This window comes from Erythrolamprus reginae (genome assembly GCF_031021105.1).
Source record: "Erythrolamprus reginae isolate rEryReg1 chromosome 4 unlocalized genomic scaffold, rEryReg1.hap1 SUPER_4_unloc_3, whole genome shotgun sequence".
Taxonomy (NCBI): Eukaryota; Metazoa; Chordata; class Lepidosauria; order Squamata; family Dipsadidae; genus Erythrolamprus; species Erythrolamprus reginae.
In genome coordinates this window covers 22521-86887 of record NW_027248456.1, presented here as the reverse complement: position 1 = coordinate 86887, position 64367 = coordinate 22521, and the positions used below count along the sequence as shown (strand labels likewise).

The 64367-nt window shown below is 43.9% G+C and overlaps 2 long non-coding RNA genes across 3 annotated transcripts in view; both read right to left on the bottom strand.

Annotated features, from left to right (window-relative positions):
- Positions 1–6508: 6508 nt before the first annotated feature.
- Positions 6509–11572, bottom strand: LOC139155222 (uncharacterized). 2 transcript variants are annotated; one of them, XR_011557048.1, is made up of 4 exons: positions 11491–11572; positions 11218–11303; positions 8722–8785; positions 6509–6662 (listed from the first exon to the last, which is right to left on the bottom strand). It is a non-coding gene; the product is annotated as an uncharacterized lncRNA (long non-coding RNA). The 2 variants fall into 2 exon arrangements; XR_011557047.1 differs by lacking the exon at positions 8722–8785.
- A 48074-nt stretch (positions 11573–59646) lies between these two features.
- LOC139155223 (uncharacterized) overlaps positions 59647–64367 on the bottom strand; it is a 6122-nt gene continuing 1401 nt past the window's right edge. The window contains exon 3 of the long non-coding RNA XR_011557049.1: positions 59647–59800. This is a non-coding gene — a long non-coding RNA (uncharacterized lncRNA). The remainder of the gene's footprint in view (positions 59801–64367) is intronic.

Here is a 64367-nt window from a genome sequence, read left to right as displayed (position 1 = left end):
AATCTGTAGGCTGCTAGAAAGGTCAATGAAGCAATGAATAGTAACTGAATTTGCATTGTATAATTAGAAAGACAATTGTCAGCAATTCGATAGGCAATTTTACTTTCTTCTTTTAAATATTATGTATTATACTTAAAATAATTTACATACTATTTAGGAAAAAAGAAAGCATGAAATAATAACCACAAGATGGTAGTCTAGGGCAGTGTTTCCCAACCTTGGCTACTTGAAGATATCTGGACTTCAACTCCCAGAATTCCCCAGCCAGAAACAGACAATAGGGAGAAAACACAACTGCTTAACATTATTTGCAGCAGTATTCACGCAAAAATAAATGATAACTCAACCTACCAAAAAAAGCTACTGTAAAAGACAAACCAGAAATAAAAATTAAAATAAGCAAGAAAATGGCAAGTGAACAGCTATCTGACTTTGATGAATATAAATCACTAGGACCTGACTGATTACATCCCAGAGTTCTAAAGGAACTGGCAGATGTTATCTCAGAATCATTGTACTTTCAAAAATCCTGGAGCCCAGGGGAAGTACCTGAGGATTGGGAACAGGCTGATGGGGTTCCCATCTTCAAGAAGGGGTTAAAAAAACACACCCAGGAAACTACAGACCCATTAGTTTAACTTCAATACTTGGAAAGATTCTGGAAAAGATAATAAAAAAACAGATCTGGAAACAAAGGAAACAAAGCAAATAAACTTATAAATAGTAGAGAGTGTAGGTTTTTAAAACAGATCATGTGAAACCAATCTCATTTCATTTTATTACTATACCAGGGAAATGCTGTGGACATAGTATACTTAGATTTCACTAAGGCATTTGACAAAGAAGACCACAATCTACTTCTTGGTAAGCTAGAAAAATGTGGAATAGGTAACATCATCACCAGATAGATTTGTAGCTGGCTGACAAACTGTACTCAACAAGTCGTCCTTAATAGTAGTACATCCACATGGGAAGAAGTAGCAGTGGGGTACCACAAGGTTCCATCTTAGGCCCAGCACTCTTTGATAGCTTTATAAATGGTTTAGATGAGGGAATAGAAGGGGAACTCATCAAATGCTACTAAGCTGGCAGGAATAGCCAACGCCTCAGAAGACAAACTCGGGATCTAAAAATATCTTGACAAACGTGAACAATGGGCCTTATCCAAGAAAATGAATTTTAATGTGGAGAAAAGCAAAACTTTAGGCATGTAAAACCAAAGGTATAAGTACAGATTAGGCAAGTCGTGGCTCAAAAGCAATTCCTGTGAGAGAGGCCTTGGAATTCTAGTGGACTTAAATACGAGCCAGCAATGTATTAGTGCTGCTTTACAAAAACCTAATAAGACCACACCAGGAATATTTCAACCAGTATCTGAGTCTGGCTAATCAAAAGAAGAACTAGGGGTGACATTATAGCAATATTTCAGCATTTGAGGAGCTGCCACGAAGAAGAGAAATTCTTCTCCAAAGCACCAGAGGGCAGGACAAGAAATAATGGTTGGGATCTGATCAAAGAGAGAAGCAACCTGGAATGAAGGAAAAACTTCCTAACAGTGAGGACCAGTATTAGGTTCCTTACTGGTACAGGCCACACTGTGCACCAGTACTAACAACAGCGATGTGCACGCAGTTCCAGGTGACCCGGTAGGCAGGCAAACACATACTGGTGAGATTTTGTTTCTGTTCATGCACAGAAGCAAAATCTTGTTGGGATGCGCCCGCTCAACGGTCGCCCAGAGCTGTGCGCGCATTGCACCAGTAGTGGCGATAAATAGGAATCCCTGCCTGGTGAGGACAATGAACTAGTGAAGCAGCTTGCCTTCGGAAATTATCACTGGAGGTTTGTAAGAAGAGACTGGACAGTCACTTGTCTGAGTATATACAGTGGAACCTCAACATACGAGCAGCTCTACTTACGACCTACTCGAGATAAGAGCTGGCAGGGGAGAGACATATTTGTTCGTCTCCCAAGCTCAAATCCGGGATACGAGCTGAGAAGAGCCGGGCTGGCTTACTTTCCTTCCTTCCCGCGCTGATGCAGAGCAAAGCGTCACGCCCCCCTGATGCTTTCGGCGGCTTCCAAAGCGACGCTGGGCTCTTTTGCTGCCAAAAGCGTCAGGGGGGCGTGACGCTTTGCTCTGCATCAGCGCGGGAAGAAAGGAAAGCAAACCAGCCCGGCTCTTCTCAGCTCGTATCCCGGCACTTGGTGAGTGGAGAGGCGGTCGCCTCCCCTGCCGCCCCACTATGCGGGTCCTTGGCTTCTGCTGGGGGTGGGGGGATCTGAACGCTCTCTGCTGGGGGTGTGGGGATCTGAACGCTCTCCCTGGCTGGGAGCGCTTTCGCTGCGAGAGAGGGCTTTCTCCGTCCCTTTCGGGAAAGCGCGCCGCGCCCCTCTCGCAGCTCGGAACTGACAGGGCTGCATGTTTTAAAAGATCGCAGCCGGTCTGGGGGGGCTTTCCAGCCCCCAACCCGGGCTCGGGGGTAGCTGGAAAGCCCCCACAGACCAGAAGCGATCTTTTAAAACAGGCGCGCACCTTCTCCGCTGACTCCTGGCGAACTTCCCCGCTTTAGGAGTCAGCGGAGAAGCTGTGCGCCTGTTTTAAAAGATCACAGCTGGTCTGGGGGGGCTTTCCAGCTTTCCCCGAGCCCCCAACCCGGGCTCGGGGGTAGCTGGAAAGCCCCCCCAGAGCAGCAGCGATCTTTTAAAACAGGCGCGCAGCTTCTTTGCTGACTCCTGGCGAACTTCCCCGCTTTAGCAGTCAGCGGAGAAGCTGCGAGCCTGTTTTAAAAGATCGCTGCTGCTCTGGGGGGGCCTTCCAGCTACCCCCGAGCCCCGGGTTGGGGGCTCGGGGGTTGCTGGAAAGCCCCCCCAGACCAGCAGCCATCTTTTAAAACAGCCGCGCCGTTTGCGAGCTAACTCCTCAGGCGCGGAAGTTCGCCTTTGGCGTTTGGTTTAAGAAGCGGCGCGGCTGTTTTAAAACGTTGCTGCCGGCCTGGGGGGGGTTCTGCAAAGCCCCCCAGGCCGGCAGCAACATTTTAAAACAGCCGCGCCGCTTCTGAAGCCAAACGCCAAAGGCGAACTTCCGCGCCTCAGGAGTTAGCGGCGAAGTAACGTGAAGGATTGGAAGCTCCCCAATCGTCCACGTTACTTCGCTCCTGTCCTGGCTAAATCGTGTGGCAGCAAACATGCTTTGGGGGTTTGGCTGGGGGGGAGGGAGATAGGAAGGTGCTACTTCTCCCCCCCAGCCAAACCCCCAAAGCATGTTTGCTCCCACACGATTTAGCGGCGAAGTAACGTGAAGGATTGGAAAGCTGAAACCGCACGGCGTTCGGAGGCTTCCGAAACACAGGGAAAGTTAGTGAAAAGGCGCGATGCTTTTCCGGAGAAGCGAGTGATCCGGGAGTCCAGGAAGGGGAGAGAAAGAGAAAGAGAGAGGGGGGAGAGAGAGAAAGAGAGGGATAGAAAGAGAGAGAGAGAGAGTGAGAGATGCTCAGTGAGCCTTTCTTTGAAGTTGCCTTTCTTTCTTTCTTTCTTGCTCTTTTTCTTTCTCTCTTTTACCTTCCCTTCCTCTATTTCTTCTTTTCTTTCTCCTTCCCACCTTCTTCCCTCCCTCCCTCCCTTCACTCATTCCTCTCTTACTCTCCCCTTTCATAAGTTTCCGTGCTTCCTTCCTCTGTTCCTGTCCCTTCCCCCTTTCTTTCTTTCTTTCTTTCTTTCTTTCTTTCTTGCTTTCTTTCTTGCTCTTTTTCTTTCTCTCTTTTACCTTCCCTCCCTCTATTTCTTCTTTTCTTTCTCCTTCCCACCTTCTTCCCTCCCTCCCTCCCTTCACTCATTCCTCTCTTACTCTCCCCTTTCATAAGTTTCCGTGCTCCCTTCCTCTGTTCTTGTCCCTTCCCCCTTTCTTTCTTTCTTGCTTTCTTTCTTTCTTGCTCTTTTTCTTTCTCTCTTTTACCTTCCCTCCCTCTATTTCTTCTTTTCTTTCTCCTTCCCACCTTCTTCCCTCCCTCCCTCCCTCCCTCCCTTCACTCATTCCTCTCTTACTCTCCACTTTCATAAGTTTCCTTGCTTCCTTCCTCTGTTCCTGTCCCTTCCCCCTTTCTTTCTTTCTTTCTTGCTTTTTTTCTTGCTTTCTTTCTTTCTTGCTCTTTTTCTTTCTCTCTTTTACCTTCCCTTCCTCTATTTCTTCTTTTCTTTCTCCTTCCCACTTTCTTGCCTCCCTCCCTTTACTCATTCCTCTCTTACTCTCCCCTTTCATAAGTTTCCTTGCTTCCTTCCTCTGTTCCTGTCCCTTCACCCTTTCTTTCTTTCTTTCTTTCTTGCTTTTTTCTTTCTCTCTTTTACCTTCCCTTCCTCTATTTCTTCTTTTCTTTCTCCTTCCCACTTTCTTCCCTCCCTCCCTTCACTCATTCCTCTCTTACTCTCCCCTTTCATAAGTTTCCTTGCTTCCTTCCTCTGTTCCTGTCCCTTCACCCTTTCTTTCTTTCTTTCTTTCTTGCTCTTTTTCTTTCTCTCTTTTACCTTCCCTTCCTCTATTTCTTCTTTTCTTTCTCCTTCCCACCTTCTTCCCTCCCTCCCTCCCTTCACTCATTCCTCTCTTACTCTCCCCTTTCATAAGTTTCCTTGCTTCCTTCCTCTGTTCCTGTCCCTTCCCTCTTTCCTTCCTTCCTTCCCACCCTCCGTCCATTCATTCACCCATTCCTCTCTTGATCGCTTAAAGCCGGTCCCTGGTGCAAAAAGGGTTGGGGACCTCTGTCCTACAGGATTGGGTGGCAGAGAAGTTGAACATATGTAAATTTAAAAGTTTAAGAAAGTTTACAAGTTAAGTGAAAGAAACTTCATTATTCATTTATATGTACATGTACATTTCTTCATTAAAAACATGTCTTTCTGCATAATTTAGACTAACTTTGTGAGTTTTTTGAGGGCTGGAACCAATTAAAATTATTTACATTAATTCCTATGGGGAAAAGTCGTTCGAGATAAGAGCTGCTCGACTTAAGAGCCCAGGTCCGGAACGAATTAAACTCGTATCTCGAGGTACCACTGTATAGGTTCTCCTGCTTGAGCAGGGGACTAGACTAGAGGACTTCCAAGGTCCCTTTCAGCTTCAATTCTATTCTATTCTGTTCTAAATGCTGCTGAACAGGTCAATGAAGACTGAGCTTTCTGTCTGCTTGGTTGGCTGGCTGGCTGCTCAGGGAATCAACAATTGAAAACTAGTACAGCTATTCCTTGACTGATGACCCTAATTTAATTGAATATTTATGTTGTTAAATGAGGCAGTAAGGGAATTTTACCCCATTTTACAACCTTTCTTGCCACAGTTGTTTAGTGAGTGACTGCAGTTGTTAATAACATGGTTGTTAAGTGAATCTGGGTTGTCAATGCTCTTGTAACCCTAACCTTAATCCTAAATAAACTGTTGAACAGTACATTGAGGATTACCTCAAGGTGTATTGTGTGCTCCTTTTAAACAGAAAAAAGGTACTGGTATCTGTTTTTCTTTTTTTTTAAATGACATCAGAGGCTGATTGCTCTAGAGTGGCACCTCTACTTAAGAACTTACTTCATTCCGTGACCAGATTCTTAAGTAGAAAGGTTTGTAAGTAGAAGCAATTTCTCCCACAGGAATCAATGTAAAAGCAAATAATGCATGCAAACCCATTAAAAGCTCGGAATTTGGGTGGGAAGAGGAAGAGGAAGAAGAGGAGGACAGTCCAAAACCTTAAGGCTAAAAAAGAAAAAGAGGGACTTGAGGCAGTGAAGAGGAGCACGTGCCTCCCATACACCCGGTGTGAGGCTGCCTCCCTTATACTGCGCCAGAGAAAGAACCCCAGGCGGACGAGAGGGGGGAACCTCCCGCTACATTGATTGAAAGGTGGCTGCTGCTGCTGCTGCTACCTGCTTCCTCTTCCTTTCCATGCTGAAGGGTTCCCCCCTCTTCTCACTCACTCGCTTTGTAGCCAGCACCTTTCCTTCACTGTAGTGACTCCTTGGTGTGGCTGAAGTCAAGTTGATCCGTCCAGTCGAAGCCCCTCCTTTTGCCTTTCTGCACCCAGATGCTGCCGAAGTCAACCTCGTGCCGGGTGTACGTGAGGCAGCGCAGGAGAGTCACCACAGCGAAGTGGTTATTCTCTCTCCAAGCGCCCAGAGAAAGGAAAATGCTTTGTTCACTCTAGATTTATATCATATATGAATCCAGCCAATACAATAACTTTTTATGTCATGATTCTAGTTGGCTCAGTAGTGGGTTCTAAAACCCTTTGCTACTGCTTCATGCATGCATTTCATGCCTGTGTGTGATGCTTCTGCATGAATATGGACAGAAACATCCTGGACAGATGGGCGGAGTCTCTTGCCACTGGCGCTACCAGTTCTTAGAAATGAGCCGAACCGGGAGCAACCCACCATTGAGTTGGCTATATTAATAGTCGAAGTTTGGTGATTAAATGTGACTAAATACTAAGACATTGCTAAGACATTGATTGTCCTTACCACCAATCTATAAAGGTTCCAAAAGATTTTATTGTTCTTCTGACTAGCAGCAGGAAAGTCCAAGAATGCTTGGGACATTGTCCTTTCTGCCCAGAGACCAAGTCAAATTGAAGCCTTGCCTCTTTGTCTCCCTCTGTGACTCCAGTTTCCCACTTGGTCTTGCCCTATAGAGGCCAGGGTTGAGGGGGAGGAAAGGAAAAAGGAAAAGCCATTGTATCAATATCCCAGTATGTCAATTGTACACAAAAGTGTTTACAATAGTATATTATTATTATTATTATTATTATTATTATTATTATTACTATTACTATTACTATTATTATTATTATGTCAATAAAACACAGCATTCGAGATCACTATGCTGGATTTCGTATTCCAACACCAGTCGGGCGCTTCCCAAACACCTAGGACTGCATGGTGTAGCAGCGAATTATGTTTGCCGATCCCAGTAAAGCTGCCTTTTGCAATTGACAGATGGAGATTTTGTCAATTCCGATGGTTTTCAAATGTCCGCTGAGATCCTTTGGCACTGCGCCCACCGTGCCAAGTACCATTGGGATCACTTTCACTGGCTTATGCCAGAGTCGTTGCAGCTCGATTTTTAGACCTTCGTATTTCACTAATTTCTCTTGCTGCTTCTCCTCAATTCTGCTGTCCCCCGGGATTGCGATGTCGATGATCCATACTTTCTTTTTCTCCAGAATCAGGATGTCTTCTGTGTTATGCTTCAGAATTTGGTGAGTCTGAAGTTGGAAGTCGCACAGTAGTTTTGCTTGCTCATTTTCGACCACTTTTTTGGACTTATGATCCCACCAGTTCTTTGCCACTGGTAAATGGTAGTTCCGGCACAAGTTCCAGTGGATCATCTGTGCCACAGCATCATGTCTATGCTTGTAGTCAGTCTGTGCAATCTTTTTGCAGCCGCTGAGTATGTGATCGATTGTTTCATCTGTTTCTCTGCAGAGTCTGCACTTTGGATCATCTGTTGATTTTTCAATTCTGGCTTTGACAGCATTTGTTCTAATGGGCTATTCTTGTGCCGCCAGTATTAGTCCTTCTGTCTCCTTTTTGAATGTTCCACTTGTAAGCCATGACCAGGTCTTTTCCTCATCCACTTTGCCCTCAATCTTCTCCATGCAATGCTTTGTTCCGCCAACTGTCCATACGGCATTGAGTTACAGTTTTTCTGTACTGGTCCTTAGTTTGCTTCACCTTGAGAAGCTTCCTATTGTTGACCTCCACCAATGCTGACTCTTTGCTCTCCTTCACATAGTCAGCTAATGCATGCTGCTCTTCTTCCACTGTCTGTTTCACTTGCAAAAGTTCTCTGCCGCCTATTTTCCTTGGTAAATACAGCCTGTCAACGTCACTGCGGGGGTGTAGTGCATGATGGATCGTCATTAATTTTCTGATTTTCCTGTCCAGGTTGTCCAGCTCTGCTTGAGTCCAGTTCACTATGCCAGGTGTGTATCTAATGACAGGTATGGCCCAAGTATTTATAGCCTTGATAGTGTTGCCACCATTCAGTTTGCTCTTCAAATTTTTTCTGGTCCTCTGGATGTACTCTATGCTGATCACAGTTTTCACAGGGCCATGCTTGATATTATCCAGTTGCAAGATGCCCAAGTATCTGTAGGCTTCTGGCTGGTGGCACTTGATGGTTTGACCATTTGGCATTTCAATGCCCTCACTTTCAGTGATTTCCCCCTTTTTCAGTGCCACTGTGGCACATTTATCCAGGCCAAACTCCATACTGATGTCATTGCTGAAGAGTCACACAGTGTTGGTTATTGACTGTATCTCAGTTTCTGATTTCTCATACAACTTCAGGTCATCCATATGCAGCAGGTGTGAAATTTTTGGTGAATTCTAACAGTTTGGTAGCCTAGGTTTGTTTTCTGTAGGATGAGTGACAGCGGGATTATAGCAATGATGAATAGCAATGGGGACAAAGAATACCCCTGGAAGATGCCCCTTCTGATGTTGATAAGTCCATAGCTTTCATTCCCAACAAAAAGCTCAGTCTTCCAATATTTCATCGTCTTTTCTATGAATTTCCTGATGTTTTCATTGACTCCAATGACTTTCAGACATTTTATGATCAAGCTTTGTGGCAATGAGTCAAAGGCTTTCTTGTAGTCAATCCAAGTCATGTATAGGATGTTTTCCTGTTCTTACAGTTCTTTGAAATCATTTTATCAATTAGGAGCTGGTCTTTCATACCTCTACTTCGTCTTTTATTGCCCTTTTGTTCCACTGCCATGATGTCATTTTCTTTTAGGTAGTCCTGAAAAAAGAAGAAGAAGAAGAAAATGACATCATGCCATTATTATTAATTATTAGATTTGTATGCCGCCCCTCTCCGCAGACTCGGGGTGGCTCACAGCAGTGATAAAACAATATACAATACCAAATCTAATATTAAAGTCTAAAATAACAACTTTACATTAAAAGCCTAAAAAGCCCATTATATAAAAAGCATACATACAAACATACCATACATAAAATTACATAGGCAAGGGGAGATGTCTCAGTGCCTCCATGCCTGACGGCACAGGTGGGTTTTAAGAGGTTTAGGAAAGGCAAGGAGGGTGGGGGCAGTCCTAATCTCTGGGGGGAGCTGGTTCCAGAGGGTCGGGGCCGCCACAGAGAAGACTCTTCCCCTGGGTCCTGCCAGCCAACATTGTTTAGTCGACGGGACCCAGAAAAGGCCAACTCTGTGGGACCTAACCGGCCGCTGGTATTCATGCGGCAGAAGGCGGTCTCGCAGATATTCTGGTCCGGTGCCATGAAGGGCTTTATAGGTCATAACGAAAACTTTGAATTGTGACCGGAAACTGATCAGCAACCAATGCAGACTGCGGAGTGTTGGTGTAACATGGGCATACCTAGGGAAGCCCATGATTGCTCTGACAGCTGCATTCTGCACGATCTGAAGTTTCTGAACACACTTCAAAGGTAGCCCCATGTAGAGAGCATTACAGTAATAGAACCTTGAGGTGATGAGGGCATGAGTGACTGTGGGCAAACGCCCCCCTTGCCACAGCTGTGAGCTGTGGATCGAGGAGGATGCCCAAGTTGCGGACCCTCTCTTAGGGAGTCAATAATTCCCCCCCCCCAGGGTGATTGACGGACAGATAGAATTGTCCTTGGGAGGCAAAAGTAAAATCTAGCCCATTATGAGAATGACATCTCATCATTTTATTGATGTTTGTTTCCAAATAGCTTTCTTGGCAACAATATGGAAGCAATTTGATACTGCCTTCTGGGATTTTTGTTCAACTTTCCAAACTAACTACAGTGGTACCTCATCTTACAAACGCCTCATCATACAAACTTTTCGAGATACAAACCCGGGGTTTAATATTTTTTTGCCTCTTCTTACAAACTATTTTCACCCTACAAACCCACCGCTGCCGCTGGGATGCCCCGCCTAAGGACTTCCGTTGCCAGCGAATCACCCTTTTTGGTGCTGCTGGGATTCCCCTGAGGCTCCCCTCCATGGGAAACCATACCTCTGGACTTCCATGCTTTTGTGATGCTGCAGGGGAATCCCAGCAGGGGAATCCCAGCAGCGCAAAAACGGGTGCTTCGCTGGCAATGAAAGTCCGGAGGTGGGGTTTCCCAGTGAGGGGAGCCTGAGTGAAATCGCAGCATCACAAAAACACAGAGGTCTGGAGATGGGGTTTCGAGAATTTCATTGTTTTTGCGATGCTGCAATTTCAATGATCGTTCTCTCGGAAACCCCACCTCCAGACTTATGTTGCCAGTGACCGCTCGTTTTTGCGATGCTGGGATTCCCCTGCTGGGATGCCCCTGCAGCATCGCAAAAACACAGAAGTCCGGAGGTGGGGTTTCCTATGGAGGGGAATCTCAGGGGAATCCCAGCAGCGCAAAGACAGGAGCTTCGGCTGGCAAAATTGGTGAATTTTGGGCTTGCACACATTAATCGCTTTTCCATTTATTCCCATAGGAAACATTGTTTTGTCTTACAAACATTTCACCTTAAGAACCTCGTCCGGGAACCAATTAAGTTTGTAACACATGGTATCACTGTAGATTGTTCTGATCTTGCTTAGCTTTTGTGCTCAGAGAAAGTTAATTAGGTGCTGCCATTTCGCCAGGCAATTTTGTCTCAGGAGCAGCATTAAATTTCAAGGACGATAGAAGATAAAGGTAACTTCACTTTGAAAACAAGTATGTATACATCTTTAATATATTAATTATAACGTTTCCATGTCCATTTACATTTCACATATAAGCACAGAAAAGCTTTGTAAGACAGTTACCTGTCTGATTTTTCAGCTAAATTGTTACTTCTCTTTGAAAAACATACATTTAGTCCTTTGTATACATGCTATGTAAAATACAGTTATTAATCAAAAAATGTTATAATATTTACCAACAGGGGAGGGGAGCCTGATATTTATTGTATGGAGCTTATTCACAAGAAAAACTGAGGAATGAAGGTACCATCTTATCTTTCTCATCTCATGGTCTGTTTTCAAAAGAAATGATTTAAAAAATATGAACTATATAAGTCATGTGTAAGTGAACTTTCAAAGGAAAGTGTTAATTTCCAATTGTATATCTCACATAAGAATAATGTACTGATAAGAATATTTAAAATGAACATTATTCATTAAATTAGACTCATAAATGAATAATTTTAAGTAATTTAAGCTCCCCCCAGAGATTCGTACTGCCCCCCCTCCTTACCTTCCATAAGAGTCTGAAGATTCATCTATGCCGCCAGGCTTGGGGCCACTAGACCTTAGCCCCTGTCCGATGAGTGTGATGTATGCCTGTTTGAATGGGAATGAATGATTTTTAATGATACCAGGGTTTTTTTAAGAACAATTAGTTAATTAATTGTATTTTTAGATATTTATATTACCTTATATACTCAAGTAGAAGTCGAGATTTTCTGCACAAAGAATGTGCCGAAAAATCCAACCTCGGCTTATACTAGAGTCACTGACTTTCACTGACCTGAAAACTGCCCTGCAGCATTTTCCAAAGCTCCACAGTTCCGATGTGAAAGGCAGGAAGCAAAGAAACCTCTTGGCTGGCAACACGAGGGTTTTTTTTCTTTCTGCTCTTGGCAATACCCCTCAGCTGCCTGATTAGCAGCAGGCTGAACCAATCACAGATCCTCCTCTATACAGAAAGGAGGCACTGAGAGAGCTATCTGATTGGCAGCAGGCTGTAACAATCACAGCTCCTCCTCTACAGGAAGCACTGGGGAAAGGGGCGGGAGGGTTGAAGAGACTTTCAAAAGGAAGGAACCATGGCTTTCTCTTCTGATCAAGCCAACAACACTATTTTACAAGTAAATAAAATGTACAAGTAAAATGTAAGTTACCCATTTAAATTTGATTAACAGGATAGGTTATTTTGTAAGAAATTGTTGCTTCAAGTGGGGATAATTCTGTGTAATTAAACTTTTTCTCCCAACTATACTTATACCCAAGAGGATTGTTAATGCTGACTTGTTTAAAACAATACAAAGGTTAGGATAATATTATTAAGAGTATGAATTTTGTCATTAATCATTTGTTCTACATAATTAATATGAATAGATTTACCTTTTTTAAGAGTATGGTTTCTCCTTATGCAAGATAAATATCATGTAGAAGAAAGATTTTACAATTAATGATTGAGTAACCCCCAATTGTTATTTACTCATCTATTGAGATAGTAATGATTTTAACTTATGAAAGATGTTTTAAATGGAAAATCTGAATATTTATTATATGGAAGTTTGATTTAAGCAATTGTTTTGAAAGAATATATGAAATCCCAATTAGTAAGAAAATTATACTGATATTGTAATGAAGATTAAGATAACAGGTTTTAAGATTAAGATAAGATTCCTAAAGATATTTTAAGAGGGTTTTGGAATTTAGAAAAAGAAAGATTTTGGAAGGGGAGGAAGAAAGATGCAAGAAATAAAAAACATTTTGGAAGGAAAAAAGTTACATAATAATAATAACAACAGGGTTAGAAGGGACCTTAGAGGTCTTCTAGTCCAACCCCTTTCCTAGGCAGGAAACACTACACTACTTCAGACAAATGGGTATCCAACATCTTCTTAGAAACTTCCAGTGTTGGAGCATTCACAACTTCTGGTGGCACGCTGTTCCACAGATTCATTGTTCCAACTGTCAAGAATTTTCTCCTTAGTTCTAAGTTGCTTCTTTCCTTGTTTAGTTTCCACCCATTGCTTCTTGTTCTGCCCTCAGGTGCTTTGGAAAATAGGTTGACTCTCTTTGTGGGAAATCCTGAGATATTGGAAGAATGCTATCATGTCTCCCCTGGTCCTTTTTTTCATTAAACTAGATATACCCAGTTCTTGCAACTGTTCTTCATATGTTTTTTTTAATTCTTCTACAAAAACAATTTTAAGAAGCTACAATAGAAGAATATTCCATTTTTATAAGTTACCAGTAGCCACTGTATTTCCCACCCTGGGCTTATATTTGAGTCAATAAGTTTTCCCAATTTTTGTGGCAAAAACAGGTGTCTCGGCTTATACTCGGGCCGACTTATACTCAAGTATATACGGTATATATTGTATTATATATGTGTATATATGTTGTAAGCTGCCCCGAGTCCTCAGACAGCGGCGGCATATAAATAAAATAAATAAATAATCTAACATACTAAGAAATATATCATATTCCCTTTCCGTTTCTGTCTCTGAAAAGTAAAGCACTTTTCTGGTCAAAGTAAACATTTGTTATTTTCCTCATTGTGCTCCAAAATAGGCCAGAGTAGAAAGACAGCCTACAAATCTAATGAATTAAAAAGTGTAAAGGTAAATTTTTGATTGTGAAAGTATATGGCATGTTTAAAACTTTGAAAAATATCATTTAAAGGTCATTTCGTTATAATGTAATCTAGATGTCATTTTAAAAATTTTCACCAATGCCTCTAATAGAGAGATTGTTTTCATTTGATATGAAGTTTTCAACATCTGCCAGAAGTATCTTACTATCCATTGTTTTATTCTAACTTTATTATTTTTAGGATTTTTTGTTTTTAAATTACAGCATGTAAATAGACCAGACATATGAATTATGTCTAATATTGTATTTGATAAGTTTTTTAAAAAAAATATTAATACTTTCAGACATGCCTGGATAAATCTTATTTCACTGAAATTCTGAAGGAACATAATGCTAAAGACAAAAAACATGCTTATTGAAATTATCATTGGCTGTAGCTTTTCAAGAAAGAGGAAATAGCAAGGTAGAGATTTCTTATACAGTGGTACCTCTGCTTAAGAACGTCTCTACTTAAGAACTTTTCTACATAAGAACTGGGTGTTCAAGATTTTTTTGCCTCTTCTTAAGAACCATTTACTATTTAAGAACCCAAGCCTGGAAAAAATTCCCAGGAAATTTGAGAGCGGCACAAAAGCCCAGCCAGTTTCATGCCATTCCCCCTTTACTCCCGGCCATCTCACGCTTTTCTGGGTTGCCATAGGAGCCTTTTGGTGGTGCTTAAAGAGGCTTTGGCAGTCCAGAGTGAATGAAGCATTTTCCTTTCTCTGGGCGATTGGAGAGGAAATAAACCTCTGCCAGAGAAAATAAACGCTCTGGGCAGCCGGGAGTCATCACAGCGAAGGAAAGGCATAGGCTACAAAGTAAGCGAGTGAGAGGAGTGAGGAGCCCTTCAGCATAGGAAGGAAGAGGCAGCAGGTAGCAGCAGCAGCAGCAGCCATTGTATGGGACACAGTGTATGGGAGGCAGCCTCGCGCCGGGTGTATGGAAGGCGCGTGCTCTTGCTCGCCACCTCAGAGTCCCTCCTTTTATTCTTTTAAGCCTTAAAGTTTTGGATTATTTTTATTCCACTCACCTCAACCTTCTTCCTTCAGCAGCGACTGTCCTCCTTCATTCTCCTCCCATCCAAATTCCGAGCTTTTATTTCTTTCCTAATGTGTCTGCACGCACTATTTGCTTTTACATTGATTCCTATGGGAAAAATTGCTTCTTAAGAATGTTTCTATTTAAGAAACTGGTCACGAAATGAATTAAGTTCTTAAGTAGAGATACCACTGTACACTGTGGGATTGATAGATGTGAAATCTAAGAGATCTACCGTATATACTCGAGTATAAGCCGAGTTTTTCAGCCCCAAAAATGAACTGTAAAACCCAACCTCGGTTTATACTCGGGTCACCACAAGAGGGCGCCAAATCACCATGTGGAATGGCAGCAGGAAAAGGAGGAGGAGGAGAGCCAGAATAACCCACAGCCGCGGGGGAAGTAGAAGGAAAGGAAAGAGCTATCTTCCTCCTCCATCCCCTGCTGCTGTCCCAAGTGGATCTCCTTAGCAAATCTGCTTCCCCTAACAACACATGGGGCAATAAAGGGAGATGGAAGAGGGGAGAGCCAGCAAGCTAAAGGGGGGGGGGGACAGCATGAACTCTCTCCAGGCTTCTAAAAACTCAAGTTTAAAGACCCATGGGTTAGGGTTAAAAATGCAAGAGTCTTCAAACCTGGAAAGATTAAGGCTTGTGGACTTCAATTCCTACTCCAGAAGTAGCATGGCTGGTGCAGGAATTCTGGGAGTTGATGTCCACCAGTCTTAAAACTGTCAGGTTTAAAGACACCTGGGTTAGGTTTAGAAATAGGTTTTAGCTTGGTTGCTGATTGAGCTACTTTTTTTACTTTTTAATTTATTGTTATTACCAGATTGCTTTTGTTTACTTACCCTCTTTTAAATTTACAGAGCTAGTTAACTGGTTTTCTTTAAAATAAATATTCTAAAACATTTAATCTACTGATGTCTCAATTAATGTAATTTTATTGGTTTCCACTTTTATAAGTTACCAGTAGCCACTGCATTTTCTAACCTTGACTTATACTCAGGTCAATAGGTTTTCCCAGTTTTTGTGGCAAAAACTGGTGCCTCGGCTTATACTCCGGTCGGCTTGTACTCGAGTATATACGGTAATTCATGGGAACGTTTTTTGAAAAAGTGAGATAAAGTTAAATGGGGAAAGTGTCAAAAAATTGCACCTATGTGACAGAGTGGAATTTTCAGGCAACTGGGTGCCTGATGCTCAATTATGAAGGGCTTTGGCATACAGCTCAGAACCTTCTTTACACATGCAAGTGGGGGAAGCAGGATATGGCAGAAGAAAATGAGGGAAAGAGTTTGCAACAAAAGACACAGGAGCAGAAAGGAGAGGCGAGAGAAGAGGAGGGAGTTTGCAGTCTTATTTTATTATTTTTCCATCACAAAAACCTGCCAATATGTACTGTTAGCATGGCAGAAGGAAAACTACTATTTTTTCATGATTGGACTTCTTCATTTTTGAGATAGCATTACCTTCTTTTTGTAGTAATTTGAAAAAAAATATGGTTTCTTAAACTCTAGACAAACATACACACACAAGCATACATAGTTCCCTCTAAGCTGTGTAGCATGCTGGAACGCAGGCAAATCCTAAGGACAGCCCAGAGTTTTCCAAGCTGGCAAGGAGCCGGCGCGGTTTCTCCCTGACCGACTGCTGATCCACCCCTCCCAAGGTGTCGGCGGGGGAGAAAGCCGTGGCTTCCTCGGCTCGGCCATCGACCGCACCCACCTCCTCCCACGCCCCTCCGCTTCCCCTCAGCTGCCGCCCCTGCTCTGATGCACACCTGCACGGCATCAGGGAAGGCATTGGCCTCCTCCCCAGCTGCCACGCTGGGAGCTGCTCCCTGGAGCCAGGGACGATGGGCCTGGGATCGGTCTACACCGCTCTGAAATCTGCCTCCTCCCACGCTACCGTGCTGGCCAGCAAAGCATCAAGGCTTCTGAGGTGAGCTGCGCGGTGGTGGGAGGCAGAGCCAAGGGGAGGATGCAGATCCAACGGGAGGGCGCGACAGCCAGCAAAACTGGCTTTCCAGGAAAGCAGCACGCTTTTCAAACGCGTTACTTTCCTGCACCTCTTTCCTGGGCAGGGGTGTGGAGGTGACCACTTTCCCCTCACAGCACCAGGCTCAAGCCCTGTGCTGGCCAGCAAAGCCGGCTCTGCTGGCCAGCTGCCCGCCGGAGAAGTGGAGAGAACGAAGGGAAAGAGAGGGAGGGAAAGAGAAGTGGAGAGGAAGGAAGGAGGGAGGGAGGGGAAGGAGGGAGGGGAGGGAGGGAAGGAAGTAAGAGAGAGAAAAGTGAGGGAGAGAGAAAGGATGGAAGAGAGAAATATAAAGGGAGGGAGAAAGAGAGGGAGGGGAAGAGGGGAAGGAAGGAAGGAAGAGAGAGAGAAATAGAAAAAAGAGCAAAGAAGAGAGAAGGAAAGAAAGGAAGGGAGAGAACGAGAAAGAGAAAGAGAGAAGATAGGAAGGAAGAGAGAGAGTGAGAGAGCAAGAAAGAGAGAGGAGAAGACAGGAAGGAAGAGAGTGAGAGAGAATGAGAGGAAGAAAGCAAGAGAGAGAAAGCAAGAGAGAGAGAGAAATGATAGAATAAAGGGGAGAAAAAAAGAGAAATGAGAAAATGATTGAGGCAGAGAATGACAGGAAAGAGAGAGAAACAGAGAGAAGTGACTTGATTTAAAGCATATGGTAAAAGCACTTAAATAATAGAAACATAGAAACATAGAAGTCTGACGGCAGAAAAAGACCTCCTGGTCCATCTAGTCTGCCCTTATACTATTTTCTGTATTTTATCTTAGGATGGATATATGTTTATCCCAGGCATGTTTAAATTCAGTTACTGTGGATTTATCTACAATGTCTGCTGGAAGTTTGTTCCAAGGATCTACTACTCTTTCAGTAAAATAATATTTTCTCATGTTGCTTTTGATCTTTCCCCCAACTAACTTCAGATTGTGTCCCCTTGTTCTTGTGTTCACTTTCCTTTTAAAAACACTTCCCTCCTGGACCTTGTTTAACCCTTTAATATATTTAAATGTTTCGATCATGTCCCCCCTTTTCCTTCTGTCCTCCAGACTATACAGATTGAGTTCATTAAGTCTTTCCTGATACGTTTTATGCTTAAGACCTTCCACCATTCTTGTAGCCCGTCTTTGGACCCGTTCAATTTTGTCAATATCTTTTTGTAGGTGAGGTCTCCAGAACTGAACACAGTATTCCAAATGTGGTCTCACCAGCATTCTATATAGCGGGATCATAATCTCCCTCTTCCTGCTTGTTATACCTCTAGCTATGCAGCCAAGCATCCTACTTGCTTTCCCTACCGCCTGACTGCACTGTTCACCCATTTTGAGACTGTCAGAAATCACTACCCCTAAATCCTTTTCTTTTGAAGTATTTGCTAACACAGAACTGCCAATACAATACTCAGATTGAGGATTCCTTTTCCCCAAGTGCATTATTTTACATTTGGAAACATTAAACTGCAGTTTCCATTGCTTTGACCATTTATCTAGTAAAGCTAAATCATTTACCATATTACAGACGCCTCCAGGAATATCAACCCTATTGCACACTTTAGAGTCATCGGCAAATAGGCAAACCTTCCCTACCAAACCTTCCCCTATGTCACTCACAAACATATTAAAAAGAATAGGACCCAGAACAGACCCTTGTGGCACACCGCTTGTAACCTGACTCTGCTCAGAATACTCGCCGTTAACAATAACTCTCTGATGTCTACGCTTCAGCCAGCTGCAAATCCATTGAACTATCCAGGGATTAAGTCCAATCTTCACTAATTTATCTCTCAGCTCTTTATGTGGAACCGTATCAAAGGCTTTGCTGAAGTCCAGGTAGGCAATATCCACGGCACCACCTTCATCCAACACCTTTGTGACATAGTCAAAGAAATCAATGAGATTAGTCTGACATGATTTGCCTTCAGTAAAGCCATGCTGATTTGGGTCCAATAAGTTATTGTTTTTTAGGTGCTGATTTATCCTCTTTTTGAGTAGAGTCTCCATTATTTTAACTACCACTGATGTCAAGCTAACTGGCCTGTAGTTACCAGCTTCTTCTCTACTGCCCTTCTTGTGGATAGGCACAACACTGGCCATTCTCCAATCCTCGGGAACTTCTCCTGTTAACAAGGATTGGTTAAACAAATCAGTCAGGGGGGTAGCAATGACAGATCTGAGTTCTTTAAGAACTCTGGGGTGGATGCCATCTGGACCCATTGCCTTATTTATCTTTAATCGTTCAAGTTCTTCTAAGACATCGGCTTCTAAGATCACTGGAGCTGAATCCGTACAGCTGGAAGCAATGCTATATCCCTCCATAGTATTATTTTGTAATAACAGAGAAAAAAACCCCAGCCCTCACTTGTTTCTATTTATAGTTATGTTTTTGGATTTGCTGGTTGTTCTAGTTTTAATAGTAATAGATTTTGGTTTTGTTTTATTATTAATTTCTTTTAATTAAAAAGAAGGGATTTATTTATTTATTCATTCATTCATTTATTTATTTATTTATACTTCTATGCTGCCCAGCGCAGACACTATACTTTTCCGCCCACCCCGGAAAAAAACTAGAGGTAACATTGCAAGCATACATACCAGGTTTCCCTGAAAATAAAACCGGATTTATTTTCTTTTGGGCCCCAAAATAAGCACTAAGAGTATGTCCTATTATGTGCTTTCATATTTTTCTATTTTATTCTATAACAAAAAAAAAATGTTTTAGAAAAAGTGTTAGCTTATTTGACTAGATTAGGCCCTCTTTTTTGACCTTCCCAAAGGAAATTTTTGTTTCCATGTGATATCCTTTTCTATTTCACATATTAATTCATCCTTACATTCATTTTTTTCATATTATAAGCAATACAAATACTGTCTTCCTTTTATTAAAAATGTTTGTTATGATTAATAATTTAGAATATTTTTTATACAATATAGAAACAGAAATCAAAATATGGTCTTTTCTGAAGCTCTGTAAGAATGAATAGCTTGTAAAAAGCACACTGCATCTTTAAAATCTTATACTGTGAAGCTACTAGAAGCTACTAGTTAATGCAGCTAAAGCTACATTTCTAATAGTAAAAGAGCAAAAGAGTTCATCTATATTTTAAATATTTTATTTTAAATCTGTTCTAAACATTTCAACTGAAACCGTTGAGTTTCCCAGGGCAACAGGAATGTTTGTTCCAAAGAATGACTAGTGAAAACTTAGTCTTGTTTGAATTCTTTTAGTCTAGTCCAGACAGATTTCAGCCAGGCTGGTTTTGAGGTGGTTTCTGAGGTCGTTTGTGAGGTTGTTTTTGATTTGAAGCGTGACCAGGTTGTTATATTTTTTAATCTCATGTATTTTTCCATATTTTTAATAACATGTGAATTTTAATAACTGGTGATCATATTTTTAATAACTCGTGAATAACTCGTGAATTTTAATAACTTGTGAATTAATAACTCGTGAATTACTTTGAAAGAGTTGAAGTAGACCAGAGCAACTGAAATACAAAATTCAGAATTTAGAAGAAGAGATAGAATTGTTTGAGCTATTGATCAAAAAGATAGCTACATAGAAATGAAAGCTAAAAAGTGAGGGTGCAATTGGTATCCTTAGTATTCTTTGGGGATATCGTAAATGTACTTGTGACTTCTCTATGATGATGTCATTCAAGTTTGCCTCAAAAGGTCAATGATGTAATCTGATGGTAGTCATGTTCCTTGTGGATTGTTCTAATCTATTGGTACCCCGTAGTGAAATCTGGATTACTATGCAAATCTGAAAATATTATCTATATCTCAACTTCTAGATCTGTCCAATCTGAAACCAGTAGATGTGAATACATCAACTGCTTTTACTTTCCTTGTCAGGTCTTTGATGTCCTTTACATAATTAATTCATGGAAATTACATTAGATATAAGATTTCATGGAGGAACTGGCTGTGAAAATGTCATTTCCCCAAATGATTAGGGTTAACCTAGTTGATGTGATTGTGTGTTGCTACAATAGGCGATAAAGAGATTTTACTCAGTTAATGGCTACCTAGGTTAGTGGATATACAAAAATAAATGTATCATTTGTTAATTGTGAAGTTGTGTCCGACCCATCACGATCTCATGGACAATGTTCCTCCAGGTCTTCCTGTTCTCTACCATCCTCTGGAGTCCATTTAAGCTTATACCTACTGCTTCAGTGACTGCATCCATCCATCTCATTCTCTGTCACCCCCTTCTTCTTTTGCTCTCAGTCTTTCCCAGCATTAGGCTCTTCTCCAGTGAGTCCTTCCTTCTCATTAGGTGGCCAAAGTATTTGAGTCAGTACAAAATAACAAACAAAAATTACATTCTTTGCTTTAGGTTAAAAAGAAAAGTGCCATCATTTTTTCTGATAAGAGGGCTGATACCTACATCTCCAAAGCATCTTCCCTGGAGTCTTGTATTTCCTGTTTTTCTGTCTACCTTACTTGGAGTAGTTCCTCTGCAATTGGTAAGCACATTTTACTCATCAAGGCAAGCCAGTGATCATTCCAACTCTATGACATTTACATTGCTGACTTTTTGCCTATCATGGTTTGTCAAATGAGCATTTATTTAGCACTTTTTAGTAATGTTAAAAAGCTGTGGACTAGATTAGCTATTTACTATTTATGATATTAACTGTAATAACATTACTAGTTAGCTTTCTACTTTGTGCCCTATCTAAAAAACCACACACACACACACACACACACATTTTCTTTTAACAACAACAACAAATTACTGTCATGATAAAGTAGAAAGTATCATCCAGAAGTATCAATCAGAGGCAGGATCTTGGAAGTGATTCTGAATTTCCAGTAACAATTCCAGTGATAACCTCCCTCCCTCCACAGGCAAAAACAAAGGAAATAAATTGCATGATAATTTTAACACAGTTCTGTTTTTGCAAATCACATTATGTTCCATTTCACATGTGCTATGTTTTATGGAGCTCAGGTTAAAGTTTGATTCACGTGAAAGATATTTTTAATTTTTTTACAATAGAATGTTAACTGATACTCCTCTTTCTCTGCTCTCCCTCCCCACCACCCCTTTCTCACTTACGCACACACAAACACACACACACACACACACACACACATAGAGAGGGAGGGAGGGAGAAAAAGTAAGAGAGAGAGGACTGATTAAAACCAGGAAGTCCACCACAGAAAGATTTTACATTTTTGCTTGAGTCAATAAAATTAATAACCAGGTCAACTTAGCAAAGATGGTCTAAAACCTGGAATTATTTCAGTACTAAGGAAATAGTCTAAATTACAGTGCACCATTCAGGCAGTTAGCCCTACATACAGTATTAGTAAAGATTCCCCATTCTAAAATATTTGAAAGAAATAAAGCTGTAAAATTAGGATATAATTGAGAATGTAATATGTTTTGCTGGAGGAATAGGAGTTAATATTAATAATAGAATTTCTTTGTGACCACCAATGTGTAATTTTGTTCTATGAATCAATATTGTGACTCTGTTTAAGATTTTCATACATTTGATATTTTTAATTTGATTGGATTTTATTCTGAGTGCTTATAATAAAAAGATTAGTATGATTCATACAACAATGTAACAATTAGATATTTTTTTTAAAAAGAAGCTATTCTAAAACACAGAAATAGATATTTAAATGTTATAAGTTACATCTAGTTAATGCTAATTCAAGCTAATGAATAAATCTATGACAGTATAGAAATAACTGCAATGGTAGAGATTAGAAATGTGATAAATGAGAGTAAAAGTATTGAAGAATTACAACAATTCATATCTTTTCAGCACTCTGTGCTTTTGTGTGAACGTTCTAAAATGCTGCCTGCATTCAGAACTTCGGAGGAAGTACTAAAGGAGAGGATGTATATCCTGGAACTGATTGGATTTGTAACAGGAACTATGGGATGCATCTTCTTGCCAACTGCAATACAGCACCCGGACTGGAGGATGTGGTTCAATGAAAAAAGTAGCCATTATGCAGCTAGTGTCACTCAGTTGGGAATATGGAAGATCTGCTTTCCTCCAAATTCAAAGGACTTTGAATCGTTGGAATGTTGTCATGGATTTGATCTTTTTGAAGAATTCTTCCCATTAGAAATGAAGGTTGCTCAGGTCTTAATGTTCATTGGCTCTTTTTTCGCATTTGTGGGGTTGTTGTTAGCATTCTTAATTCCATGGAACAGTTATTTTCGACAATATGTCAAGACTATATTTCTGCCTTTTATGGGAGGCAACTTTTTTTTGATTTCTAGCATCTGTGTCTTTGTTCCCATTACCTGGAATGTCTATTGTATACTTAAAGATGAAAGCATTTCATTTCCCCCTTCTTATCATTTGCCTGCAAAGCCCATTTCACAAAGAATTGGGGGTGCTGTTTACTTGGGCTATATGTCAAGTGGTGTGTTATTGGTGAGTGGGTTTTCTGTTTTATTTCACGTGGCTCAGAGGACAAAATTGTCAAATATATTTAAATCACGTAGAGTTTTACCTGTATAAAAGGGAATCATCTTCCAATCTGGAATTTTTAAAGACACTTTTAAGGAAGATGGTCAAAGATGTTAGGATTTGGATAGTACAATTTTGTTTTAAAATTATATTTTGCCATTTGATATAATGTAGTTAGAATTGTTAAGATTTGTTCACTTTCTTCAAATTTTTAAAAAACTGTTTTAATGTTTTGTGTATTGCGTATGTATGCACTTAAATTATAGTTATTTTTAATAAAAAGAAATAAAAATAATGAGCACAAATTCTTTCAAAGGAAAGCGTTAATTTCCATTTGTATATCTCACATAAGAATAATGTACTGATAAGAATATTTAAAATGAACATTATTCATTAAATTAGACTCATAAATGAATAATTTTAAGTAATTGAGGAAAATATATATCAATATATATGTGCCCATTCTTTCCAGATTTAAATATTTACAGGTATATAGAATCTGTAGGCTGCTAGAAAGGTCAATGAAGCAATGAATAGTAACTGAATTTGCATTGTATAATTAGAAAGACAATTGTCAGCAATTCGATAGGCAATTTTACTTTCTTCTTTTAAATATTATGTATTATACTTAAAATAATTTACATACTATTTAGGAAAAAAGAAAGCATGAAATAATAATCTTTAACCACAAGATGGTAGTCTAGGGCAGTGTTTCCCAACCTTGGCTACTTGAAGATATCTGGACTTCAACTCCCAGAATTCCCCAGCCAGAAAATGACAATAGGGAGAAAACACAACTGCTTAACATTATTTGCAGCAGTATTCACGCAAAAATAAATGATAACTCAACCTACCAAAAAAAGCTACTGTAAAAGACAGACCAGAAATAAAAATTAAAATAAGCAAGAAAATGGCAAGTGAACAGCTATCTGACTTTGATGAATATAAATCACTAGGACCTGACTGATTACATCCCAGAGTTCTAAAGGAACTGGCAGATGTTATCTCAGAATCATTGTACTTTCAAAAATCCTGGAGCCCAGGGGAAGTACCTGAGGATTGGGAACAGGCTGATGGGGTTCCCATCTTCAAGAAGGGGTAAAAAAAACACACCCAGGAAACTACAGACCAATTAGTTTAACTTCAATACTTGGAAAGATTCTAGAAAAGATAATAAAAAAACAGATCTGCAAACAAAGGAAACAAAGCAAATAAACTTATAAATAGTAGAGAGCGTAGGTTTTTAAAACAGATCATGTGAAACCAATCTCATTTCATTTTATTAGTATACCAGGGAAATGCTGTGGACATAGTATACTTAGATTTCAGTAAGGCATTTGACAAAGAAGACCACAATCTACTTCTTGGTAAGCTAGAAAAATGTGGAATAGGTAACATCATCACCAGATAGATTTGTAGCTGGCTGACAAACTGTACTCAACAAGTCGTCCTTAATAGTAGTACATCCACATGGGAAGAAGTAGCAGTGAGGTACCACAAGGTTCCATCTTAGGCCCAGCACTCTTTGATAGTTTTATAAATGATTTAGATGAGGGAATAGAAGGGGAACTCATCAAATGCTACTAAGCTGGCAGGAATAGCCAACGCCTCAGAAGACAAACTCGGGATCTAAAAATATCTTGACAAACGTGAACAATGGGCCTTATCCAAGAAAATGAATTTTAATGTGGAGAAAAGCAAAACTTTAGGCATGTAAAACCAAAGGTATAAGTACAGATTAGGCAAGTCGTGGCTCAAAAACAATTACTGTGAGAGAGGGCTTGGAATTCTAGTGGACTTAAATACGAGCCAGCAATGTATTAGTGCTGCTTTACAAAAACCTAATAAGACCACACCAGGAATATTTCAACCAGTATCTGAGTCTGGCTAATCAAAAGAAGAACTAGGGGTGACATTATAGCAATATTTCAGCATTTGAGGAGCTGCCACGAAGAAGAGAAATTCTTCTCCAAAGCACCAGAGGGCAGGACAAGAAATAATGGTTGGGATCTGATCAAAGAGAGAAGCAACCTGGAATGAAGGAAAAACTTCCTAACAGTGAGGACCAGTATTAGGTTCCTTACTGGTACAGGCCACACTGTGCACCAGTACTAACAACAGCGATGTGCACGCAGTTCCAGGTGACCCGGTAGGCAGGCAAACACATCCTGGTGAGATTTTGTTTCTGTTCATGCACAGAAGCAAAATCTTGTTGGGATGCGCCCGCTCACCGGTCGCCCAGAGCTGTGCGCGCATTGCACCAGTAGTGGCGATAAATAGGAATCCCTGCCTGGTGAGGACAATGAACTAGTGAAGCAGCGTGCCTTCGGAAATTATCACTGGAGGTTTGTAAGAAGAGACTGGACAGTCACTTGTCTGAGAATATACAGTGGAACCTCAACATACGAGCAGCTCTACTTACGAGCTACTCGAGATAAGAGCTGGGAGGGGAGAGACATTTTTGTTCGTCTCCCGAGCTCAAATCCGGGATACGAGCTGAGAAGAGCCGGGCGGGCTTACTTTCCTTCCTTCCCGTGCTGATGCACAGCAAAGCGTCACGCACCCCTGACGCTTTCGGCGGGTTCCGAAGCGACGCTGGGCTCTTTTGCCGCCAAAAGCGTCAGGGGGCGTGACGCTTTGCTATGCATCAGCGCGGGAAGAAAGGAAAGCAAACCAGCCCGGCTCTTCTCAGCTCGTATCCCGGCACTTGGTGAGTGGAGAGGCGGTCGCCTCCCCTGCCGCCCCACTATGCGGGTCCTTGGCTTCTGCTGGGGGTGGGGGGATCTGAATGCTCTCTGCTGGGGGTGGGGGGATCTGAACGCTCTCCCTGGCTGGGAGCGCTTTCGCTGCGAGAAAGGGCTTTCTCCGTCCCTTTCGGGAAAGCGCGCCGCGCCCCTCTCGCAGCTCGGAACTGACAGGGCTGCGTGTTTTAAAAGATCGCAGCCGGTCTGGGGGGGCTTTCCAGCCCCCAACCCGGGCTCGGGGGTAGCTGGAAAGCCCCCCCAGAGCAGCAGCGATCTTTTAAAACAGGCGCGCAGCTTCTCCGCTGACTCCTGGCGAACTTCCCCGCTTTAGGAGTCAGCGGAGAAGCTGCGCGCCTGTTTTAAAAGATCGCAGCTGGTCTGGGGGGGCTTTCCAGCTGTCCCTGAGCCCCCAACCCGGGCTCGGGGGTAGCTGGAAAGCCCCCCCCAGAGCAGCAGCGATCTTTTAAAACAGGCGCGCAGCTTCTTTGCTGACTCCTGGCGAACTTCCCCGCTTTAGGAGTCAGCAGAGAAGCTGCGCGCCTGTTTTAAGTTGCCTTTCTTTCTTGCTTTCTTTCTTGCTCTTTTTCTTTCTCTCTTTTACCTTCCCTTCCTCTATTTCTTCTTTTCTTTCTCCTTCCCACCTTCTTCCCTCCCTTCACTCATTCCTCTCTTACTCTCCCCTTTCATAAGTTTCCTTGCTTCCTTCCTCTGTTCCTGTCCCTTCCCCTTTCTTTCTTTCTTTCTTTCTTTCTTTCTTTCTTTCTTTCTTTCTTTCTTTCTTTCTTGCTTTCTTGCTTTCTTGCTTTCTTGCTTTCTTGCTCTTTTTCTTTCTCTCTTTTACCTTCCCTTCCTCTATTTCTTCTTTTCTTTCTCCTTCCCACCTTCTTTCCTCCCTCCCTCCCTCCACTCATTCCTCTCTTACTCTCCCCTTTCAAAAGTTTCCTTGCTTCCTTCCTCTGTTCCTGTCCCTTCCCCCTTTCTTTCTTTCTTGCTTTCTTTCTTTCTTGCTTTCTTTCTTTCTTGCTCTTTTTCTTTCTCTCTTTTACCTTCCCTTCCTCTATTTTTTCTTTTCTTTCTCCTTCCCACCTTCTTCCCTCCCTCCCTCCCTTCACTCATTCCTCTCTTACTCTCCCCTTTCATAAGTTTCCTTGCTTCCTTCCTCTGTTCCTGTCCCTTCTCCCTTTCTTTCTTTCTTTCTTTCTTTCTTTCTTGCTTTTTCTTTCTCTCTTTTACCTTCCCTTCCTCTATTTCTTCTTTTCTTTCTCCTTCCCACTTTCTTCCCTCCCTCCCTCCCTTCACTCATTCCTCTCTTACTCTCCCCTTTCATAAGTTTCCTTGCTTCCTTCCTCTGTTCCTGTCCCTTCCCCCTTTCTTTCTTTCTTTCTTTCTTTCTTTCTTTCTTTCTTTCTTGCTCTTTTTCTTTCTCTCTTTTACCTCCCCTTACTCTATTTCTCTTTTCTTTCTCCTTCCCACCTTCTTCCCTCCCTCCCTCCCTTCACTCATTCTTCTCTTACTCTCCCCTTTCATAAATTTCCTTGCTTCCTTCCTCTGTTCCTGTCCCTTCCCCCTTTCTTTCTTTCTTTCTTTCTTTCTTTCTTTCTTTCTTTCTTTCTTGCTCTTTTTCTTTCTCTCTTTTACCTCCCCTTACTCTATTTCTCTTTTCTTTCTCCTTCCCACCTTCTTCCCTCCCTCCCTCCCTTCACTCATTCTTCTCTTACTCTCCCCTTTCATAAGTTTCCTTGCTTTCTTCCTCTGTTCCTGTCCCTTCCCCCTTTCTTTCTTTCTTTCTTTCTTTCTTTCTTTCTATCTTTCTCTTTTTCTTTCTCTCTTTTACCTTCCCTTCCTCTATTTCTTCTTTTCTTTCTCCTTCCCACCTTCTTCCCCTCCCTCCCTCCCTTCACTCATTCCTCTCTTACTCTCCCCTTTCATAAGTTTCCTTGCTTCCTTCCTCTGTTCCTGTCCCTTCCCTCTTTCCTTCCTTCCTTCCCACCCTCCGTCCATTCATTCACCCATTCCTCTCTTGATCGCTTAAAGCCGGTCCCTGGTGCAAAAAGGGTTGGGGACCTCTGTCCTACAGGATTGGGTGGCAGAGAAGTTGAACATATGTAAATTTAAAAGTTTAAGAAAGTTTACAAGTTAAGTGAAAGAAACTTCATTATTCATTTACAGTGATCCCCCGTTTATTGCGTCCCCAACCATTGCGAACAGGGTACTTCGCTATTTTTCAACCCGGAAGTCAAAATACCATCTACGCATGCGTGTATGGGCACGTATGCGTAGATGGCAACCGGGAGATCAGCTGCTGGGCGGCTTTCCTGGGTCTTCCCCCTCTTGCTGGCGTCAGCGAGGAGTTTCCCCACCGCCCACGCAAACTCCTCGCTGCCGCCCGCCCTTCGCCAGCCCATGCCGTTCATTCTCGCCGCTTTCGAGCTGAGTCCGGGAGCGAATTCGCTCCCGGACTCAGCTCGAAAGCGCCGAGAGACAGCGCCAAGGAACGGCTTGTCTCGGCGCTTTCGAGCTGAGTCCGGGAGCGAATTCGTTCCCGGACTCAGCTCGAAAGCGCCGATAGCAAGCGCAGATGGTGTTTTTACTTCCGCAGCGCTACTTCGCGAAAACCCGCTCGTTGCGGAGACAGCGCCAAGGAACGGCTTGTCTCGGCGCTTTCGAGCTGAGTCCGGGAGCGAATTCGCTCCCGGACTCAGCTCGAAAGCGCCGAGACAAGCCGTTCCTTGGCGGTTGCTATCAGCGCTTTCGAGCTGAGTCCGGGAACGAATTCGCTCCCGGACTCAGCTCGAAAGCGCCGAGAGACAGCGCCAAGGAACGGCTTGTCTCGGCGCTTTCGAGCTGAGTCCGGGAGCGAATTCGCTCCCGGACTCAGCTCGAAAGCGCCGATAGCAAGCGCCAAGGAACGGCTTGTCTCGGCGCTTTCGAGCTGAGTCCGGGAGCGAATTCGCTCCCGGACTCAGCTCGAAAGCGCCGAGACAAGCCGTTCCTTGGCGCTGTCTCTCGGCGCTTTCGAGCTGAGTCCGGGAGCGAATTCGTTCCCGGACTCAGCTCGAAAGCGCTGATAGCAACCGCCAAGGAACGGCTTGTCTCGGCGCTTTCGAGCTGAGTCCGGGAGCGAATTCGCTCCCGGACTCAGCTCGAAAGCGCCGAGAGCCAGCGCCCCCTCGGACCCCCAACCCGGGTTTGGGGGGCTGCTAGGAAGCCCTCCATGCCGGCGGCAAACAGCCGCGCCGCCCCCAATCTTCGGCTCCTCGCTAGCGCTGTGGGAGTAAAAACACCATCTGCACATGCGCAGATGGTGTTTTTACTTCCGCAGCGCTACTTCGCGAAAACCCGCTCGTTGCGGGGGCTCCTGGAACGGAACCCTCACAACGAGCGGGGGATCACTGTATATGTACATGTACATTTCTTCATTAAAAACATGTCTTTCTGCATAATTTAGACTAACTTTGTGAGTTTTTTGAGGGCTGGAACCAATTAAAATTATTTACATTAATTCCTATGGGGAAAAGTCGTTCGAGATAAGAGCTGCTCGACTTAAGAGCCCAGGTCCGGAACGAATTAAACTCGTATCTCGAGGTACCACTGTATAGGTTCTCCTGCTTGAGCAGGGGACTAGACTAGAGGACTTCCAAGGTCCCTTTCATCTTCAATTCTATTCTATTCTATTCTAAATGCTGCTGAACAGGTCAATGAAGACTGAGCTTTCTGTCTGCTTGGTTGGCTGGCTGGCTGCTCAAGGAATCAACAATTAAAAACTAGTACAGCTATTCCTTGACTTATGACCCTAATTTAATTGAATATTTATGTTGTTAAATGAGGCAGTAAGGGAATTTTACCCCATTTTACAACCTTTCTTGCCACAGTTGTTTAGTGAGTGACTGCAGTTGTTAATAACATGGTTGTTAAGTGAATCTGGGTTGTCCATTGACTTTGCTTATCAGAAGGTGATCATATAACACTGGGACTCAGTAACCATCATAAATATGAAGCAGTAGCCAAGTGTCTGAATTTTGATGACATGAACATGGGGATGCTGCAATGGTCATAAGTGTGAGAAATAGTCATGATACACTTTCTTCAATGCTCTTGTAACCCTAACCTTAACCCTAAATAAACTGTTGAACAGTACATTGAGGATTACCTCAAGGTGTATTGCGTGCTCCTTTTAAACAGAAAAAAGGTACCGGTATCTGTTTTTCTTTTTTTTTAAATGACATCAGAGGCTGATTGCTCTCTGATTGCACCTCTACTTAAGAACTTACTTCATTCCGTGACCAGATTCTTAAGTAGAAATGTTTGTAAGTAGAAGCAATTTCTCCCACAGGAATCAATGTAAAAGCAAATAATGCATGCAAACCCATTAAAAGCTCGGAATTTGGGTGGGAAGAGGAAGAGGAAGAAGAGGAGGAGGACAGTCCAAAACCTTAAGGCTAAAAAAGAAAAAGAGGGACTTGAGGCAGTGAAGAGGAGCACGTGCCTCCCATACACCCGGTGTGAGGCTGCCTCCCTTATACTGCGCCAGAGAAAGAACCCCAGGCGGACGAGAGGGGGGAAACTCCCGCTACATTGATTGAAAGGTGGCTGCTGCTGCTGCTGCTACCTGCTTCCTCTTCCTTTCCATGCTGAAGGGCTCCCCCCTCCTCTCACTCACTCGCTTTGTAGCCAGCACCTTTCCTTCACTGTAGTGACTCCTTGGTGTGGCTGAAGCCGTGTTGATCCGGCCGGTAGAAGCGCCTCCTTTTGCCTTTCTGCACCCAGATGCTGCCGGAGTCAACCTCGTGCCGGGTGTATGTGAGGCAGCGCAGGGGAGTCACCACAGCGAAGTGGTTATTCCCTCTCCAAGCGCCCAGAGAAAGGAAAATGCTTTGTTCACTTTAGATTTATATCATATATGAATCCAGCCAATACAATAACTTTTTATGTCATGATTCTAGTTGGCTCAGTAGTGGGTTCTAAAACCCTTTGCTACTGCTTCATGCATGCATTTCATGCGTGTGTGTGATGCTTCTGCATGAATATGGACAGAAACATCCTGGACAGATGGGCGGAGTCTCTTGCCACTGGCGCTATCAGTTCTTAGAAATGAGCCGAACCGGGAGCAACCCACCATTGAGTTGGCTATATTAATAGTCGAAGTTTGGTGATTAAATGTGACTAAATACTAAGACATTGCTAAGACATTGATTGTCCTTACCACCAATCTATAAAGGTTCCAAAAGATTTTATTGTTCTTCTGACTAGCAGCAGGAAAGTCCAAGAATGCTTGGGACATTGTCCTTTCTGCCCAGAGACCAAGTCAAATTGAAGCCTTGCCTCTTTGTCTCCCTCTGTGATTCCAGTTTCCCACTTGGTCTTGCCCTATAGAGGCCAGGGTTGAGGGGGAGGAAAGGAAAAAGGAAAAGCCATTGTATCAATATCCCAGTATGTCAATTGTACACAAAAGTGTTTACAATAGTATATTATTATTATTATTATTATTATTATTATTATTATTATTACTATTATTATTATGTCAATAAAACACAGCATTCGAGATCACTATGCTGGATTTCGTATTCCACCACCAGTCAGGCGCTTCCCAAACACCTAGGACTGCATGGTGTAGCAGCGAATTATGTTTGCCGATCCCAGTAAAGCTGCCTTTTGCAATTGACAGATGGAGATTTTGTCAATTCCGATGGTTTTCAAATGTCCGCTGAGATCCTTTGGCACTGCGCCCACCGTGCCAAGTACCATTGGGATCACTTTCACTGGCTTATGCCAGAGTCGTTGCAGCTCGATTTTTAGACCTTCGTATTTCACTAATTTCTCTTGCTGCTTCTCCTCAATTCTGCTGTCCCCCGGGATTGCGATGTCGATGATCCATACTTTCTTTTTCTCCAGAATCAGGATGTCTGGTGTGTTATGCTTCAGAATTTGGTGAGTCTGAAGTCAGAAATCCCACAGTAGTTTTGCTTGCTCATTTTCGACCACTTTTTTGGGCTTATGATCCCACCAGTTCTTTGCCACTGGTAAATGACAAAGGACATGGGGTGAGGTATCATTAATATGCGGATGATACCCAGCTTTACATCTCCACCCCATGCCCAGTCAACGAAGCGGTGGAAGTGATGTGCCGGTGCCTGGAGGCTGTTGGGGGCTGGATGGCTGTCAACAGACTCAAACTCAACCCGGATAAGACGGAGTGGCTGTGGGTTTTGCCTCCCAAGGACAACTCCATCTGTCCGTCCATTACCCTGGGGGGGGGAATTACTGACCCCCTCAGAGAGGGTCCGCAACTTGGGCGTCCTCCTCGATCCACAGCTCACATTAGAACAACATCTCTCAGCTGTGGCGAGGAGGGCGTTTGCCCAGGTTCGCCTGGTGCACCAGTTGCGGCCCTATCTGGTCCGGGACTCATTGCTCACAGTCACTCATGCCCTCATCACCTCGAGGTTCGACTACTGTAATGCTCTCTACATGGGGCTACCTTCGAAAAGTGTTCGGAAACTTCAGATCGTGCAAAATGCAGCTGCGAGAGCAGTCATGGGCTTCCCTAGGTATGCCCATGTTACACCAACACTCCGCAGTCTGCATTGGCTGCCGATCAGTTTCCGGTCACAATTCAAAATGTTGGTTATGACCTTTAAAGCCCTTCATTGCACTGGACCAGAATATCTCCGAGACCGCCTCCTGCCGCACGAATCCCAGCGACCAATTAGGTCCCACAGAGTGGGCCTTCTCCGGGTCCCGTCAACTAAGCAATGTCGGTTGGCGGGCCCCAGGGGAAGAGCCTTCTCTGTGGCGGCACCGGCCCTCTGGAACCAACTCCCCCCAGAGATTAGAACTGCCCCTACTCTTTCTGCCTTCCGTAAACTTCTTAAAACCCACCTTTGCCGTCAGGCATGGGGGAATTGAAACATCTCCCCCTGGGCACGTTTAATTTATATATGGTATGCTTGTGTGTGTGTCTGTCAGTATGTGGGTTTTTTTAAATCTTTAAAATTTTAAATTGTTTGATTACTTATGATTTGTTTCTACATGTTGTGAGCCGCCCCAAGTCTTCGGAGAGGGGCGGCATACAAATCCAAGTAATAAATAATAAATAAATAAAATAAATGGTAGTTCCGGCACAAGTTCCAGTGGATCATCTGTGCCACAGCATCATGTCTATGCTTGTAGTCAGTCTGTGCAATCTTTTTGCAGCCGCTGAGTATGTGATCGATTGTTTCATCTGTTTCTTTGCAGAGTCTGCACTTTGGATCATCTGTTGATTTTTCAATTCTGGCTTTGACAGCATTTGTTCTAATGGGCTGTTCTTGTGCCGCCAGTATTAGTCCTTCTGTCTCCTTTTTGAATGTTCCACTTGTAAGCCATGACCAGGTCTTTTCCTCATCCACTTTGCCCTCAATCTTCTCCATGCAATGCTTTGTTCCGCCAACTGTCCATACGGCATGGAGTTACAGTTTTTCTGTACTGGTCCTTAGTTTGCTTCACCTTGAGAAGCTTCCTATTGTTGACCTCCACCAATGCTGACTCTTTGCTCTCCTTCACATAGTCAGCTAATGCATGCTGCTCTTCTTCCACTGTCTGTTTCACTTGCAAAAGTTCTCTGCCGCCTATTTTCCTTGGTAAATACAGCCTGTCAACGTCACTCCGGGGGTGTAGTGCATGATGGATCGTCATTAATTTTCTGATTTTCCTGTCCAGGTTGTCCAGATCTTCTTGAGTCCAGTTCACTATGCCAGGTGTGTATCTAACGACAGGTATGGCCCAAGTATTTATAGCCTTGATAGTGTTGCCACCATTCAGTTTGCTCTTCAAATTTTTTCTGGTCCTCTGGATGTACTCTATGCTGATCACAGTTTTCACAGGGCCATGCTTGATATTATCCAGTTGCAAGATGCCCAAGTATCTGTAGGCTTCTGGCTGGTGGCACTTGATGGTTTGACCATTTGGCATTTCAATGCCCTCACTTTCAGTGATTTTCCCCTTTTTCAGTGCCACTGTGGCACATTTATCCAGGCCAAACTCCATACTGATGTCATTGCTGAAGATTCACACAGTGTTGGTTATTGACTGTATCTCAGTTTCTGATTTTTCATACAACTTCAGGTCATCCATATGCAGCAGGTGTGAAATTTTTGGTGAATTCTAACAGTTTGGTAGCGTAGGTTTGTTTTCTGTAGGATGAGTGACAGCGGGATTATAGCAATGATGAATAGCAATGGGGACAAAGAATACCCCTGGAAGATTCCCCTTCTGATGTTGATAAGTCCATAGCTTTCATTCCCAACAAAAAGCTCAGTCTTCCAATATTTCATCGTCTTTTCTATGAATTTCCTGATGTTTTCATTGACTCCAATGACTTTCAGACATTTTATGATCAAGCTTTGAGGCAATGAGTCAAAGGCTTTCTTGTAGTCAATCCAGGTCATGTATAGGATGTTTTCCTGTTCTTACAGTTCTCTGAAATCATTTTATCAATTAGGAGCTGGTCTTTCATACCTCTACTTCGTCTTTTATTGCCCTTTTGTTCCACTGCCATGATGTCATTTTCTTTTAGGTAGTCCTGAAAAAAAAAGAAGAAGAAGCAAATGATATCATGCCATTATTATTAATTATTAGATTTGTATGCCGCCCCTCTCCGCAGACTCGGGGTGGCTCACAGCAGTGATAAAACAATATACAATACCAAATCTAATATTAAAGTCTAAAATAACAACTTTACATTAAAAGCCTAAAAAGCCCATTATATAAAAAGCATACATACAAACATACCATACATAAAATTACATAGGCAAGGGGAGATGTCTCAGTGCCTCCATGCCTGACGGCACAGGTGGGTTTTAAGAAGTTTACGAAAGGCAAGGAGGGTGGGGGCAGTCCTAATCTCTGGGGGGAGCTGGTTCCAGAGGGTCGGGGCCTCCACAGAGAAGACTCTTCCCCTGGGTCCTGCCAGCCAACATTGTTTAGTCGACGGGACCCAGAAAAGGCCAACTCTGTGGGACCTAACTGTCCGCTGGTATTCATGTGGCAGAAGGCAGTCTCGCAGATATTCTGCTCCGGTGCCATGAAGGGCTTTATAGGTCATAACCAAAACTTTGAATTGTGACCGGAAACTGATCAGCAACCAATGCAGACTGCGGAGTGTTGGTGTAACATGGGCATACCTAGGGAAGCCCATGATTGCTCTGACAACTGCATTCTGCACGATCTGAAGTTTCTGAACACACTTCAAAGGTAGCCCCATGTAGAGAGCATTACAGTAATAGAACCTTGAGGTGATGAGGGCATGAGTGACTGTGGGCAAACACCCCCCTTGCCACAGCTGTCAGCTGTGGATCGAGGAGGATGCCCAAGTTGCGGACCCTCTCTTAGGGAGTCAATAATTCCCCCCCCCCCCCAGGGTGATTGACGGACAGATAGAATTGTCCTTGGGAGGCAAAAGTAAAATCTAGCCCATTATGAGAATGACATCTCATCATTTTATTGATGTTTGTTTCCAAATAGCTTTCTTGGCAACAATATGGAAGCAATTTGATACTGCCTTCTGGGATTTATGTTCAACTTTCCAAACTAACTACAGTGATACCTCATCTTAGAAATGCCTCATCATACAAACTTTTCGAGATACAAACCCGGGGTTTAATATTTTTTTGCCTCTTCTTACAAACTATTTTCACCCTACAAACCCACCGCTGCCGCTGGGATGCCCCGCCTAAGGACTTCCGTTGCCAGCGAATCACCCTTTTTGGTGCTGCTGGGATTCCCCTGAGGCTCCCCTCCATGGGAAACCCTACCTCTTGACTTCCATGCTTTTGTGATGCTGCAGGGGAATTCCAGCAGGGAAATCCCAGCAGTGCAAAAACGGGTGCTTCGCTGGCAATGAAAGTCCGGAGGTGGGGTTTCCCAGTGAGGGGAGCCTGAGTGAAATCGCAGCATCACAAAAACACAGAGGTCTGGAGATGGGGTTTCGAGAATTTCATTGTTTTTGCGATGCTGCAATTTCAATGATCGTTCTCTCGGAAACCCCACCTCCGGACTTATGTTGCCAGTGACCCCGAGTTTTTGCGATGCTGGGATTCCCCTGCTGGGATGCCCCTGCAGCATCGCAAAAACACAGAAGTCCGGAGGTGGGGTTTCCTATGGAGGGGAATCTCAGGGGAATCCCAGCAGCGCAAAGACAGGAGCTTCGGCTGGTAAAATTGGTGAATTTTGGGCTTGCACACATTAATCGCTTTTCCATTGATTCCCATGGGAAACATTGTTTTGTCTTACAAACATTTCACCTTAAGAACCTCGTCCCGGAACCAATTAAGTTTGTAAGACATGGTATCACTGTAGATTGTTCTGATCTTGCTTAGCTTTTGTGCTCAGAGAAAGTTAATTAGGTGCTTCCATTTCGCCAGGCAATTTTGTCTCAGGAGTAGCATTAAATTTCAAGGACGATAGAAGATAAAGGTAACTTCACTTTGAAAACAAGTATGTATACATCTTTAATATATTAATTATAACGTTTCCATGTCCATTTACATTTCACATATAAGCACAGAAAAGCTTTGTAAGACAGTTACCTGTCTGATTTTTCAGCTAAATTGTTACTTCTCTTTGAAAAACATACATTTAGTCCTTTGTATACATGCTATGTAAAATACAGTTATTAATCAAAAAATGTTATAATATTTACCAACAGGGGAGGGGAGCCTGATATTTATTGTATGGAGCTTATTCACAAGAATAACTGAGGAATGAAGGTACCATCTTATCTTTCTCATCTCATGGTCTGTTTTCAAAAGAAATGATTTAAAAAATATGAACTATATAAGTCATGTGTAAGTGAACTTTCAAAGGAAAGTGTTAATTTCCAATTGTATATCTCACATAAGAATAATGTACTGATAAGAATATTTAAAATGAACATTATTCATTAAATTAGACTCATAAATGAATAATTTTAAGTAATTTAAGCTCCCCCCAGAGATTCGTACTGCCCCCCCTCCTCACCTTCCATAAGAGTCTGAAGATTCATCTATGCCGCCAGGCTTGGGGCCACTAGACCTTAGCCACTGTCCGATGAGTGTGATGTATGCCTGTTTGAATGGGAATGAATGATTTTTAATGATACCAGGGTTTTTTAAGAACAATTAGTTAATTAATTGGATTTTTAGATATTTATATTACCTTATATACTCAAGTAGAAGTCGAGATTTTCTGCACAAAGAATGTGCCGAAAAATCCAACCTCGGCTTATACTAGAGTCACTGACTTTCACTGATCTGAAAACTGCCCTGCAGCATTTTCCAAAGCTCCACAGTTCCGATGTGAAAGGCAGGAAGCAAAGAAACCTCTTGGCTGGCAACACGAGGTTTTTTTTTCTTTCTGCTCTTGGCAATACCCCTCAGCTGCCTGATTAGCAGCAGGCTGAACCAATCACAGATCCTCCTCTATACAGAAAGGAGGCACTGAGAGAGCTATCTGATTGGCAGCAGGCTGTAACAATCACAGCTCCTCCTCTACAGGAAGCACTGGGGAAAGGGGCGGGAGGGTTGAAGAGACTTTCAAAAGGAAGGAACCATGGCTTTCTCTTCTGATCAAGCCAACAACACTACTGTATTTTACAAGTAAATAAAATGTACAAGTAAAATGTAAGTTACCCATTTAAATTTGATTAACAGGATAGGTTATTTTGTAAGAAATTGTTGCTTCAAGTGGGGATAATTCTGTGTAATTAAACTTTTTCTCCCAACTATACTTATACCCAAGAGGATTGTTAATGCTGACTTGTTTAAAACAATACAAAGGTTAGGATAATATTATTAAGAGTATGCATTTTGTCATTAATCATTTGTTCTACATAATTAATATGAATAGATTTACCTTTTTTAAGAGTATGGTTTCTCCTTATGCAAGATAAATATCATGTAGAAGAAAGATTTTACAATTAATGATTGAGTAACCCCCAATTGTTATTTACTCATCTATTGAGATAGTAATGATTTTAACTTATGAAAGATGTTTTAAATGGAAAATCTGAATATTTATTATATGGAAGTTTGATTTAAGCAATTGTTTTGAAAGAATACAGTGATCCCTCCATTATCGCGAGGGTTCCGTTCCAGGACCCCTCGCGATACTTGATTTTTCGCGATGTAGCGGTGCGGAAGTAAAAACTGCGCGCATGCGCAGATGGTTTTTTTACTTCCGCTCGCCGCCCGCCGGAGCAGATCAGTTGCGAGATCCGGGTTTCCCCTTTCCGTGTGATCACAGCATGCATTGCCTGCGGTGCACAGCTCCCGGCTTCGCTTCCCTGGCTGCTTCCCCGGCCGCTTCCCTGGCCGCCTGGCACTGTGATCTTCCGAAGAACTCAGCCGCGCGGCTTCCCAGCTGAGTCCTGAGTTCTTCAGGACTCAGCTGGGAAGCCACGCGGCTGTTTTAAAAGGTCCCCGTCGGCATGGGGGGCTTCCTAGCAGCCCCCCAAACCCAAGTTGGCGGTTGGGGGGCTGCTGGCAAGCCCCCCATGCCGGCGGCGACCTTTTAAAACAGCCGCGTGGCTTCCCAGCTGAGTCCTGAGTTCGCCTTTGACGGGGGGGGGGGGGCTGGGCTGGGCGTTTTCCTTGGCGATCTTCCCTTGGCTTCCCTGGCTGCTTCCCAGGCCGCCTGGCACTGCGATCGGAAGATCACAGCGCCAGGCGGCCAGGGAAGCGGCCGGGGAAGCGGCCAGGGTAGCCAAGGGAAGATCGCCAAGGAAAACGCCCAGCCCAGCCCCCCCGGAGGCGTTTTCCTGGAAGGAGTGCCATCCACCACCGAGCTTTTCGTAATGTTTCAATTTTCTTCACTCCCCCCCCAACATTCCCCGCCTTGCCTCGCTTGACTGGCCGGAGGACATGACATTCACCGCCTCCCGTGCCTCCTTCAGCTTTGCGATTGGGCAGAGCGGCGGGAGGCCTCCTTCGCCGTCCAGGCTAGGGCGCCCTATAGGCGCTCTGCTCCACCCACCGACCCGCCGGGAATAAGAAAGAATAAGAAGCGCGACGTCATTTTAAATTGCGCGCGCACCTGGGCTCGCAGCGCCGAGCCCGCTCCCTGCTTTTTTTTATCGGGCCCAAAGGCAGAAGGGAGACGGCGGACCCAGCGGGCGGGCGGGGCGGGTCGTTGAGCCTCTCCCTCCCGCCGACGATGACTTCACCCTCCGCCAGCCGCATCCCCGACTGCGGTTGCCTTCTGCCCCTGAGGCGGACTGACGCCCAAAGCGCTTGGTCCCGGATGCCTCCGTGGAGCCCGCGCTTGGTAAGGACAGGGCCGGTCCGCGGACTGACGGAGGGGCTTCGTCCCGGCGGGTCAGTGGGTGGCTGGGTGGAGAGAAGCGCCTATAGGGCGCCCTAGCCTGGACGGCAAAGGAGGCCTCCCGCCGCTCTGCCCAATCGCAAAGCTGAAGGAGGCACGGGAGGCGGTGAATGTCATGTCCTCCGGCCAGTCAAGCGAGGCAAGGCAGGGAATGTTGGGGGGGAGTGAAGAAAATTGAAACATTACGAAAAGCTCGGTGGTGGATGGCACTCCTTCCAGGAAAACGCTTCCGGGGGGGCTGGGCTGGGCGTTTTCCTTGGCGATCTTCCCTTGGCTTCCCTGGCCGCTTCCCCGGCCGCTTCCCTGGCCGCCTGGCGCTGTGATCTTCCGATCGCAGCGCCAGGCGGCCAGGGAAGCGGCCAGGGAAGCCAAGGGAAGATCGCCAAGGAAAACGCCCAGCCCAGCCCCCCCTGTCAAAGGCGAACTCAGGACTCAGCTGGGAAGCCACGCGGTTGTTTTAAAAGGTCGCCGCCGGCATGGGGGGCTTGCCAGCAGCCCCCCAGCCCCCAACCCGGGTTTGGGGGGCTGCTAGGAAGCCCGCCATGCTGGCGGCGACCTTTTAAAACAGCCGCGCGGCTTCCCAGCTGAGTCCCGAAGAGCTGATCTGCCCGGCTGGGAATGCAAACTCCACCATCTACGCATGCGTGGCCATAGAAAAAAAAAGGGCACGCATGCGCAGATGGTGTTTTTACTTCCGGATGAAAAAATCGCGATATAGCGTTTCGCAATAATCGAGATCGCGAAACTCGAGGGATCACTGTATATGAAATCCCAATTAGTAAGAAAATTATACTGATATTGTAATGAAGATTAAGATAACAGGTTTTAAGATTAAGATAAGATTCCTAAAGATATTTTAAGAGGGTTTTGGAATTTAGAAAAAGAAAGATTTTGGAAGGGGAGGAAGAAAGATGCAAGAAATAAAAAACATTTTGGAAGGAAAAAAGTTACATAATAATAATAATAACAACAGGGTTAGAAGGGACCTTGGAGGTCTTCTAGTCCAACCCCTTTCCTAGGCAGGAAACCCTACACTACTTCAGACAAATGGGTATCCAACATCTTCTTAGAAACTTCCAGTGTTGGAGCATTCACAACTTCTGGTGGCACGCTGTTCCACAGATTCATTGTTCCAACTGTCAAGAATTTTCTCCTTAGTTCTAAGTTGCTTCTTTCCTTGTTTAGTTTCCACCCATTGCTTCTTGTTCTGCCCTCAGGTGCTTTGGAAAATAGGTTGACTCTCTTTGTGGGAAATCCTGAGATATTGGAAGAATGCTATCATGTCTCCCCTGGTCCTTTTTTTCATTAAACTAGATATACCCAGTTCTTGCAACTGTTCTTCATATGTTTTTTTTAATTCTTCTACAAAAACAATTTTAAGAAGCTACAATAGAAGAATATTCCATTTTTATAAGTTACCAGTAGCCACTGTATTTCCCACCCTGGGCTTATATTTGAGTCAATAAGTTTTCCCAATTTTTGTGGCAAAAACAGGTGTCTCGGCTTATACTCGGGCCGACTTATACTCAAGTATATACGGTATATATTGTATTATATATGTGTAGATATGTTGTAAGCTGCCCCGAGTCCTCAGACAGCGGCGGCATATAAATCAAATAAATAAATAATCTAACATACTAAGAAATATATCATATTCCCTTTCCGTTTCTGTCTCTGAAAAGTAAAGCACTTTTCTGGTCAAAGTAAACATTTGTTATTTTCCTCATTGTGCTCCAAAATAGGCCAGAGTAGAAAGACAGCCTACAAATCTAATGAATTAAAAAGTGTTAAGGTAAATTTTTGATTGTGAAAGTATATGGCATGTTTAAAACTTTGAAAAATATCATTTAAAGGTCATTTCGTTATAATGTAATCTAGCATGATGTCATTTTAAAAATTTTCACCAATGCCTCTAATAGAGAGCTTGTTTTCATTTGATATGAAGTTTTCAACATCTGCCAGAAGTATCTTACTATCCATTGTTTTATTCTAACTTTATTATTTTTAGGATTTTTTGTTTTTAAATCACAGCATGTAAATAGACCAGAGATATGAATTATGTCTAATATTGTATTTTATAAGATTTTTAAAAAAAATATTAATACTTTCAGACATGCCTGGATAAATCTTATTTCACTGAAATTCTGAAGGAACATAATGCTAAAGACAAAAAACATGCTTATTGAAATTATCATTGGCTGTAGCTTTTCAAGAAAGAGGAAATAGCAAGGTAGAGATTTCTTATACAGTGGTACCTCTGCTTAAGAACGTCTCTACTTAAGAACTTTTCTACATAAGAACTGGGTGTTCAAGATTTTTTTGCCTCTTCTTAAGAACCATTTACTATTTAAGAACCCAAGCCTGGAAAAAATTCCCAGGAAATTTGAGAGCGGCACAAAAGCCCAGCCAGTTTCATGCCATTCCCCCTTTACTCCCGGCCATCTCACGCTTTTCTGGGTTGCCATAGGAGCCTTTTGGTGGTGCTTAAAGAGGCTTTGGCAGTCCAGAGTGAATGAAGCATTTTCCTTTCTCTGGGCGATTGGAGAGGAAATAAACCTCTGCCAGAGAAAATAAACGCTCTGGGCAGCCGGGAGTCATCACAGCGAAGGAAAGGCATAGGCTACAAAGTAAGCGAGTGAGAGGAGTGAGGAGCCCTTCAGCATAGGAAGGAAGAGGCAGCAGGTAGCAGCAGCAGCAGCAGCCATTGTATGGGACACAGTGTATGGGAGGCAGCCTCGCGCCGGGTGTATGGAAGGCACGTGCTCTTGCTCGCCACCTCAGAGTCCCTCCTTTTATTCTTTTAAGCGTTAAAGTTTTGGATTATTTTTATTCCACTCACCTCAACCTTCTTCCTTCAGCAGCGACTGTCCTCCTTCATCCTCCTCCCATCCAAATTCCGAGCTTTTATTTCTTTCCTAATGTGTCTGCACGCACTATTTGCTTTTACATTGATTCCTATGGGAAAAATTGCTTCTTAAGAATGTTTCTATTTAAGAAACTGGTCACGAAATGAATTAAGTTCTTAAGTAGAGATACCACTGTACACTGTGGGATTGATAGATGTGAAATCTAAGAGACCTACCGTATATACTCGAGTATAAGCCGAGTTTTTCAGCCCCAAAAATGAACTGTAAAACCCAACCTCGGTTTATACTCGGGTCACCACAAGAGGGCGCCAAATCACCATGTGGAATGGCAGCAGGAAAAGGAGGAGGAGGAGAGCCAGAATAACCCACAGCCGCGGGGGAAGTAGAAGGAAAGGAAAGAGCTATCTTCCTCCTCCTTCCCCTGCTGCTGTCCCAAGTGGATCTCCTTAGCAAATCTGCTTCCCCTAACAACACATGGGGCAATAAAGGGAGATGGAGGAGGAGAGAGCCAGCAAGCTAAAGGGGGGGGGGACAGCATGAACTCTCTCCAGGCTTCTAAAAACTCAAGTTTAAAGACCCATGGGTTAGGGTTGAAAATGCAAGAGTCTTCAAACCTGGAAAAATTAAGGCTTGTGGACTTCAATTCCTACTCCAGAAGTAGCATGGCTGGTGCAGGAATTCTGGGAGTTGAAGTCCAACAGTCTTAAAACTGTGAGGTTTAAAGACACCTGGGTTAGGTTTAGAAATAGGTTTTAGCTTGGTTGCTGATTGAGCTACTTTTTTTACTTTTTAATTTATTGTTATTACCAGATTGCTTTTGTTTACTTACCCTCTTTTAAATTTACAGCGCTAGTTAACTGGTTTTCTTTAAAATAAATATTCTAAAACATTTAATCTACTGATGTCTCAATTAATGTAATTTTATTGGTTTCCACTTTTATAAGTTACCAGTAGCCACTGCATTTTCTAACCTTGACTTATACTCAGGTCAATAGGTTTTCCCAGTTTTTGTGGCAAAAACTGGTGCCTCGGCTTATACTCCGGTCGGCTTGTACTCGAGTATATACGGTAATTCATGGGAACGTTTTTTGAAAAAGTGAGATAGGGTTAAATGGGGAAAGTGTCAAAAAATTGCACCTATGTGACAGAGTGGAATTTTCAGGCAACAGGGTGCCTGAAGCTCAATTATGAAGGGCTTTGGCATACAGCTCAGAACCTTCTTTACACATGCAAGTGGGGGAAGCAGGATATGGCAGAAGAAAATGAGGGAAAGAGTTTGCAACTAAAGACACAGGAGCAGAAAGGAGAGGCGAGAGAAGAGGAGGGAGTTTGCAGTCTTATTTTATTATTTTTCCATCACAAAAACCTGCCAATATGTACTGTTAGCATGGCAGAAGGAAAACTACTATTTTTTCATGATTGGACTTCTTCATTTTTGAGGTAGCATTACCTTCTTTTTGTAGTAATTTGAAAAAAATATGGTTTCTTAAACTCTAGACAAACATACACACACAAGCATACATAGTTCCCTCTAAGCTGTGTAGCACGCTGGAGCGCAGGCAAATCAAAATATGGTCTTTTCTGAAGTTCTGTAAGAATGAAGAGCTTGTAAAAAGCACACTGCATCTTTAAAATCTTATAGTGTGAAGCTACTAGAAGCTACTAGTTAATGCAGCTAAAGATACATTTCTAATAGTAAAAGAGCAAAAGAGTTCATCTATATTTTAAATATTTTATTTTAAATCTGTTCTAAACATTTCAACTGAAACCGTTGAGTTTCCCAGGGCAACAGGAATGTTTGTTCCAAAGAATGACTAGTGAAAACTTAGTCTTGTTTGAATTCTTTTAGTCTAGTCCAGACAGATTTCAGCAAGGCTGGTTTTGAGGTGGTTTCTGAGGTCGTTTGTGAGGTTGTTTTTGATTTGAAGCGTGACCAGGTTGTTATATTTTTTAATCTCATGTATTTTTCCATATTTTTAATAACATGTGAATTTTAATAACTGGTGATCATATTTTTAATAACTCGTGAATAACTCGTGAATTTTAATAACTTGTGAATTAATAACTCGTGAATTACTTTGAAAGAGTTGAAGTAGACCAGAGCAACTGAAATACAAAACTCAGAATTTAGAAGAAGAGATAGAATTGTTTGAGCTATTGATCAAAAAGATAGCTACATAGAAATGAAAGCTAAAAAGTGAGGGTGCAATTGGTATCCTTAGTATTCTTTGGGGATATCGTAAATGCACTTGTGACTTCTCTATAATGATGTCATTCAAGTTTGCCTCAAAAGGTCAATGATGTAATCTGATGGGAGTCATGTTCCTTGTGGATTGTTTTAATCTATTGGTACCCCGTAGTGAAATCTGGATTACTATGCAAATCTGAAAATATTATCTATATCTCAACTTCTAGATCTGTCCAATCTGAAACCAGTAGATGTGAATACATCAACTGCTTTTACTTTCCTTGTCAGGTCTTTGATGTCCTTTACATAATTAATTCATGGAAATTACATTAGATATAAGATTTCATGGAGGAACTGGCTGTGAAAATGTCATTTCCCCAAATGATTAGGGTTAACCTAGTTGATGTGATTGTGTGTTGCTACAATAGGCGATAAAGAGATTTTACTCAGTTAATGGCTACCTAGGTTAGTGGATATACAAAAATAAATGTATCATTTGTTAATTGTGAAGTTGTGTCCGACCCATCACGATCTCATGGACAATGTTCCTCCAGGTCTTCCTGTTCTCTACCATCCTCTGGAGTCCATTTAAGCTTATGCCTACTGCTTCAGTGACTGCATCCATTCATCTCATTCTCTGTCAGCCCCTTCTTCTTTTGCTCTCAGTCTTTCCCAGTATTAGGCTCTTCTCCAGTGAGTCCTTCCTTCTCATTAGGTGGCCAAAGTATTTGAGTCAGTACAAAATAACAAACAAAAATTACATTCTTTGCTTTAGGTTAAAAAGAAAAGTGCCATCATTTTTTCTGATAAGAGGGCTGATACCTACATCTCCAAAGCATCTTCCCTGGAGTCTTGTATTTCCTGTTTTTCTGTCTACCTTACTTGGAGTAGTTCCTCTGCAATTGGTAAGCACATTTTACTCATCAAGGCAAGCCAGTGATCATTCCAACTCTATGACATTTACATTGCTGACTTTTTGCCTATCATGGTTTGTCAAATGAGCATTTATTTAACACTTTTTAGTAATGTTAAAAAGCTGTGGACTAGATTAGCTATTTACTATTTATGATATTAACTGTAATAACATTACTAGTTAGCTTTCTACTTTCTGCCCTATCTAAAAAACCACCCACCCACACACACACATTTTCTTTTAACAACAAATTACTTTCATGATAAAGTAGAAAGTATCATCCAGAAGTATCAATCAGAGGCAGGATCTTGGAAGTGATTCTGAATTTCCAGTAACAATTCCAGTGATAACCTCCCTCCCTCCACAGGCAAAAACAAAGGAAATAAATTGCATGATAATTTTAACACAGTTCTGTTTTTGCAAATCACATTATGTTCCATTTCACATGTGCTATGTTTTATGGAGCTCAGGTTAAAGTTTGATTCACGTGAAAGATATTTTTTATTTTTTTACAATAGAATGTTAACTGATACTCCTCTTTCTCTGCTCTCCCTCCCCACCACCCCTTTCTCACTTACACACACACAAACACACACACACACACACACATAGAGAGGGAGGGAGGGAGAAAAAGTAAGAGAGAGAGGACTGATTAAAACCAGGAAGTCCACCACAGAAAGATTTTACATTTTTGCTTGAGTCAATAAAATTAATAACCAGGTCAACTTAGCAAAGATGGTCTAAAACCTGGAATTATTTCAGTACTAAGGAAATAGTCTAAATTACAGTGCACCATTCAGGCAGTTAGCCCTACATACAGTATTAGTAAAGATTCCCCATTCTAAAATATTTGAAAGAAATAAAGCTGTAAAATTAGGATATAATTGAGAATGTAATATGTTTTGATGGAGGAATAGGAGTTAATATTAATAATAGAATTTCTTTGTGACCACCAATGTGTAATTTTGTTCTATGAATCAATATTGTGACTCTGTTTAAGATTTTCATACATTTGATATTTTTAATTTGATTGGATTTTATTCTGAGTGCTTATAATAAAAAGATTAGTATGATTCATACAACAATGTAACAATTAGATATTTTTTTTAAAAAGAAGCTATTCTAAAACACAGAAATAGATATTTAAATGTTATAAGTTACATCTAGTTAATGCTAATTCAAGCTAATGAATAAATCTATGACAGTATAGAAATAACTGCAATGGTAGAGATTAGAAATGTGATAAATGAGAGTAAAAGTATTGAAGAATTACAACAATTCATATCTTTTCAGCACTCTGTGCTTTTGTGTGAACGTTCTAAAATGCTGCCTGCATTCAGAACTGCGGAGGAAGTACTAAAGGAGAGAATGTATATCCTGGAACTGATTGGATTTGTAACAGGAACTATGGGATGCATCTTCTTGCCAACTGCAATACAGCACCCGGACTGGAGGATGTGGTTCAATGAAAAAAGTAGCCATTATGCAGCTGGTGTCACTCAGTTGGGAATATGGAAGATCTGCTTTCCTCCAAATTCAAAGGACTTTGAATCGTTGGAATGTTGTCATGGATTTGATCTTTTTGAAGAATTCTTCCCATTAGAAATGAAGGTTGCTCAGGTCTTAATGTTCATTGGCTCTTTTTTCGCATTTGTGGGGTTGTTGTTAGCATTCTTAATTCCATGGAACAGTTATTTTCGACAATATGTCAAGACTATATTTCTGCCTTTTATGGGAGGCAACTTTTTTTTTATTTCTAGCATCTGTGTCTTTGTTCCCATTACCTGGAATGTCTATTCTATACTTAAAGATGAAAGCATTTCATTTCCTCCTTCTTATCATTTGCCTGCAAAGCCCATTTCCCAAAGAATTGGGGGTGCTGTTTACTTGGGCTATATGTCAAGTGGTGTGTTATTGGTGAGTGGGTTTTCTGTTTTATTTCACGTGGCTCAGAGGACAAAATTGTCAAATATATTTAAATCACGTAGAGTTTTACCTGTATAAAAGGGAATCATCTTCCAATCTGGAATTTTTAAAGACACTTTTAAGGAAGATTCTCAAAGATGTTAGGATTTGGATAGTACAATTTTGTTTTAAAATTATATTTTGCCATTTGATATAATGTAGTTAGAATTGTTAAGATTTGTTCACTTTCTTCAAATTTTTAAAAAACTGTTTTAGTGTTTTGTGTATTGCGTATGTATGCACTTAAATTATAGTTATTTTTAATAAAAAGAAATAAAAATAATGAGCACAAATTCTTTCAAAGGAAAGCGTTAATTTCCATTTGTATATCTCACATAAGAATAATGTACTGATAAGAATATTTAAAATGAACATTATTCATTAAATTAGACTCATAAATGAATAATTTTAAAATATTTGAGGAAAATATATCTCAATATATATGTGCCCATTCTTTCCAGATTTAAATATTTACAGGTATATAGAATCTGTAGGCTGCTAGAAAGGTCAATGAAGCAATGAATAGTAACTGAATTTGCATTGTATAATTAGAAAGACAATTGTCAGCAATTCGATAGGCAATTTTACTTTCTTCTTTTAAATATTATGTATTATACTTAAAATAATTTACATACTATTTAGGAAAAAAGAAAGCATGAAATAATAATCGTTAACCACAAGATGGTAGTCTAGGGCAGTGTTTCCCAACCTTGGCTACTTGAAGATATCTGGACTTCAACTCCCAGAATTCCCCAGCCAGAAACAGACAATAGGGAGAAAACACAACTGCTTAACATTATTTGCAGCAGTATTCACGCAAAAATAAATGATAACTCAACCTACCAAAAAAAGCTACTGTAAAAGACAAACCAGAAATAAAAATTAAAATAAGCAAGAAAATGGCAAGTGAACAGCTATCTGACTTTGATGAATATAAATCACTAGGACCTGACTGATTACATCCCAGAGTTCTAAAGGAACTGGCAGATGTTATCTCAGAATCATTGTACTTTCAAAAATCCTGGAGCCCAGGGGAAGTACCTGAGGATTGGGAACAGGCTGATGGGGTTCCCATCTTCAAGAAGGGGTAAAAAAAACACACCCAGGAAACTACAGACCAATTAGTTTAACTTCAATACTTGGAAAGATTCTGGAAAAGATAATAAAAAAACAGATCTGCAAACAAAGGAAACAAAGCAAATAAACTTATAAATAGTAGAGAGCGTAGGTTTTTAAAACAGATCATGTGAAACCAATCTCATTTCATTTTATTAGTATACCAGGGAAATGCTGTGGACATAGTATACTTAGATTTCACTAAGGCATTTGACAAAGAAGACCACAATCTACTTCTTGGTAAGCTAGAAAAATGTGGAATAGGTAACATCATCACCAGATAGATTTGTAGCTGGCTGACAAACTGTACTCAACAAGTCGTCCTTAATAGTAGTACATCCACATGGGAAGAAGTAGCAGTGGGGTACCACAAGGTTCCATCTTAGGCCCAGCACTCTTTGATAGCTTTATAAATGATTTAGATGAGGGAATAGAAGGGGAACTCATCAAATGCTACTAAGCTGGCAGGAATAGCCAACGCCTCAGAAGACAAACTCGGGATCTAAAAATATCTTGACAAACGTGAACAATGGGCCTTATCCAAGAAAATGAATTTTAATGTGGAGAAAAGCAAAACTTTAGGCATATAAAACCAAAGGTATAAGTACAGATTAGGCAAGTCGTGGCTCAAAAACAATTCCTGTGAGAGAGGCCTTGGAATTCTAGTGGACTTAAATACGAGCCAGCAATGTATTAGTGCTGCTTTACAAAAACCTAATAAGACCACACCAGGAATATTTCAACCAGTATCTGAGTCTGGCTAGTCAAAAGAAGAACTAGGGGTGACATGATAGCAATATTTCAGCATTTGAGGAGCTGCCACGAAGAAGAGAAGTTCTTCTCCAAAGCACCAGAGGGCAGGACAAGAAATAATGGTTGGGATCTGATCAAAGAGAGAAGCAACCTGGAATGAAGGAAAAACTTCCTAACAGTGAGGACCAGTATTAGGTTCCTTACTGGTACAGGCCACACTGTGCACCAGTACTAACAACAGCGATGTGCACGCAGTTCCAGGTGACCCGGTAGGCAGGCAAACACATCCTGGTGAGATTTTGTTTCTGTTCATGCACAGAAGCAAAATCTTGTTAGGATGCGCCCACTCACCGGTCGCCCAGAGCTGTGCGCGCATTGCACCAGTAGTGGCGATAAATAGGAATCCCTGCCTGGTGAGGACAATGAACTAGTGAAGCAGCTTGCCTTCGGAAATTATCACTGGAGGTTTGTAAGAAGAGACTGGACAGTCACTTGTCTGAGAATATACAGTGGAACCTCAACATACGAGCAGCTCTACTTACGAGCTACTCGAGATAAGAGCTGGGAGGGGAGAGACATTTTTGTTCGTCTCCCGAGCTCAAATCCGGGATACGAGCTGAGAAGAGCCGGGCTGGCTTACTTTCCTTCCTTCCCGCGCTGATGCAGAGCAAAGCGTCACGCCCCCCTGACGCTTTCGGCGGCTTCCGAAGCGACGCTGGGCTCTTTTGCCGCCAAAAGCCTCAGGGGGGCGTGACGCTTTGCTCTGCATCAGCGCGGGAAGAAAGGAAAGCAAACCAGCCCGGCTCTTCTCAGCTCGTATCCCGGCACTTGGTGAGTGGAGAGGCTGTCGCCTCCCCTGCCGCCCCACTCTGCGGGTCCTTGGCTTCTGCTGGGGGTGGTGGGATCTGAACGCTCTCTGCTGGGGGTGGGGGGATCCTTGGCTGGGAGCGCTTTCGCTGCGAGAGAGGGCTTTCTCCGTCCCTTTCGGGAAAGCGCGCCGCACCCCTCTTGCAGCTCGGAACTGACAGGGCTGCGTGTTTTAAAAGATCGCAGCCGGTCTGGGGGGGCGGAGAAGCTGCTCGCCTGTTTTAAAAGATCGCTGCTGCTCTGGGGGGGCTTTCCAGCTACCCCCGAGCCCCCAACCCGGGCTCGGGGGTAGCTGGAAAGCCCCCCCAGAGCAGCAGCGATCTTTTAAAACAGCCGCGCAGCTTCTCCGCTGACTCCTGGCGAACTTCCCCGCTTTAGGAGTCAGCGGAGAAGCTGCGCGCCTGTTTTAAAAGATCGCTGCTGCTCTGAGGGGGCTTTCCAGCTACCCCCGAGCCCCCAACCCAGGCTCGGGGGTAGCTGGAAAGCCCCCCCAGAGCAGCAGCGATCTTTTAAAACAGGCGCGCAGCTTCTCCGCTGACTCTTGGCGAACTTCCCCACTTTAGGAGTCAGCGGAGAAGCTGCGCACCTGTTTTAAAAGATCGCTGCTGCTCTGGGGGGGGCTTTCCAGCTACCCCCGAGCCCAGGTTGGGGGCTCGGGGGTTGCTGGAAAGCCCCCCAAGACTAGCAGTGATCTTTTAAAACAGCCGCGCCATTTGCGAGCTAACTCCTCAGGCGCGGAAGTTCGCCTTTGGCGTTTGGCTTCAGAAGCGGCGCGGCTGTTTTAAAACGTCGCTGCCGGCCTGGGGGGGGTTCTTCAAAGACCCCAGGCCGGCAGCGACGTTTTAAAACAGCTGCGCCGCTTCTGAAGCCAAACGCCAAAGGCGAACTTCCGCGCCTCAGGAGTTAGCGGCGAAGTAACGTGAAGGATTGGAAGCTCCCCAATCGTCCACGTTACTTCGCTCCTGTCCTGGCTAAATCGTGTGGCAGCAAACATGCTTTGGGGGTTTGGCTGGGGGGGAGGGAGATAGGAAGGTGCTACTTCTCCCCCCCAGCCAAACCCCCAAAGCATGTTTGCTCCGACACGATTTAGCGGCGAAGTAACGTGAAGGATTGGAAAGCTGAAACCGCACGGCGTTCGGAGGCTTCCGAAACACAGGGAAGGTTAGTGAAAAGGCGTGATGCTTTTCCGGAGAAGCGAGCGATCCGGGAGTCCAGGAGGGGGAGAGAAAGAGAAAGAGAGAGGGGGGAGAGAGAGAAAGAGAGGGATAGAAAGAGAGAGAGTGAGAGATGCTCAGTGAGCCTTTCTTTGAAGTTGCCTTTCTTTCTTTCTTTCTTTCTTGCTCTTTTTCTTTCTGTCTTTTACCTTCCCTTCCTCTATTTCTTCTTTTCTTTCTCCTTCCCACCTTCTTCCCTCCCTTCACTCATTCCTCTCTTACTCTCCCCTTTCATAAGTTTCCTTGCTTCCTTCCTCTGTTCCTGTCCCTTCCCCCTTTCTTTCTTTCTTTCTTTCTTTCTTTTTCTTTCTCTCTTTTACCTTCCCTTCCTCTATTTCTTCTTTTCTTTCTCCTTCCCACCTTCTTCCCTCCCTCCCTCCCTTCACTCATTCCTCTCTTACTCTCCCCTTTCATAAGTTTCCTTGCTTCCTTCCTCTGTTCCTGTCCCTTCCCCCTTTCTTTCTTTCTTTCTTTCTTTCTTGCTCTTTTTCTTTCTCTCTTTTACCTTCCCTTCCTCTATTTCTTCTTTTCTTTCTCCTTCCCACCTTCTTCCCTCCCTCCCTCCCTTCACTCATTCCTCTCTTACTCTCCCCTTTCATAAGTTTCCTTCCTTCCTCTGTTCCTGTCCCTTCCCCCTTTCTTTCTCTTTCTTTCTTGCTCTTTTTCTTTCTCTCTTTTACCTTCCCTTCCTCTATTTCTTCTTTTCTTTCTCCTTCCCACCTTCTTCCCTCCCTCCCTCCCTCCCTTCACTCATTCCTCTCTTACTCTCCCCTTTCATAAGTTTCCTTGCTTCCTTCCTCTGTTCCTGTCCCTTCCCTCTTTCCTTCCTTCCTTCCCACCCTCCGTCCATTCATTCACCCATTCCTCTCTTGATCGCTTAAAGCCGGTCCCTGGTGCAAAAAGGGTTGGGGACCTCTGTCCTACAGGATTGGGTGGCAGAGAAGTTGAACATGTGTAAATTTAAAAGTTTAAGAAAGTTTACAAGTTAAGTGAAAGAAACTTCATTATTCATTTATATGTACATGTACATTTCTTCATTAAAAACATGTCTTTCTGCATAATTTAGACTAACTGTGAGTTTTTTGAGGGCTGGAACCAATTAAAATTATTTACATTAATTCCTATGGGGAAAAGTCGTTCGAGATAAGAGCTGCTCGACTTAAGAGCCCAGGTCCGGAACGAATTAAACTCGTATCTCGAGGTACCACTGTATAGGTTCTCCTGCTTGAGCAGGGGACTAGACTAGAGGACTTCCAAGGTCCCTTTCAGCTTCAATTCTATTCTATTCTATTCTAAATGCTGCTGAACAGGTCAATGAAGACTGAGCTTTCTGTCTGCTTGGTTGGCTGGCTGGCTGGCTGCTCAGGGAATCAACAATTGAAAACTAGTACAGCTATTCCTTGACTTATGACCCTAATTTAATTGAATATTTATGTTGTTAAATGAGGCAGTAAGGGAATTTTACCCCATTTTACAACCTTTCTTGCCACAGTTGTTTAGTGAGTGACTGCAGTTGTTAATAACATGGTTGTTAAGTAAATCTGGGTTGTCCATTGACTTTGCTTATCAGAAGGTGATCATATAACACTGGGACTCAGTAACCATCATAAATATGAAGCAGTTGCCAAGTGTCTGAATTTTGATGACATGACCATGGGGATGCTGCAATGGTCATAAGTGTGAGAAATAGTCATGATACACTTTCTTCAATGCTCTTGTAACCCTAACCTTAACCCTAAATAAACTGTTGAACAGTACATTGAGGATTACCTCAAGGTGTATTGCGTGCTCCTTTAAAACAGAAAAAAGGTACCGGTATCTGTTTTTCTTTTTTTTTTAAATGACATCAGAGGCTGATTGCTCTAGAGTGGCACCTCTATTTAAGAACTTACTTCATTCCGTGACCAGATTCTTAAGTAGAAGAACCGTTGTACCTACCTGAACGGTCTTCTCAGTGCACTGGAAGGAGAGTCCAATATGGGTTATTCTCAATCCTATTGGTCGAGACTGAGTTTAAAATTAGCATAATATTAGGCACCGCCCCTTGCCTGCCCCCAGTGAGCTCAGTTTTAAAAACGACAGGTAATGTAATCCAACACCATTTTATTGAACGTATATATATAACAGGAACCAAACCCAAACAAACCCAGCTTCCCTCAACAATCCAATACTGGGTGGGTTTGGACTCTCCTTCCAGTGCACTGAGAAGACCGTTCAGGTAGGTACAACGGTTCTTCTCCATTGCATCTGGAAGGAGAGTCCAATATGGGATATACCCAAGTTCCAAATTAAAGGGAGGGAGATTGTTAAGTCAGGGCAGCTGGAGAGGAACACACCCTCTGTAATACCCTTCTCCCAAAAGATGCCTCCGCTGAAGCATAGGCATCCATTTTGTAATGTCTGGTAAATGTAGAAGGAGTTTTCCACGTCGCAGCCCGACATATATCCTCAATCGAGGCTTGAGTTCTCCAAGCTGCTGACGTGGCTGCACTGCGAGTAGAGTGCGCGGTGACCCCTTGAGGTGGATTCTGAGCTCTAGCCTTATACGCCTCCCCTATGCAGTCCCGGATCCATCGGCTGATTGAACTGGGAGAGACGCCCAGGCCTTTTTTTGGTTCTACAAATGATACAAACAATGATTCAGACCTTCTAAAGGACTCAGTCCTTCTAATGTAGATTTTAACTGCTCGCCTAACATCTAATTTGTGCCACCTAAGTTCTGTAGGGTGACTCCCGTGCGAGCAAAAGTCTGGCAAGATTAATTCTTGTTTCCTGTGGAACAACGAGTTGACCTTAGGAAGAAAGGTCGGATCCAAACGTAGAACTACACGGTCCGGACAAAAGATGCAAAGGTCTGGCCTGATGGATAATGCAGACAGATCCGATACACGTCTGGCAGATGTGATCGCCATTATTTCTTGATGGAAATAAATTTGAGCTGAGTGGATCTTAGAGGCTCAAAGGGTGGACCAGTCAGAGCCTTCAGCACCAGAGATAAGTCCCACGATGGAAATCTATGAAGAGGTGGAGGGTGTCTGTTAGTAGCACCTCTAAGAAAGTCCCGTATCCAGGGGTGAATTGCCAAAGACCGGTATTCCGGTAGCCGAATGACAGTTGCCAATGCTGCTACTTGTCTCCTAAGTGTGTTTGGAGACAGTCCCTTTTCAAGGCCTGATTGCAAGAATTCTAGGACCGTCAGTATTTGGGCTCTTTCAGGTTGCATGCCTTTCCCGATGCAGAAGTTACAGAAGGCCAACCACGTTGCCTGGTAAATCCTGGACGTGGATGGCCGGCGGGCGGCTTGCATTGTGGCAATGATACTGTCCGGCAAGCAATGCTCCCTCAGTTTGTTCCTCTCAAATGCCAAACGGCTAATTGGAGCCATTGAGGGTCTGGGTGAGAGACTGACCCTTGACTGAGTGAGATTATCTTGTCCGGGATCCTCCAAGGTGGGGAGATGGACAGCGCTATTAAGTCCGAGAACCACGGGCGGCGTGGCCAATGTGGTGCAACAAGTAATACCTCCGCCTCCTCCAGAAGAATCTTGTCTATCACCCTCTGGATCAAATTTGTCGGAGGGAAGGCATACAAAAGGCCGCGAGGCCAGCTCGACCTCAGGGCGTCGACATTCTCTGCCCCGTGTGATTGGAACCGAGAATAGAACCTGGGGAGCTGTGTGTTGGTGTGAGAAGCGAACAAGTCCACCAGAGGTGTCCCAAATCGTAGTGTAATCCTGTGGAACAACTGCGGATCCAGCCGCCACTCCGTGGGGTCCAAGGTGGTTCGACTCAGCCAATCGGCCTGGACGTTGTTGACGCCTGCTATGTGCTCCGCAGATAGAGAGGCCAGGTGGGACTCGGCCCAGTTGAAAAGATCCAGGGTCTCCCTCATGAGGCGAGGAGACCTCGTGCCTCCCTGATGGTTGAGGTAAGCTTTTGTTGCCACATTGTCCGTTAGGACTAACACATGTTTCCCTTGTACCAAGGCGACAAAATGTTGGAGTGCTAAAAACACGGCCCTGAGTTCTAGGAGATTGATGTTCACAGGGTTGAGGTCCTCCTCGGTCCAGAGTCCCTGTGCCACTTGGGGGCCGATGTGTGCGCCCCAACCCGACAAGCTTGCGTCTGTTGTCATGACCAAGTGGTCGTGAGTCTGAAAGGAACAGCCCTGGAATAGGGCAGGTGAAGTCCACCAGGCCAGGGAGGCTTTGACCCTCTGTGGTAGCCTGATTTGCCGGTGTGACTGACTTAGCTTTGCCCTCTGGGCCGGTAACAGAAAACCTTGTAATGGGCGAATGTGATGCCTGGCCCATGGCACAATCCTTATACAGGAAACCATGGTTCCCAGCACCCTGGACAGAAGGGCTAGGGATACCCTCGGTTGCCTCTGGATGGAGGCTATCAAGGCCAAGATATTGTCCAGTCTGTCTGGAGAGAGAGACACAATGCTCGTAGTGGTGTCTATCACTGATCCCAGATGTAGCAGTCGTGTAGAGGGGGTCAATTGACTCTTGGGAAAATTGATGGTAAAGCCGTGTTCTTCCAGAAATGTCATTGTTAGGTGGAGGTCTCGGTGCGCCCCTGCCTGGGACTTGGACAAAACGATTATATCGTCCAAGTAGGCCATCAGGCGGACGGATCGCGCACGCAGATGTGCTGTCAGGACATCCAGCAGCTTCGTGAAGGTGCGAGGGGCTGACGATAGGCCGAATGGCATGGCCCGGTATTGATAATGCTTCCCTTCCACACAAAACCGGAGGTACTTGCGATGTGGAGGGAATATCGGCACGTGTAGATAAGCCTCTTTTAGATCTAAAGAGGTAAGGAAGTCGTGAGGGCGAACTGCCGCTAGGATGGTATGTAGGCTGTGCATCCTGAATCTCCGGTAAAGAATGAATTGATTTAATAGCTTCAGATTCAGGATCAAGCGGCAGCCCCCGGACGCCTTGGGGACGATGAACACCATAGAGTAAAACCCCGTGACCTCTGCGTGTTTCGGCACGGGCTCTATGGCTTGGATCTGTAGGAGATGACCTACCTCTTGGAGTAGCTCCTTCCTTTTGGCAGGGTTCCGTGGCCTTGGACAGTGATGGAATCGGTTGGGTGGGGGCTGAATGAACTCCAACCGCAGTCCGTGTGTTACTGTAGACAGTGCCCATTTGTCTGAGGACGTGGCACGCCAGGAGGTACTGTAGAGATGGAGCTTCCCTCCTACTGGCTGTGTCATAGGAAAGTCATTTGGGGCGTTTGAAACCCCGCTGATTGGAGCCACGAAATGGGCGTCTAGTTGACTGGTAGCCCCTTGTTCTATCCTGGAAGGGGGCACGGTCCGTTCTGTAGGCCCCTTGATTGAAATTGCCTTGAGAAAAGGACCGAAATGGCTGGTTTGACCGTGAGGTGTCCCAGCGAAAGGACTGGCGCCGGTTGTAAGGAGTCTGGCGACGATCCTGTCCTCTCCTGGATCTTGGCAGTATCTTCCGTTTGTCCTTGTCCTCTATGAGGACTTTTTCTAAAATGTCTCCAAACAGTTGAGACCCTTGGAAGGGCGAAGATGCCAGACGCCATTTAGATTTGGTGTCAGCTTGCCAGCTGCGCAGCCACAATAGTCGGCGTGAAGCGAGGGTGGCGGACATCCCTCTACCTGCGAATTTGGAGGCATGTAAGGTGGCATCGGCGGAAAATTCAGCCGCTGCCAACAACTTACTAAGATCCTGGCGCATCCGTCCTTCATCTGGTCCCAAGCGAGACAGCATATCCTCGATCCAGACGATGGAGGCTCTATTAAAAAACGATGCAGCCGCTGCTGCACGGAACCCCCATCCGGCCATCATGTGGGTCTTCCTCAGAAGCACTTCAGCCTTTTTGTCCTCTGGCTTTAAGTTGTCTCCCATTTCAGCAGGGACCATAGCGTTGGAAACCAGTGTCACCACTGGTGAATCTATTGGAGGGAATTGTAGGAGAGCCTCTATTTCGTCGTCAAACGTGTAGAACTTCCTCTCAATCACTGATCGCCCCTGGGCTGCCGCCAGGTACTGCCACGGTCTCTTAATACTTTGGACAAAGATCTCAGATGCCGGGACATGGTCTGTTTCGGGCTTAGGCTCCTTCAACAGGGCAGATGATCTGGATGGCAAAGTTTGGGAAGGTTGAGCCGGATCCTTCAACTCCATTGTCTGTTTTGCCTTATATAATAGTGCCCTGAAGGAGGATTGTTTAAACAGGCCAGCCACTTGCGGTTGCTCTGGAGGAGCTTCATCTTTTGACAAATCATAGTCTTTGTCACTATCCTCCATTAATACAGGCTCTTCAGTTACAGATCCTAAACCCGAAAGGGGCGGTGCAGACCAGAGATCCCGGCTTGTGGCTTGTTTTGGTTGCTGAAGCCCTTGCTGGGCCCCAACTACTATGCCCTGTGAGTAGGCGTTAGAGATTAGGTCCTGAATGGCTGGTGACATATTCTGCCATGTATCAGGCTGAGCCCTGAGTCCCGCAGCTGTTGGTGTAAAGGTAGCTGCTGGAATCACGGTGGGCTGAGGTGAGCCTCTCCACACTGATCTTTCCTGGCCTGCTGAGCCAGGCCTACTTCGGGAAGTATGCAGCAGAGGCAATACTGGAGGATCTGGGGACCAACCCATCTCGGTTCTGGCCTCCCCATGAGTACTTGGGGCAGTTATGACACCCAGCCCAGGTTCCAACGATGGACCAGCTCTGGCCAAAGGAACAGCATTAAGAGCAGCTTCCAGCTTCTGCTCCAGGGCTTGAATCCGCCTCTCGTCCTCCTTGATAGCAGAAGAGGAGGAAGATTGTGAGGATTTGGCCTTCACCTTCCCTTTATCCTTGGGCTTGGGCACCGGGGTAGGAGGGAGGCTTTGCTCTCCACTGCCACTAGGCTCCATAGTACTCACAATTACACACTGTCGTGCAGAAAAACCCAACGGATCTCTAAAAGGCAGACTCTGTCTTTTACTGCTATCCAGAATAATGATCCAAAAATGGCTTCCCGGCCTGCCAATGGAATGCGCATGCGCGTTCCGGCCGTGTCAGCCAGGCTTCGCGCCCTTTTCAAGCAGTTGCCGGGCAGAATATAGAGGGGGGGGGCTTCCCGCCAACCGCCAAAATGGCGGGCGCGGTGCCTGCTCTCATTACCCTCAGCCTCTCGCCGGTTATCAAGTGGGGGAAAGGGATCATGCCTGCGCATTCCCTCAGCGTTTTCGTTTTTTCCTTTTTTTTTTTTTTTTTTTTATTCCCCCCTTGGCCGATTCATGAGGCGAGTCCTTCGGCCGGAGGAAGAGACCGCAGTCTCCCTCCCTCACTCTCTGGCGGCGGAATTCAGGCACTTGCGGCTGAGCCGCCAACCATATGGGCGGCGGGTCCTTTGAAGCCTGCCGCGTTATTTGCAAGCGGCGGCTGCGCTCCCTGCCGCTTTTAAACAGCCGCCGTTCCGGCCAGTCCTGCCGAGCCGATGTCGGGCATATAGCATAGTCTTCGGGGGAACTCCGTGTCCCCGAGCCTCCCAGTGGGGGGGGGCGGACCCCCCACCTTTGGCTCTCAGCCGAGTTTGGCCGCGGAGGCCAGTGACACCAGGCTGACCCCTCTTCAGGAGACGGTACCCTCTGTGGGAAGAGGTCTCCAGGGGGAAAAAACCGATGGGGGTGCTGTCCACGGAGGACAGAAACCCCTCCTGATCTTCAGCAGTGTCTGCAAAGAGAAGAAACAAGGAAAAAAAAAACAGGTTAAACAAATCACATAAATATTTTATTACTATTATTATTTAACCAACAAACTCATACGTCTCGTTCCATAGACTGAGTTTTTAAAACTGAGCTCACTGGGGGCAGGCAAGGGGCGGTGCCTAATATTATGCTAATTTTAAACTCAGTCTCGACCAATAGGATTGAGAATAACCCATATTGGACTCTCCTTCCAGATGCAATGGAGAAAGGTTTGTAAGTAGAAGCAATTTCTCCCACAGGAATCAATGTAAAAGCAAATAATGCATGCAAACCCATTAAAAGCTCGGAATTTGGGTGGGAAGAGGAAGAGGAAGAAGAGGAGGAGGACAGTCCAAAACCTTAAGGCTAAAAAAGAAAAAGAGGGACTTGAGGCAGTGAAGAGGAGCACGTGCCTCCCATACACCCGGTGTGAGGCTGCCTCCCTTATACTGCGCCAGAGAAAGAACCCCAGGCGGACGAGAGGGGGGAACCTCCCGCTACATTGATTGAAAGGTGGCTGCTGCTGCTGCTGCTACCTGCTTCCTCTTCCTTTCCATGCTGAAGGGCTCCCCCCTCCTCTCACTCACTCGCTTTGTAGCCAGCACCTTTCCTTCACTGTAGTGACTCCTTGGTGTGGCTGAAGTCAAGTTGATCCGTCCAGTCGAAGCGCCTCCTTTTGCCTTTCTGCACCCAGATGCTGCCGGAGTCAACCTCGTGCCGGGTGTATGTGAGGCAGCGCAGGGGAGTCACCACAGCGAAGTGGTTATTCCCTCTCCAAGCGCCCAGAGAAAGGAAAATGCTTTGTTCACTCTAGATTTATATCATATATGAATTCAGCCAATACAATAACTTTTTATGTCATGATTCTAGTTGGCTCAGTAGTGGGTTCTAAAACCCTTTGCTACTGCTTCATGGATGCATTTCATGCGTGTGTGTGATGCTTCTGCATGAATATGGACAGAAACATCCTGGACAGATGGGCGGAGTCTCTTGCCACTGGCGCTACCAGTTCTTAGAAATGAGCCGAACCGGGAGCAACCCACCATTGAGTTGGCTATATTAATAGTCGAAGTTTGGTGATTAAATGTGACTAAATAATAAGACATTGCTAAGACATTGATTGTCCTTACCACCAATCAATAAAGGTTCCAAAAGATTTTATTGTTCTTCTGACTAGCAGCAGGAAAGTCCAAGAATGCTTGGGACATTGTCCTTTCTGCCCAGAGACCAAGTCAAATTGAAGCCTTGCCTCTTTGTCTCCCTCTGTGACTCCAGTTTCCCACTTGGTCTTGCCCTATAGAGGCCAGGGTTGAGGGGGAGGAAAGGAAAAAGGAAAAGCCATTGTATCAATATCCCAGTATGTCAATTGTACACAAAAGTGTAATATTATTATTATTATTATTATTATTATTATTATTATTATTACTATTATTATTATGTCAATAAAACACAGCATTCGAGATCACTATGCTGGATTTCGTATTCCAACACCAGTCGGGCGCTTCCCAAACACCTAGGACTGCATGGTGTAGCAGCGAATTATGTTTGCCGATCCCAGTAAAGCTGCCTTTTGCAATTGACAGATGGAGATTTTGTCAATTCCGATGGTTTTCAAATGTCCGCTGAGATCCTTTGGCACTGCGCCCACCGTGCCAAGTACCATTGGGATCACTTTCACTGGCTTATGCCAGATTCGTTGCAGCTCAATTTTTAGACCTTCGTATTTCACTAATTTCTCTTGCTGCTTCTCCTCAATTCTGCTGTCCCCCGGGATTGCGATGTCGATGATCCATACTTTCTTTTTCTCCAGAATCAGGATGTCTGGTGTGTTATGCTTCAGAATTTGGTGAGTCTGAAGTCGGAAATCCCACAGTAGTTTTGCTTGCTCATTTTCGACCACTTTTTTGGGCTTATGATCCCACCAGTTCTTTGCCACTGGTAAATGACAAAGGACATGGGGTGAGGTATCATCAATATGCGGATGATACCCAGCTTTACATCTCCACCCCATGCCCAGTCAACGAAGCGGTGGAAGTGATGTGCCGGGGCCTGGAGGCTGTTGGGGCCTGGATGGGTGTCAACAGACTCAAACTCAACCCGGATAAGACGGAGTGGCTGTGGGTTTTGCCTCCCAAGGACAACTCCATCTGTCCGTCCATTACCCTGGGGGGGGAATTACTGACCCCCTCAGAGAGGGTCCGCAACTTGGGCGTCCTCCTCAATCCACAGCTCACATTAGAACAACATCTCTCAGCTGTGGCGAGGGGGGCGTTTGCCCAGGTTCGCCTGGTGCATCAGTTGCGGCCCTATCTGGACCGGGACTCATTGCTCACAGTCACTCATGCCCTCATCACCTCGAGGTTCGACTACTGTAATGCTCTCTACATGGGGCTACCTTTGAAAAGTGTTCGGAAACTTCAGATCGTGCAAAATGCAGCTGCGAGAGCAGTCATGGGCTTCCCTAGGTATGCCCATGTTACACCAACACTCCGCAGTCTGCATTGGCTGCCGATCAGTTTCCGGTCACAATTCAAAGTGTTGGTTATGACCTTTAAAGCCCTTCATGGCACTGGACCAGAATATCTCCGAGACCGCATCCTGCCGCACGAATCCCAGCGACCAATTAGGTCCCACAGAGTGGGTCTTCTCTGGGTCCTGTCAACTAAGCAATGTCGGTTGGCGGGCCCCAGGGGAAGAGCCTTCTCTGTGGCGGCACCGGCCCTCTGGAACCAACTCCCCCCGGAGATTAGAACTGCCCCTACTCTTCCTGCCTTCCGTAAACTTCTTAAAACCCACCTTTGCCGTCAGGCATGGGGGAATTGAAACATCTCCCCCTGGGAACGTTTAATTTATATATGGTAAGCTTGTGTGTGTGTCTGTCAGTATGTGGGTTTTTTTAAATCTTTAAAATTTTAAATTGTTTGATTACTTATGATTTGTTTCTACATGTTGTGAGCCGCCCCGAGTCTTCGGAGAGGGGCGGCATACCAAATCCAAGTAATAAATAAATAATAAATAAAATAAATGGTAGTTCCGGCACAAGTTCCAGTGGATCATCTGTGCCACAGCATCATGTCTATGCTTGTAGTCAGTCTGTGCAATCTTTTTGCAGCCGCTGAGTATGTGATCGATTGTTTCATCTGTTTCTTTGCAGAGTCTGCACTTTGGATCATCTGTTGATTTTTCAATTCTGGCTTTGACAGCATTTGTTCTAATGGGCTGTTCTTGTGCCGCCAGTATTAGTCCTTCTGTCTCCTTTTTGAATGTTCCACTTGTAAGCCATGACCAGGTCTTTTCCTCATCCACTTTGCCCTCAATCTTCTCCATGCAATGCTTTGTTCCGCCAACTGTCCATACGGCATTGAGTTACAGTTTTTCTGTACTGGTCCTTAGTTTGCTTCACCTTGAGAAGCTTCCTATTGTTGACCTCCACCAATGCTGACTCTTTGCTCTCCTTCACATAGTCAGCTAATGCATGCTGCTCTTCTTCCACTGTCTGTTTCACTTGCAAAAGTTCTCTGCCGCCTATTTTCCTTGGTAAATACAGCCTGTCAACGTCACTGCGGGGGTGTAGTGCATGATGGATCGTCATTAATTTTCTGATTTTCCTGTCCAGGTTGTCCAGATCTTCTTGAGTCCAGTTCACTATGCCATGTGTGTATCTAATGACAGGTATGGCCCAAGTATTTATAGCATTGATAGTGTTGCCACCATTCAGTTTGCTCTTCAATTTTTTTCGGGTCCTCTAGATGTACTCTATGCTGATCACAGTTTTCACAGAGCCATGCTTGATATTATCCAGTTGCAAGATGCCCAAGTATCTGTAGGCTTCTGGCTGGTGGCACTTGATGGTTTGACGATTTGGCATTTCACTGCCCTCACTTTCAGTGATTTTCCACTTTTTCAGGGTCACTGTGGCACATTCATCCAGGCCAAACTCCATGCTGATGTCATTGCTGAAGATTCACACAGTGTTGGTTATTGACTGTATCTCAGTTTCTGATTTTTCATACAACTTCAGGTCATCCATATGCAGCAGGTGTGAAATTTTTGGTGAATTCTAACAGTTTGGTAGCCTAGGTTTGTTTTCTGTAGGATGAGTGACAGCGGGATTATAGCAATGATGAATAGCAATGGGGACAAAGAATACCCCTGGAAGATGCCCCTTCTGATGTTGATAAGTCCATAGCTTTCATTCCCAACAAAAAGCTCAGTCTTCCAATATTTCATCGTCTTTTCTATGAATTTCCTGATGTTTTCACTGACTCCAATGACTTTCAGACATTTTATGATCAAGCTTTGTGGCAATGAGTCAAAGGCTTTCTTGTAGTCAATCCAGGTCATGTATAGGATGTTTTCCTGTTCTTACAGTTCTCTGAAATCATTTTATCAATTAGGAGCTGGTCTTTCATACCTCTACTTCGTCTTATATTGCCCTTTTGTTCCACTGCCATGATGTCATTTTCTTTTAGGTAGTCCTGAAAAAAAAAGAAGAAGAAGAAAATGACATCATGCCATTATTATTAATTATTAGATTTGTATGCTGCCCCTCTCCGCAGACTCGGGGTGGCTCACAGCAGTGATAAAACAATATACAATACCAATTCTAATATTAAAGTCTAAAATAACAACTTCACATTAAAAGCCTAAAAAGCCTATTATATAAAAAGCATACATACAAACATACCATACATAAAATTACATAGGCAAGGGGAGATGTCTCAGTGCCTCCATGCCTGACGGCACAGGTGGGTTTTAAGAAGTTTACGAAAGGCAAGGAGGGTGGGGGCAGTCCTAATCTCTGGGGGGAGCTGGTTCCAGAGGGTCGGGGCCGCCACAGAGAAGACTCTTCCCCTGGGTCCTGCCAGCCAACATTGTTTAGTCGATGGGACCCAGAAAAGGCCAACTCTGTGGGACCTAACTGGCCGCTGGTATTCATGCGGCAGAAGGCGGTCTCGCAGATATTCTGGTCCGGTGCCATGAAGGGCTTTATAGGTCATAACCAAAACTTTGAATTGTGACCGGAAACTGATCAGCAACCAATGCAGACTGCGGAGTGTTGGTGTAACATGGGCATACCTAGGGAAGCCCATGATTGCTCTGACAGCTGCATTCTGCACGATCTGAAGTTTCTGAACACACTTCAAAGGTAGCCCCATGTAGAGAGCATTACAGTAATAGAACCTTGAGGTGATGAGGGCATGAGTGACTGTGGGCAAACGCCCCCCTTGCCACAGCTGTGAGCTGTGGATCGAGGAGGATGCCCAAGTTGCGGACCCTCTCTTAGGGAGTCAATAATCCCCCCCCAAGGGTGATTGACGGACATATAGAATTGTCCTTGGGAGGCAAAAGTAAAATCTAGCCCATTATGAGAATGACATCTCATCATTTTATTGATGTTTGTTTCCAAATAGCTTTCTTGGCAACAATATGGAAGCAATTTGATACTGCCTTCTGGGATTTTTGTTCAACTTTCCAAACTAACTACAGTGATACCTCATCTTACAAACGCCTCATCATACAAACTTTTCGAGATAAAAACCCGGGGTTTAATATTTTTTTGCCTCTTCTTACAAACTATTTTCACCCTACAAACCCACCGCTGCCGCTGGGATGCCCCGCCTAAGGACTTCCGTTGCCAGCGAATCACCCTTTTTGGTGCTGCTGGGATTCCCCTGAGGCTCCCCTCCATGGGAAACCCTACCTCTGGACTTCCATGCTTTTGTGATGCTGCAGGGGAATCCCAGCAGGGGAATCCCAGCAGCGCAAAAACGGGTGCTTCGCTGGCAATGAAAGTCCGGAGGTGGGGTTTCCCAGTGAGGGGAGCCTGAGTGAAATCGCAGCATCACAAAAACACAGAG